This window comes from Barbus barbus, assembly GCF_936440315.1.
Source record: "Barbus barbus genome assembly, chromosome: 27".
Classification (NCBI taxonomy): Eukaryota; Metazoa; Chordata; class Actinopteri; order Cypriniformes; family Cyprinidae; genus Barbus; species Barbus barbus.
The window spans coordinates 235,664-307,500 of NC_136755.1; the positions used below are offsets into that span (position 1 = coordinate 235,664).

Sequence of the window (71,837 nt, forward strand, 5' to 3'; positions counted from 1 at the left end):
AGTCCATGGTTTATAAAGGGTGTGTGATTGTGAGATGGTTCTCAGGTGTGAGCATGTGATTGAGACAGCTGTGTGTACTTGTGTGCAATGAATGCTGGGAAGTGCAGTCCAGGGTAATATATGACAGTCTGTGTGGTGTGAGAGCCAATATGAAGGAGAGGCGACCTCTTGTGGCAGTTGGACAAAAGACCACAAACAGGATTCTTTTACTTTACTTTACTTTTAATCATTTAGCAGACGCTTTTGTCCAAAGCGACTTACAAACAAGAAAAAGTAACTAAAACTAAAAGTCAAAACCTTGTAAACACTATATACACACATTTAAGAAAATAATGAAATTAAATAAAATTGAAAAATGCATACAATATTCCAATACTAAACATTTAAATGAAAACAAAAAAACAAGCTAAAAACAATTCAAAAAATTAAAACAACAAAAGGTATGAGTATAATAATGCTTCTAACATAACACTAAGCCAAACACCAAAAAACAACTACATGTGTATGTACAGCCACACACATATACAGTACATATACATATAAAAATAAATTAAATATATATATTATTTCATTTCCATATAGTATGAAGTACTAAAATAGCTAAAATGAAATAAAACTAAAACTGAATAAACAACCTATACAGACATCAACACTGAGCCAAGCACACGTTTTAAAACAACAACAACAACAACTTACTTACACATAGTAAGATATGGTTATAAAAACTGAAACAGAAGTGAAACAAGTTGTAGGAAAGAGGAAAAATCAAAAGCGATACTTATATCCTTTGTCGGTGCCTCTGTCCGGTGGAGTCGCTCAGTAGAATCGATGGTCTTTACACTCTTTGAGGAGGGCTTTACACAACGGCTGCCGCGGTATAATAACCTATTTTATATCTAACAAATCACTATTTGAATTCAGCTGGACCCACTTTATGTTTATCACAAAAAATGGCCAAGCAAGTGCAGACACTGACAAGATACGCGATACAGTATGAGACCAAACACGATTTCAGCAACTCAGTGATTCAACTTTAGGATTCGTGACAGTAGAAACTACTATTATCTAACAAGAAACTCTGATTATTGATTTAGTAAGTAATAATAACTTACTATTAATAACTACTATTTTTTATATATATACTGGAGAAATACTAAGAACTACTGTATACAGGTTCATAATTAATGTGCATTATGCACAGAGCTGGGTAGATTACTTACAAATTGTAATCCGTTACTGATTCCAGATTGCATGACAAAAATTGTAGTCAGTAACGTAATCTGTTACATTACACATTTTAGGTAATATAATCAGATTACTTTTAGATTACTTTTGATTTAACTCGTTTATCACATTGATTTAAATAGCATTATCTTGTACCATAATGATGTAAAAAATGCAAAGAGTAAGAAAACTTGTTCCATTCTGTCACGAATCCTGGCCATGCTCTTCCGTTAACTCGCCACCAGATGTCACTCACTCACCACATTGACTCTTACACTACACAGCACACTGGACTACAGTTCCCACAATCCATTGCACAGATCACAGCTGTCACCATTCACACATCACACACACCTGATGCTCATTTCACAATCACTCACTCACTATTTAAGTCTGGGACTTGCTCTTGCTCAGGGCCGAGTATTGTTAGCGTTTATCACTCTCCAAGCGATAGCTACTTTACAGAGCCTTTGTCTTGCCTTGTTTTCCTGCCGTGTTTGACCCTGCTCGTGTTTCCTGGATTTACCCTTCGCCTCTGCCGTTTGGACTCTGTTCGCTCCCCGTTTGGACTATTGCTCTCGTCTCTGGATTATCTCTCTGCCTTGCCCCTTTGTATACTGTTCGTTGATCGTCGACCCACGCTTGCTCCACGGATTGCTGTGTCTTGCCCTTGCCATACCTGTTTGCCACTGTCTGACCCTGCCTGTTTTCTGACCATGTTGTATAATAAAGCTTTGCATATGGATCCGCACGTCTCACGTCTCGTCAGCCCCGTAACACATTCATTGTAATTTCAAGTGCATTAAACATTATATTAGAGTTTCCCAAACTAGGGTTCGTAAAGGAACTGCAGGTGGGTTGTGAGTTTAATGAAAAGCTGACAATTAATTAAATCATAAAAAAATTAAATTAAAATAAATCATTTTAAAACAAACTCCCTTTTTTTTTTTATTTGAACTCCCTTTCGAGGAAAGTCTCTTCACTTGGCGGCCATATTTGCAACGCCTCCAGTCAGCTCATACAAGACAATCTTAATGAACGGGAATCCTGAAATCTCAAAAACTGCTCGCTGAACTCACATTATGTCAAATCAGCAACAAAAATCTGAAATTAATTGCCCCATGAATGTTGTTTCTTATACTCAAATAGCGTTTAAAAAGCTTATTTTTCAGGCTAGACCAGCCAATGTGCATGCTGAACCATAACCTGCTTATACTGTGCATATGCATTAGCAGGTCTAGTCAGGTTTCTATGGGAAATTTGACTTTCATTTCGAAGGTGGAACTATTCCTCCATATTGCGTGTTACAGTTTCTCCCATTCATAAGTATAGGAGTGAACAGTCTTTGTGTTTCTATAGTCTTTGTTTTAAATAAAACACTTACTAAAAAAGATTAAATATTTTTATTTACCTGCATGCCATGTGATCATTAATCAACATCAAAGAAACCGTGAACATGCAAATGTTGTGGCAGTGCAAAAATATTTTTGGCCACGATAACCTTTCTAGTTTATTTTCGTCGTCACTTTGTATGTTAGGGGTGGAGTATTTCAATTAACGGCGGCAGGAAGGAGTATATAAGGAAGTCAGTCTTACCCAGGAATATTGCGTCATCAGTAAGGTTGCATGTGAGAGGGACTTCGAAGTGGAAAGACGGCCGCTTCTGGAACTGTTGCTTTCAGCGAACGATATCTGGTGCGTCGCGGAGGTCAACGTGACTTTTTAAGCTTTGCACGTCAAGATTATCTGGTTTTAAGGCTGTTCTGAAGACAGGTTCTGGCTGCTCATTCACCTGTCCTGTTGTCTGATGGAACCTAAACTCACTCTCCAGCTTACCTCATGACTGTGAACTGGGTCAGTATCTCTAAGCGCCATTATACATACTCATTTACTCAGTACATATACACGCACTAGCATAACATTCATTCCCGCACGTTCAGTGTGTTTTTCTTTTTTGTTTCTTTTTTTTTATGATTGTAAATTGTGGTTTGATGTTATTTCTTAATTAGGAAATGAACAAAATGCTTATTTAATATTTCTTTTTTTTCTTTTTCCTTTCCCAATGGACAATTTATGAATGATTGTCGACGTGAATCTGCCACGGGGGGAAACATGAATAGTGACGCAATTACTACACGGATTTCGCACTTGAATTCACCCAAAGTGATATATATTTTGTTTTTTGTGTATTTTTGATTATTTTGTTTTCTCTTGTTCCTTGTTTTTCAAACATGGTTTTTTTTCAAGGACATTGAGGAATAAATTTTCCCTTTGTGAAACAGTTTTTCTTTGACTATTTTTGTGATTTTTAATATTGTAATATTGTAACCGGTGGTTTCTGTTTATTTTTGACTATCTTGGGTAATTAAATTTTGTCAGGATAAATCTTGGCTGGCGCCCGAAAAAACTTTTTTTTTTTCTTCTTTCAGACTTTATGCTAGGGTGACCACCACCGTTACAATGTGATACTTAATTATTTAAATATTTATTTTAAAATCTCAGGGGTACTTAAAGCAAATATATTTGGTGAATAAGGTTTAGATGACAAAAAGTTTTGGAATGCCTGCATTACATGTCTCTAAGAAATAACGTGAATATGTGCATTTTAATTAGTTATAATTAATAATACATGGTTAAAAACCTACAGAGTAATAATTCAAATTATTCAATATAAGGTATCAGTCTTTGCTTTCATCTTTCTCTACTGAAGTCCACACTGCCAAATCCTCACATTTCCACAACAAGATCAACAGCGCTCCAGACATGCGTAATCTCTTCAGAACATTTAATTCTCTCCTCTGTCCCCCTCCTCCACCTCCCACCACTTTGATAACCGCTGATGACTTTGCCTCTTTTTTCACAGACAAAACTAGAACAATCAGCAACCAGTTCTCAACTCCACAGGACCTCCAATCAACCACATCCACCGCTCCAGCTCCCATCTTCTCCTTCTGTCCCCTCACCGAGGCAGAAGTATCCAAACTTCTCCTCTCCAGCCATCCTACAACATGTCCTCTCGACCCGATCCCCTCACATCTTCTCCAAACAATCTCTCCCACACTCTTACCGACACTCACACACATTATCAACACATCTCTCCTCACAGGCATCTTCCCCACAGCATTCAAGCAGGCTCAGGTAACCCCACTGATCAAAAAACCTACATTAAATGCTTCTCTTTTAGATAATTACAGACCTGTCTCTCTCCTTCCATTCATAGCGAAAACACTCGAACGAGCTGTCTTCAACCAGCTCTCGCGGTTTCTTTCACAGTACAACAAGCTGGATGCTAAACAGTCAGGTTTCAGGAGTGGCCATTCAACAGAGACTGCGCTACTCTCAGTCACTGAAGCCCTGCGAACTGCAAAGGCTGATTCCAAATCGTCAGTCCTCATTCTGCTGGATCTCTCTGCTGCTTTTGACACTGTCAATCATCAGATTCTCCTGTCTACACTCTCTTCACTGGGCATCACTGGAATTCCACTTCGCTGGTTTGAATCCTATCTCACCGGTAGATCCTTCAGGGTGACCTGGGGAGGGGAGGTATCCAAACCACATCATCTGATCACTGGAGTTCCTCAGGGATCGGTTCTTGGACCCCTCCTCTTCTCCACGTACACTACATCGCTGGGTCCCATCATACATGCACATGGCTTCTCCTATCACTGCTATGCCGATGACACACAGCTCTATCTCTCTTTTCAACCAGATGACCCAACGGTAGCTGCACGGATCTCAGGCTGCCTGGCGGACATCTCGGCATGGATGAAAGAACATCACCTACAGCTCAACCTGGCAAAGACGGAACTTCTGGTCTTCCCTGCCACTCCGACTCTACGGCATGACTTCACGATTCAGTTCGGCTCATCAATGATTACCCCATCAACTTCGGTCAGAAATCTTGGTGTAATCTTTGATGACCAGCTGACCTTCAAAGAGCACATTGCAAAGACTGCTCGTTCCTGCAGGTTTGCACTACACAACATCAGAAAGATCAGGCCCTTTCTGACAGAGCATGCTGCGCAACTTCTTGTCCAGGCCCTGGTTGTTTCTAGACTGGACTACTGCAATGCTCTTCTGGCTGGTCTGCCATCAAACGCAATCAAACCTCTACAAATGATTCAGAATGCAGCGGCACGACTGATCTTCAACGAGCCCAAAAGAGCGCATGTTACACCTCTCTTCATCTCTTTGCACTGGCTACCAGTGGCAGCTCGCATCCAGTTCAAGTCACTGATGCTTGCATACAGATCTACCACAGGCTCTGCACCCTCCTACTTCCACTCACTATTACGAACCTACATCCCCTCCAGAAGTTTGAGATCTGCTAGTGAGCGACGCCTTGTGGTACCATCACAGAGAGGCTCAAAATCACTCTCCAGAACATTCTCGTTCACCATTCCTGGCTGGTGGAATAATCTTCCCACTCCTATCCGGAACGCCGGATCTCTGGCAACCTTCAAGCAACAACTGAAAACTCATCTCTTTCGGCAGTACTTGACTTCATCCTAAACTCAAAAAAAAAAAAAAAAAAAACTTTCCCTCTATCTTTCTCTCCACCTACTAGCTTGTACTTATTTGAACAATGACTGAGACTTGGTGTTACGAGCACTTCCTCTGTCTGACTGCCTCTTCAAGATGAATCGCTTTTTGTATTCCCCAATTGTAAGTCGCTTTGGATAAAAGCGTCTGCCAAATGACTAAATGTAAATGTGTAAATGCAAATAAAAATTAATGTGTTCATCAGTAGTTGATGCAATGTTGAAACCCTTCTTAAACCCGAAATGATTTTTGTAAATCCAGTGGTCAAATGCTGTCTCCACCTGACTAATGACTGATCTCTGTGTGAATGTCCACAAGACTGGACTATTTATACATATATATAATAAGTATATATAGACTATTTTAGAAAGGAAAATTTAAAAGATGAAAAAGAGAAATTAGGGGGAATCAATGATTTATGAATAATTTATTGCTATTGTGTGAATAATATGTAATCATGTAATCCATAAAAAAGTAACTGTAGTCTGATTACGAGTATTTTAAAATGTAATTTACTCTGATTACAATTACTTAATTTTTGGAATCTGATTACGTAATCCAGATTACATGTAATCAGTTACTACCCAGCTCTGATTATGCATAATGTATAATTTATTCTAAAATGAAAATCATGGTAACCCACTAGTAATGACTCAAGAATGATCAAATTCTTCTGAAGAAACTACTAATTATTTGGACAGCATTCTAAAGAGAAGATCACGGTAACCCACTAGTAATGATTTAAGTGTTACCAAATATAGCAAAATTAATTACTAACCAAAACCTTACAAAAACCTCAAAGTTTACAATGATTTCAATAATTACTAGGGAGTTATCTTCACTTTAGAATATCGATCCAAATAATTAGTAATTCCTTCTGAAGAATTTGGTAATACTTGAATCATTACTAGTGGGTTACCATGACCTTTACTTTAGAATGAATTATACATTATGTATTATTCATATTAATTTTGAACCTGTATACAGTAGTTCTTAGGGAGGGATGAAAAATTATAGTTACTGAATAGTGAACTACCACATTCGACTAAGCACTATTACTTATTAATTCATTAATCAGTTTACTAGTTAGAGTACTAGTTAGTTACTAGAGTGCTAATAGTGCATTACTCATGTGTTCTTGTGAAGTTATTCATTAATGATGGAACAGTATTCTAAAGTGTTACCAATTGTTCATATCAGATGTTATTCGTTTAGATAAATTTGTATTGCCATTAGACATATGCTGCAAACTAGTGGGCCCCCTAGTTTGCAAAAATGCTAATAATAAATAGTTTGTCCTAAGAGACCATGTTGCGAAACATCAGACTGAGAGGGATCCATTTGCAGCTCTTTATTATCAGAATAGTCAGAACAGGGTAAACCACCAGCAACAGAATCAGCTTAGTATAGGCAGAAATCGTAGTCAGATAAACAGGCAGAATGGTTAGGGCAGGCAGCTTACAATCAGAGTCCAGATAAACAGTCTGAGTCAGGGTAACCAGAGAAGAATCACAGAGTCGATGAACCAGGCGGGGATAATAACCAAAACAAGCACGGGTAGGAACCGCTCAGAGATGACAACCAGGGCAAATCAAGACTTTGCGGTGTGTGTGTGGAAGTGTGCTGCTTATATGTGTGTGTGTGAATGAGGTGCAGGTGTGGCAAGGCAATCAGGCCCAGGTATGAGGGATTATGGGAAACTGAGTCCGAATGAGGTTAGTACTCAGGGGATGGCTCCCTCTGGTGGTGCAGAGGAGGCGTTGCGGGAGCCTCAATCATAACAGACCAGTTGCGTTGCTGAATAGGTCTCATTTGAGAATTTATAAAAGGAATTTGAATCAATTGATGAGTGACTGTAGCCATGCGAGTCCTATGCACATTACATACAATAAATTCATAAAACCATACAGAATAATGTGTGATAATTTGGACCTGGGTAGGCTTATGAATTATGGTAAATAAGTCTCCTGGCTGGTATTGGGGGGTTTCAGATCTCCGGGCATCCGCAAAGCGCTTATGCCTCCGCACTGCCCGCTGTAGATGGATATGGGCTGAGTCCCAAACCCTCTCACTTTCTCGGAACCAGTAGACCACAGCTGGAACCTCCGCTGGTTCCTCTGTCCAGGGGAACAGAGGGGGTTGGTAGCCGAGCATGCACTGGAACGGGGTGAGGCCGGTGGTGGATTGGCGAAGGGAGTTCTGTGCATACTCGGCCCACGGGAGAAAACGGCTCCAGCTATGCTGATCGGGGGAGCAGTATGACCGGAGGTAGCGTCCGAGCTCTTGGATCTTATGCTCAGTCTGGCCGTTGGTTTGGGGGTGATAGCCCGAGGACAGGCTGACAGTAATTCCCAAGAGGTGGAAGAAGGATCTCCAGACCCGGGACACGAACTGAGGACCCCGGTCCGACACAATGTCCTCCGTTAGACCGAAGTGGCGGAACACATGGTGGAACAGGCATTCGGCGGTCTCCAATGCAGTGGGTAAGCCCCTGAGGGGGATGAGTTTGCAGGCTTTGGAGAAAAGGTCCACCACAACAAGGACACAGGTGTGACCCTCAGACTCCGGGAGGTCGGTGACGAAATCCACACCGATATGGGACCAGGGCCTCTGGGGAACAGGTAGGGGAACCAGTTTGCCTGCGGGCAGATGGCGAGGAGATTGGGACATGGCACAGACTGAGCAGCCTCGGACGTACCTGATGACATCCGCGGCCATACTGGGCCACCAGTACCGAGCTTGGAGAAGTGAGAGGGTTCGCTGGCTGCCTGGGTGTCCAGAGCCCGGTACTTCATGAGCTGAGCCCAGAAAGGTGAGGCGCTGGGAGCGGGGCACATAAGTTTTCCCTTCTGGGCCTCCCTGCGGGGCGGGTTCGGTGAGCGTGGCGTCACGGACGTTGAGCTCCCACTGGATGGGAATATTTTGACTGACGCCACTCCTCCAGGGCTAACTTGATGGCCAACAATTCCCGATTGCCAATGTCGTAGTTTACCTCCGCAGGGGACAGCTTCCGAGAGAAGTATGCGCAAGGATGGAGGCGGGGAGGCTCGTCAAGGTATTGGGACAGCACGGCCCCGACTCCCGTGGTGGAGGCGTCGACTTCCACGACGAAAGGGATCTGGGGATCAGGGTGGCGAAGGATGGGGGCCGTGCTGAAGGCTTCCTTGAGTTGTTGGAATTCTTCGTGGGCATCAGGGCTCCAGGACAGAGACTTGGGCTTACCGCGGAGCATGGAGGTGAGGGGTGACGAGAGCCGGCTGAACTGATGGATGAATCGTCTGTAAAAGTTGGAGAAGCCCAGAAAGCGTTGTAGTTCCTTGATCGTTTGTGGTGAGGGCCAGTCCAGGATGGCCTGTACCTTCCCCTGGTCCATTTGGATTCCCTTGGCGCTGATGGTATATCCTAGGAACTGTACCGAGGGGCGATGGAACTCGCACTTCTCCAGTTTCAGGTAGAGCTGGTATTCCCGGAGCCGTTGAAGGACCTGCGTAACGTGGTGGCGATGTTCGGCCAGGTTCCGGGAGTATATCAGGATATCGTCGATGTACACTATAACAAACTGATGGAGGAACTCCCGGAACACCTCGTTCATGAAGCCTTGGAAGACGGACGGTGAGTTGGAAAGGCCATACGGCATGACCCGGTATTCATAGTGGCCTGATGGTGTGATGAAAGCCGTCTTCCACTCATCGCCCGCCCTGATCCTCACGAGGTTATACGCGCTACGCAGGTCCAAGTTGGAGAAGATGCGGGCCCCACGGAGTTCCTCTAGGGCAGCCGGAACCAGGGGAAGCAGGTACGGGAGCTTGACTGTCGGAATCTTCTGCACTGCCCGCAGGCAGGAATGGGAACAGGATTCGCTCCAGCGAATTATTTCACATGGATCCCATCTGACTATAGGAGAGTGTTGATGAAGCCAGGGGCGTCCCAGGATGATATCCACAGTGGGCCCTTCCAGTACCAGAAAGGTGATGGACTCCTCATGTAGACAGCCGATCCTGAGTGTCAGTGGGGGAGCTCGGTACTTCACTTTACCACGCCCCAGCGGCTTTCCCTGGATGGTCTCGACTCGGAGCTCCTGGGGTTGTCGCCTCCGGGGAAGATTGAGATGGTTTCGGAGGGCTTGGGAGATGAAGTTTCCCGAGAAGCCCAAGTCGACCAGGGCGGAGACTTTAATAGAGGAGTCTGGGCTGAGAAGTTGTACCGGCATCAATGATAATGAGGAGATATCAGGTTCGATTTGGAGTGTATTCACCGCTGGGCGTGGAGGTCTAACGGGGCATTCCCGGATGAAGTGTCCTGGTTTAGCGCAGTAGAGGTACAAGTTGGCCGCGAGGCAGCGCGCACGCTCCGTGCGGGAAAGGCGAGCGGTGTCTACAAGCATAGGGTCTGGTACTGGAGTGCCTGACGCAGGTGAGGCTGGCTGGGGGGGCGGTCTCGTCCTCGAGACAAGCGGTGAGGTGTTGTGAAATGCGTGAGGCGCGTTGCATGAAGTTTTCGAGGCCGACGCTGTCATCGTAGATGGCCATCTGGGCGCGCAGGCGGGAATTCAAGCTGAGGCGGTAGGCACTCAGTAACGCGGCTTCGTTCCAACCACTTGTGGCCGCTACAGTGCGAAACTCTAAGGTGTAGTCATCCACGGACGCCTCTCCTTGGCGTAGGCGAAGAAGCAGATCCTGCACAGAGATTCGTCCCGCAGCGACTCCGAAGACCTCCTTAAAGTGGTTGTGAACGCCTCGAAGGAGTTGATGATGGTGCTCTGCGCGTCCCAGATAGCCTTCGCCCAGAGCAACGCCTTACCGGTCAGGAGGGAAGTAAGAAAGGCCACCTTCGACCTTTCTGTGGCAAACTTTCGGGGCTGCGTCTCAATGTACAATGACACTTGTAGTAGAAATCCGCCACACCCAGCCGCATCACCCACGTAGCTAGATGGAATGGCCATGGGACTCTCAGAGGCAGGTGGTGGGACAGGTGGTGGAAGAAGGGAGGCCCGGAGTGTATCGACCAACTCCTCCAGCGTGCCCACGGCCGCGGGCCGGGACTCCATGACACGCGGTGCTGTTTTGGGTCCGGTCTTCTGTCACGAACAGGCTAGGAGACACAGAGGAGTATAGTGAATACAATGGCTTTATTGAGTAGGTGCAAGTGAGAATACTGATAGGAGAAGCTGGGGCTGGATCCAGATCCGGAGGCGAGGTTGGCGGTGCGCACTGCCGCGGGGACGATCAGGTCTTGGAGGTTCCAGGAACGGTGGAGAACAGGAGCGGTGGAGATCAGGAGTTCTGGAGGTAGGCAACACAAGGTTAGTAGTCAGGCTAGGTTCGGGTAGTGAACGGTAGACTGGACGAGGAAGGAGTGCTGCCAGTGAGTAGATATAGTGCTGGTGATTAGTCAGTGACAGGTGTGGGGAATTAGAACACAGGTGACTGTGATCTGGGTAACGTGGGTGCAGATGACTGTGATTCGCTGACAGTAGGCTGCTATTCCAGCTGAGTTTACAGTCTGCTGTGTTGCAGGCATTATGACACCCAGATCTGCTGAGAAATTTTACTTTTAAATGATACTGTTTACACTAGTCAGATCTGTGTTCAGGGCATTCGTTTGCTAGTTTTGGTGCTGTACTGTTAGCTTAGAAATTACCAGTAGTAATAAGAAAAGTATTTCTTTTTCTCTTCATAAATTTGACCATTTCCATCTCTGCAGTCTGTAAAGACTTGTGAATTTCTGCATGATTTTGACATTACACACAACTTTAATCACATATCCAGTAAAAATGAGCTCTCTGATTAGATTTCATATGAGCTGTCCTTCCCAGAGAGGAATGGTTTGGTTTGTTAATTCTTGCGCCACTGTGTTTGTGGTTTTGTTGCAAGGGAAAAGACAAAACTTATACCTTCCCTTGTTACTGGGTTGCAGGTCAATGAAATCAAATTTTAAACATCTTATGGCCTTGATTGGATTTGGCCTATTCAAGACAGTGCAATCTGATTAATAATTTTTGTTGGTAAATTCTGGACATGTGATTTTTTCTCATTGAAGATCCTTACACAAAAAGAAGATAAAGCAAGTTCTTTCTCATTACTTTGATCATTCTTCCTTTCAATTTCCTTTCTTAACAGTTCTTACTTCTCACCACCATCTGTTTTTCTCTTTCCAATCTTACAACACTAATAGTGCTCCCAACTTCTTTCTACATACACATTCCCTCTTTCTACATTCTGATCATTCCTCTTATTCTTCTACAACTTTCTTTCCTCTTCTAAATCAATGTCGAATCATCATTAGACTAAGGCCATTGTAATATAATATATTATAAGGTTGTTATAATATGAACTATATTACATTAAAATAGTATAAATTAAAATACTTTTATTGCTGGTCTCTGGAGGGATTTCTGAGCAACTTGTTTAGAATGACTTTTTGAAGATTTGGCTCTGTGACTGCAGCAGTCCTGGCACGTGTATTGTGTGAACAGCAACAAGCCAAACTGGAACCCAGTTACAGGTTTTGCTGCTGTAGACATTCAATGAACTGCAAGCACATACTGAAAGCATGGGTCGAATCATTGCTCAATCTGAAGATTTTTGTGACTACAATCTGGGATTGCACACAATTTTCTTTTTTTTTATGAGCTGGGATGTATGGAGCTTATAATATGACAAAACTATTTGAATTTGAATTGTATAAATTTGAATTATTGACAAGTGTCATTTAACAAAACTGAATATAATGTGGCATTTAACATAGTTCTGAATTAGAATTTTTTTAAACTTGAATAATGAACATTTGAAATTAAACAACTGACATGTATTTTCAAACAGCAGATTTTTTGTTCTAAATTCTTTGACTGCAAATATCCAGTTTTAAAAAATACAGCTTCAAGTTTTCAAAATGAAGAAGAAATTCAGAACATTAAATTCGATATTTGTATCTTTGGAAAGAAGAGACTCTGGGCTTTACTATCTATCATCCAGAGTTGATAATGCTCAAAAAGATAAAAAGTTATAGGCACTGACGTGCCTTGAAAAATATTTTTCCACACTGAATGTTTTTTTATTTCATATACAAATACATGAAATAAGTCCTGGAGCAATCCAGAGCAAAGTAATGGATTGAAAGCCACGTGTCTCATGAGTTTATATTTCAAATTTGAAGAAGATACCATGAAAAATGAGATTCCTGCAATATTTTTTCTGAAACTATTTATAGTCCTCCCACCCCCCTGTTTGAGGAAAAATAACCACCAAATGGATTGCAGAATTATACAAGCTATTTTAGTCATTATACATGTTCCTGCATAGTTTTTCAATTATAAAATAATAGACAGATTTATTTGAGCACTAAAAAATAAAAAAATAATTATTTGAGTAATAAAAAAGGAAAAAAAATAGAAAAAAAATGCTTTGTATATAGTATGTATACTGAAGTATTCTGATTGCCAGACATGAAGTGATATTGGCAGACATGGTCATACAGTCAGTAATCACACGCTGATGTGCTTCCATTCAGATGATAATCAAACAGATGGGCCATATAATCAATAATAGCTGATCAATGAATCACAATGATAGCCGTCATAGAGTCGCTAATAAACACGCTGATGTCCGTCCATACAGATTATAATAATGCAGACACGGCCACATTCCCCACACAATACACACACACACATATAAAAAATGTAGAAGAAAAAAACAACAGTTTTTTATGGATAAAGCAGATCGCTAAGTTACGCCCCGCTCAGATGACAGCGTCACAGCCCGCGTCAGAGCTGGCTGGAGGGAGCGCCAAATTCAAATAATCTATATTCCGCTTATCTGAGACCTTTTTTTCTGTAGACGGTCTCATTATGTTTGTAAAACCGTCTGCTACAACACTGTGTTGTTTTTTTACCACCAAGACGCTGTTTTTGAGCGTAATTTATTCCATAACGGACGCGAACAATAACTCTCTGAAGAAATGAAACGTAAACAAAGGAATATTCATCCTTATTACAACGTTATTGTTTCGCTGGACTAAAAGTGCTCGCTGGGATGTTGTTCTGTGGACCCTTACCTCTCTAACTAAACTGGGATATCAGCAGTGGACACGTTTGTGGCTCGTTATTACAATGATAATGGTACGTACGGCTTTTTTATTCTGCATGTTTTGATGTGTACTGCTTACACAAATGTAGCAAATACATTCCTTATAAGCTTTCCATCGAAAAACAGCGATCTGTTGTCGATGCTTGAGGCTTAGACCTTCAGAATGATATATAGTTTGTCAAGATTAATGATATTCTTTCACGTTAAATTCATTCATTAACCTTAAACTAGTGGGGAAAAAAACGCTTCAGTGTGCTGTCGCTCTGGTGAACGTTAACAGGTTAACACTGTTACGTCTGTACACCACCTCTCAATGATGTAAAAGCACGTCCCACCGCCACACGATTTCCCCGTTGATTCCGCATCGTGATCTGCTCTGATCAGCTGAAAGTTCGGAAGATGAAGCGCACTGTCTAGAATGGCGCAGTTCAGCCAGGTTTCCATGAAACACAGAGCAGCAGAGTTTGAAAAATCCTTGTTTAACCGGGAAAGCAGAAGGAGTAGTTCTGAGGTTGGGCCATCTGACTACGGGGAAGTCGTGGCCTAATGGTTAGAGAGTCGGACTCGTAATCCAAAGGTTGCGGGTTCGAGTCTCGGGCCGGCAGGGATTGTAGGTGGGGGGAGTGAATGTCCAGCGCTCTCTCCACCCTCAATACCACGACTGAGGTGCCCTTGAGCAAGACACCGAACCCCCAACTGCTCCCCGGGCGCCGCAGCATAAATGGCTGCCCACTGCTCCAGGTGTGTGTTCACAGTGTGTGTGTGTTCACTGCTGTGTTCACCCCCCTTCCGTGAATCTGAAGTAGACTCGTACTTTGTGGCTTTCGAACGAGTCGCGGCTAAATTAAAATGGCCCAGAGATATGTGGGCATTGCTAATGCAGTGCAATCTTGTTGACAAAGCCCAAGAAGTTTGTGCAGCTTTGCCAATTGAAGATTCACTAAATTTTGACGTTGTGAAATTGGCTGTTTTGCAAGCTTACGAACTGGTACCGTAGGCGTATCGGCAGAAGTTCAGGGCTTGTTCAAAGACAGCCAAGCAAACGTTTGTGGAGTTTGCGCGTGAAAAGAAAGCGTTCTTTGAGAAGTGGTGTCTCTCCACTAAAATTGCTACACTTGAGGATTTGCAAGAACTGATTCTGCTTGAGGATTTTAAGAACAGTCTGCCAGAGAGCATTGTGGTGTATTTAAACGAGCAGAAAGTCTCTAAATTGTTTGATGCTGCAATTTTATCCGACGAATTCGTGCTCACGCATAAAACTGTATTTTCCCCTTGTGCGCGCGCCAAAAGTTCTCTCCACCGTGGATGTGGGGAAAGATAAATGGAACGGCTCTTTCAGGCCTGGGAGTGAATTGAAAAATGCTTCAAAATGGCCCGATAGAAAGCAAGTTTGTTTCTATTGCCTTGATCCTGGCCACTTGATTTCAAATTGTAAAGCTTGGCAGCAGAAAGCAGGTGGTAAGCCTAAAGGGGTAGCATTTGTTCCTGAACAGTCGAGTTCGCAATCAAATTCCTCTACCTTCGAGTCATTTCTGCAAACGTGTACAGCAGCGCTCCCAGATGGTTTTTCTGATCTTAGACCTATTGTAATGTTAAGGGATACAGGGTCCGCTCAGTCAATCATACTGGAAAGCATGCTGCCGTTCTCATCAAAATCGTACACTGGTAATAATGTGCTCATTCGTGGTATCGAAATGGGCTGTACTTCAGTGCCACTGCACACTATCTATATAAATTCTGACCTTATTTCTGGTCCCGTGAGTCTCGGTGTGCATTCACAATTACCTGTGGAGGGCGTAGATATCATCCTAGGTAATGATTTGGCTGGAACCAAAGTCTTCCCGTACCCGATCGTATCTGCGGAGCCTGATGTTAGCGGCCACGATGATGCACTGTCACAGAAAAAAATTGTTGATGTACTTGATCTTTCTAGCTCGTTCTTAGGTTCATCGCCTGAGAGCTCTGAATGTAAATTGCTTATACAGCCGCAACTGTGGCAAGGTGATGAGTATTTGAAAGAAAATGATGTTGCCTTAAAAGTGGGTAGAGAACAGTTAATTGCTGCTCAAAAATCTGATGTATCTTTGAGCAAATGTGTCAGTGCTGCTGCAGACAGAACGCAAATTTCAGATGCGCCGGTAGATTATTGTTGGGACGATGGTGTGTTAATGCGATGGTGGAAGCCGTCCGACTCTGAACGTGAGAGAGCTTATCAGATCGTTCTCCATGACGGTTATCGAGCTCAAATAATGGAAGTGGCCCCACGAGCATATTTGCTCCGGACACCTTGGTGTTACAAAACATATGATCGTATCGCTAGGCATTTCTTTTGGACGAGTATGAAGTCTTCCGCGTCTGCATTTATTCGATCTTGCCGCATCTGCCAACTTGCGGGTAAGCCCAATCAGGTGATCCCTCAAGCCCCACTTCAGCCTATTCCTGTAATAGGAGAGCCTTTCGAAAGACTCATCCTTGATTGCGTATGCCCCTTGCCTGAAGCCAAGACCGGTCACCAATACATCCTTACAATAATGTGTACAGCTACGCGCTACCCGGAAGCCGTGCCCCTGCGGTCAATTACAACAAAAGCTGTGGTTAAAGAATTGGTTAAGTTCTGCTCTGTGTTCGGGTTACCAAAAGTCATTCAAACGAATCGAGGAATGAACTTTACCTTGAACTTGTTCGAACAGCTGGTGAAAGAACTGTAAATACAACATGAGATGTCAAGCGCCTATCATCCAGAGTCGCAAGGTGCGCTTGAGCGTTTCCATCAGACGCTCAAGTCAATGCTGCGTACGAATTGTGTCAAAACCGGTAAAGACTGGGTAGATGGATTGCCCTTATTGATGCTGGCGGTAAGAAGCACCGTGCAAGAGTCCTTACGGTTCAGCCCCGCCGAACTTGTGTTCGGACATACAGTTCGGGGACCCTTGAAGTTAATCCGTGAACAGTTCCTTACAAGAGATTCTCCCTGCATGCCGATCCTGGAGTATGTGAGTATGTTTCATGAGTATCTCCATAAAGCTTGGGATGTCGCCAAGCAGCATCTTACCGACACTCAAGCCAAGATGAAAAATAGGTATGATAGGAAGAGCGTTGCTCGCAGTTTTCAATCTGGAGATTCCGTACTAGTGTTGTTGCCTGTACCTAATTCTCCTTTGCATGCTCGATTTGCTGGCCCATATACAATTGAAAGGAAACTGAGTGATACGAATTATACAGTTCTCACCCCCGATCGACGGCGTAAAAGCCAAATCTGCCATATAAATATGCTGAAACCGTATGTGGATAGAAATGAGTCTGGTGTTAACTCTGTAACTACCAGGGTGTCTGCAGTGAACGTTGTTGGTCTGCCTACTGGTTATACACCGGAGGGAGATGGTTTAATTGACAAAGATGCTCTAACCTCTTGTGGAAGGCTTTCAAACTCTGCAATTCTGTCTACATTGCCAACTTACCTCTCTTATCTGCCTGAGAAACATTGCAATGATATCATCAAATTGATTAACAAGTATCCCTCTCTGTTTAACGATGTTCCCTCTCAGCTAACATGTTGGTACATGACATCGATGTGGGTCAAAGCACGCCCATAAAACAGCATGCTTACCGAGTGAATCTGTGTAAACGTCAAGTGATGAGAGGTGAAGTTGAGTACATGGTGCGTAATGGTTTTGCTGTCGCCAGTCAGAGCCCATGGAGTTCCCCTTGCATTCTTGTGCCCAAGTCTGACGGCTCCCTTCGGTTCTGTACCGATTTCCGAAAGGTAAATAATGTAACCAAAGCTGACTCTTTCCCACTTCCCAGAATAGAAGATTGCGTTGATCGTGTGGGTTATTCACGCTATGTAACCAAGCTCGACCTTCTTAAGGGTTACTGGCAGGTGCTGTTAACGCCGCGCGCTTCTGAGATCTCAGCTTTTGTCACGCCTGATGCGTTCATGCAATATACAGTGATGGCCTTCGGAATGCGAAAACACACCTGCCACATTCCAACGATTAATGCAAACTGTGTTATCAGAAATAAGAAATTGTGAAGTCTATCTCGATGACTTAGTGGTTTACTCCATGTCGTGGGACGACCACTTATGCACCCTTGATGCAGTCCTAAAGCGCTTGGCGGTGGCATCATTAACACTTAACCTCAGTAAATGTGAATTCGCCAAGGCTGTGGTTACGTACCTCGGGAGACTAGTTGGGCAGGGCCAGGTCAAACCTGTGAGTGCAAAAGTTGAAGCTATTGCTGAGTTTCCGTCACCTACTACTAAACATGAATTACGAAGTTTTTTGGGAATGACCGGTTATTACAGGGGGTTCTGTAAGAACTTTGCCACTGTGGTTGCGCCCCTTACCGATCTCCTTAGCATGGAACGAAAATTCGTATGGGATGAAAAGTGTGACTCCGCTTTTTTCTCAGCAAAAGATTTGCTGTGCAATGCTCCAATCTTGTCTGCCCCAAATTTTGCTTTGTCCTTCACTCTGCAGGTTGACGCAAGTGCTCGTGGCGCCGGTGCGGTGCTGATGCAAGCTGATGACGCTGGCATTGAACATCCTGTCAGTTATTTCTCTAAAAAATTTACCAAATGTCAGCAGAACTATAGTGTCATAGAAAAAGAGGCATTATTTATTTATTTGTATTTATTTAGTCATTTAGCAGACGTTTTTATCCAAAGCGACTTACAAATGAGGACATAAGAAGCAATCAAAACCAACAAAAGAGCAACAACATGCACGCGCTATTACAAGTCTTGGTTAGCCTAACGCAGTACAGATAATTATTATTATTTATTTTTTAAAGACATATAGATAAAATAAAATTAGAGTAGAGAGTGCTAGAGTTAGAGGGTCAAGTAAAGATGGAACAGATGAGTTTTTAGCCGTTTCTTGAAGATGGGTAAGGATTCGGCTGCTCGGATTGAGTTGGGCAGGTCATTCCACCAGATGGGAACAGTTAATGAAAAAGTCTGTGAAAGTGTTTTTGTGTGTCTTTGGGATGGTACAATGATGCGTCGTTCACTTGAAGAACGCAAGCTTCTAGAGGCACATACGTCTGAATTAATGAATTTAGGTAAAGGGGTGCAGAGCCAGAGGTGGTTCTGTAGGCAAACATTAATGCCTTGAATTTAATGCGAGCCGCATTAGCGTTACTTCTAGCCCTCCAACACTTCGAAGTGTACTACCTAAGCTCTGGTAATCGAATTATAGTGTATACAGATCATAACCCTTTAACATTTTTGTCTCGTATGTCAAACTCCAACCAACGTTTAATGAGATGGGCACTGATTGTACATGAGTTTGATTTAGACATAGGCTAAGAAAGGTGCAGAAAGCATCGTAGCTGATGCGTTGTCCAGGGTTTACGCTGATGAAAAATGAATGTTGTAATCTGATTCATTACAAACCTGGATTTGTAACTAAGGGTGGGGGTGTTACGTCTCTGGACGTAAAGTTATTCTTTGTATTTATTTTTGGATTTATTCGGTGTGATGTATTTCAGTGTTGTGTTGCATGCTATATTGTGCGCCGTTTCTCTCTCTCCCTGGCCGTTTCTCAATACCAAGTTCGCAGAGTCTGGACTTCCGTCCTTTCGAGTTTGGACTTGCCAAGTTCGACTCAGAAGAACGAACTCTCGAGGATGGGAGGACGAACTGAATTCTGGGTTATGGCCCGTATCAAGTCCGCACAAGTCACCTCTCGATGCATCCTCGGTAAAAGGGGCGGATCAAGAACACATCCGGGGATTTGAACTGGACTTGGCTAGATGTGAACTTTGAATTGGAACAGTACTTGGGCAGCGACTGATGACGTTTCTCAAGTCCACAAGAACACAAGTACAGACAAGTACGCATATTGAGAAACGGCCCCTCTCTTTCTGGCAGCGCTTGATTAGGACCAGCTGCAAGAGATTACGCTGTGAGCGTTTAAATGCTGGGAAGGGGAGCATGTTGGAGAGCTTCTGTAGGCCTAGTGTGCGCGTCGTGAAGCTCCGCCGCTGGTGTCTCGTCATTCCGTCTTCTGCCCCAGACAACGTTGGATTGTGTAGTGTGTTAAACGACTACACGGATTGTGTAGGGTGTTGTTGACTTGCCATTAAAATCGAGTGAGTAATTTCCTGAGTTGTGCCGTGGAAACAGCGTTTCAGGCACGGCAAGGACTAAGCCATATATTCGTTCTTTGTATCATTTATTCGTTTTCTGTGAAGAATTTAATACATTATTCCTGAAGCAGTAATTTGGGAATTGCCTTTTATTTTTTGCAAACTTCGTTTTCTCCTGTTTTGTCTAGCTAGGGAGTTAGGGAAGACTTCTGTATTTATATTAGTAATTTTCGTCTAAACCCCTAGTTAGTGCTTTGGTTTGTTATTTTGGCCTGGATCCCCTTCCGAAGAGATGTGCTTCTTGATCCAAGTGATAATAAACTTGTCAAACTTGTAATCATCCCTGTGTGGTCATTGTGAGCTGAGACAGGAGAAGAGAAGTGTCGTTGTTTTACCCATTTTTATATTACTCTTGTCACTGGCCTTACCAACCCTAGACTGGTGAGGACGTGACACAAAGGCATTGATGCTATTAACTGGCCCTCATGTTCCCCAGATCTGAATCCAATTGAGAACCTCTGGGACACTATGTCTCAGAGCATATGAAGCCACCAAGTAGCACCACAGACTGTACAGGAGCTCACTGATGCTCTGATCCAGGTCTGATCCCACAGAACACCATTCACCATCACATCAGGAGCATGTCTAGACGTTGTCAGCGTGAGGTTATACAAGCTACTGACTTACATTAGGAGTTGCTGTGATGAAATTCAATTCGATCAGCATGTAATTTCAAGTTTTTATTTTGATCTTGAGTATGATTTTAAATCCAATCCTCGATGAGTTGATGGTTTTGGCTTCCAGTGTCAATTATTTTGTTTTAAACTCACAATGTATAAGAAGTTCTAATATGCTATTTAAATGTCCCCCCTTTTTTTTGTATACTTAACCAAACTTGTGTACAACAAGAATAAAAGTACATTTATGTCATATAGCAATGGTTATACTAATATAAACAATTATAATATATTGTACAAAATCGTTCATGGCCACTGGAGCCCCATCAACGGGACACGTATGCACCAAATGCCGCTGTAGTAAGCTGACCCTGGAGCAGGTTATGGGTATGTTATATTACACGCCCTTAAAGCCACATTAGTTTCTGAATCTGAAAGTTGGTTATCCGCTTGCCTGACTGTAAACATGTCAGGGCAAATCACATAACCTGCTTTCTGGAATTCCTCTGGCAGCTAAGTGGTGAGATATATTTTGTATGGTTTCAAAGTGCATAAGAGAAGAAATGAACAATACTTTGTTTTTAATCAAACTGCAAAGACAAAGTTCATGAAGTGTTTTGAGCAGCTTTATGCAGTTCAATTTGATCAGATTTACATCACCATAGCCCCATCAACTTACCTGAATGATCTATAAAGTCTTTCTACATGTTTACATTTTTTATAATTAAAACAAATGACAATAATGTCTTACAAAGCTTTCCTGAATGTTTAAGGTAGTAATGGTGCTTATCAAGACCTTGGTTTCAGATTTCATACAAACAGCCAGCAGGCATTGAAGAACACAGAGAACATCAGCATGAAACCCTGAACTTTTAGGTCTCTCATTTGACTTTAAACGACTTCTAAAAGCATCAAGTGGCTGGAGAGTTCACAATCTGTATTATGCGAACATTGCAAATGTGAAGTCCATCAACAAGTACACCGCACCACTGTTTCACATCAGGTTCTTTTATTTAATATCAGTCATGCAAAAACGGTTTGCCTTTAATCTCACTACTTGATAAAAACACCTCAGAATCATCACACTGACTTTATAAACCACAATGGCTCTGGTCAAGGCAGATTCTTCAGTTGTGAGCGAACCGCTCTTGCTTTTGGAAAGCTTCCCATTACGCCCTCATTAGTTCAGAAACTTAATGAAGAACATTTCAGAGCAATGTTGAACATCATCATGACCCACACACATGTGGAGAAAGGGGAAGAGACATCCAGCAAGTGACCCACACCACCGTCAGAAGGCCATTTCTTCAACACATTAAGTGCCATTTGATCTGAAGTTAGGAAAGGAAGTAATCGACGGCTGTTTGCATTACACAGGAAACGCATCAGAAGTACAACCGGAAAGGTTCAATTTTATTTTATTTTCATAACAATGGAAAAATATAACCTCATACAAACGTCTTGATTTTGTTCATTTTTTTTTTTTTTTTTTTTTTAAAGCTTGGTGAATGACTCCAATTAAGTGCCGCAAGAAGAAAAAAAAATACAACCAAAGCACATCAATGCAAATCAGATTGTGACATCGTTGACATGTTTATTTCGCATCTTCTATGCGTTAACACCTATTAAGCTCAAGTCCATTGGTATCCACATGGATTTGGCACTCGTTTTCCTGCAAAACAAATGAAGGAGAATAAAGGAGGAAGTGGAAGCGTCTAATTCCTGTACCCCTTGAACATGGATCGCTCTGCTAGAACTTGCACCTCGAGTGGCATTAGTCTTCCCAGGAGAAAGCTCCGTCTATCTGCACCATCCACACTAGCATACTAATAACACAACCATTTATTTTTCATTCTATTTTTTTTTTTTAGAGAGGGGGGGGGGGTATACACCTCAGCAATTGACTTTGAGAAAGCAGGATGAACGCTCGTCGCCAGTTCACCTGAGTGCTGCCCATCCCTGACTACTTGCCGCTCTCCTATGTTTATATAAGTGCATCTCACTGAATTTGCAAACAAGATATTTATCATGTTTATTTATTATTGGTTGAAATAGTAAGAGGGGATGTGGAAACAGCGACCCCCTCCGTTCATTCACACACACTCACACTCCAGTCACACCATTAGAAACTCCAGCAGCATCATTTCCTTCTCGGTTTGTATCTTCTGACAAATGGTTTGCGTGATAGGGGACATCTGCAGCCGTAGCGTCTTACAGATGCCCAAAGATGTATTCTGCAGATGCACAGCGGTCCTTTCTCCAGCTAAATGCAGTTAGGCTGGCAAACATGTACTAATATGATGCACTAGCTTTTCAAAGAGAGAAAGTGGATCACATGGAGTAATTTATTAGTGGGGTCAGAGACACATGGAGAAGAGGGCTTGATGAGGTGAAGGTCGTGGGCTGCTGAGTTTTTCTGCTGGCAGCTGCTGGAATTGAACTCTGAAGGTGGTGTGATGTCTCTCTCTCTCTCTCACTCGCTCTCACTCATTCTCAGACACTCATCTCAGCGCACACGTCACTTCTGCTTTGACGTCTGTGTGTAAAAGACAGAAGAAACCTCAGTGGGTTTGATTTCCATTATTCTGGTAGAATTTCCACAGCCGGTAATCTGAAAACAAACCAAAAGAAAACAATGGAGAACACACACGGCTGAAAAGACAGACTCGCGTTACATGGAGCAACCACACGGTTTGTGGCAGACTCCGGCATTTGAGGACCTCCAATTCATGTAAAATATTAGATGACCTTCACAAAACAAGTACAGCACACTTCTCACCCAAAAACCAACGGGCTTCACTTTTACTCTATGAAAAAACTCATTTTAGGAGCAATAAAGGCCTGTTCACACCAGGACTGTTAGCAGCGATAACATTTGAACTAGTGCGGCCAATCGATTAAAAAAAAAAAAAAAAAACCTCAGTTGCACATTTTTTCTGAAATGAATTGTGATTAAATCACATAAAATTGCAATATAAGTATTTTTGAAAACTTTAATCTCACATTCAATCTTCAAATTAATGTAGAAACAACAAAGACTGTATATTTTTACTATTTGTTTAATGCTATCTTTTTTTAAAGGGGTCATATTTCAAGTGTTTCTTTCTCTTTGGAGTGTTACAAGCTGGCTGTGCATAGATAAGACCCCTGAAGTTGCAAAGACTGAAGTCTCAAAACCAGAGATATTCTTAATAAAAGACTGCTACGCCCCCTAAAACGGCTCATTCAAACATGCCCCACGTTTACATCACGACGCGGGGAGATTTGCAAAACGGTCCAAATGTATACGCAATGAAAGAGCGTGAGCTTTACTCTGGCTGTAGTATTGCTGCTGCCACTGGCGTCATGTCCTGGAGACGCTGTTTCTCGTTGTGAAAGAGAAACTACTTTGTTTGGTAGTTTGGACCTAGACTTAAATGCAATAAAAGTAAAAATAAAAGAAAACAACAAAATATAATAAAATACTTAATACTATTATTGTTAGAAATTGCAACAATATAAAATAGTAATAAATACATTTAAAATTTTAATTAAAACATTAAGTAAACAATAAATAAACCATTATCTCCTGGTCAGAGCAGAACTGTCCCTCGACTGAGTTTGGTTTCTCCCAAGGTTTTTTCTCCATTTATATTACTGACACACTATCCTCCAGTTTGATACTGTTAAGTGCTTTGACACGATCTGTATTGTTAAAAGCACTATATATATATATATATATATATAAAGCTGACTTGACTTTGAGCTTCCAAAAGAGGACTCAAGTACAAATCAGTGGTTAAGTTGTATTTACAACACTGTTCCAGAACAGTTGAACCCAATTATTAGAGTGTGCGCAGCGCATTTTACAGAGGACTATTTCCTGAACCTGGAAGAGTAGCCAGCCTACAATGCTGGCTTACACAAAGACACTTTCTATAAAGTGGGGCAATTCCATCTTTGCAAGGACAGTCTGGGGCTTCTGACTCTCAGCCTGTAAGTATGTTTCTGCTACTGACGATTCAAACGTGACTTCTGTGTTAACGCACTAATTTTGACAGCGCTAATTTTAACGTGAATGACCAACACAGGCATTCAGAACACCTCTCCTTACACGATAGCAATTTAATCTTCTGTCACACTACCAATAAAACTGGCCAATTGAGTCATGCTTTGGGTCACATGCCCATACCAAAAATGAACAAAGGGCAATAATGAGAAATACCAGCCATAGCATGTCAGCATGCTCTCCTTTTCAAAAGCTCCACCTAATGTCAGAGAGTCAAACTGCAGTTTCACTGAGCCTGTCTGCCAACAGACGAGTGACACGCAGAAATCTGACTCTTTGTGCCGGTGTGAACAGGCCGCAAGGACTTCTTTGCGAAACATGCTTCTTTTGGGGTCAAACGTGGACTCTCAGGTGAGATTTATGTGAGGTGCATCACATACCAAGCTTGGCTCTTCAGCTTGCGAAGCTCCTTTGTGGCCCATGTGGCTAAAGTCTTGGTCTTACTGGTCTTGGACCTCCGGCCTTCAGACAGCAGATCGTTGATCTGAGGTCGAACCTCCACCAGCTTCATCACATCTTTGCCAAAAGTTGTACACAGGTCACTTTGGGGAGGGGAGAAAAAGGGTTAACTTGATTATGTGAAAGAACAACAGAAGACATGCGCCAGAGCAATGAACAAGCTGCCATTTTAAAAAGCATTGACCCACAAATGCAAAGTGTAGTGTAGTCACTCATGTCCTTCTAAGACTTTTATCCACGTGAGAGCAGAGAAAGCATGAATTCAGTGTCAACAGCCTGACACGATCTTTGCTGTGATCAACTGCTGTGACCCGTTTTCTAGTCACCAAGTTCAACTTTGAAGCATATTGGCCCAACAGGGTAAACACTGTGATAACAATGAAAAGACTGGTCAACACAACGCAAGGTGAGGATTCATTCATGAAGCAGACTAATCCAGTCATGTTTGAAAGCTTTGAACATCTCGGATTTTCTCTGTGCAAGAAAAATGGAAATACATTGGTTTATTCAAGTTCTAATCCAAGCTAGCTAATGCTATGAACATATCTGCAGAAAACACCTACAGCAGGGTTCCCCAAATCTTTCCCTGGAGGGCCAATCTGCTGCATTTTAGCTCCAACCCTGATCAAACTCACCTACCTGTGATTTTCTAATGATCTTGAAGACTCTGATTAGCAGCTCAGGGGTGTATTCCAGAAAGCAGTTAACTTCCCTTCAGCTAAACCCTGAACTTTGGGTTGATTGACGCCAAACCTTGTTTACTCGAGGTATGTGGCTCCAGAAGCGCGTCCAGGAGTAAATTCATTCAACTCAAGACATTCTCAACAGAGCGACGAATCGACGAGTCACTATGGAAACGGACGCTAAGAAAAAGCGCAGCATGCTGTTTCTTCTTTTGTTCAATGGTCGTTTACATGCTTCGTGCATATCGGCAACTAATTGATGGTTGTGTAATCATTTTTTTCCCGTTTAATCTTTAATCCCTGAGAATATGACTTATATTTTTAGTTTGACGCTAATTATATATTAAGTCATATCAGATATGTATTTTTATTATAGAAATACATTACAGAAAATGCCAATCCATGTGTGAGATAATATAAAATGTAATAAGTATATATATAATAATAAATTAAACATTACCTTGTCATAGTGTTTTATAATTGATACAAATAACTGTTATATATGCCAATAAAATAAATAAAATAACCATATTAGAATATTATATTACCTTATTTATTATATATATATATATATATATAATATAATGTTGTGCGTTATCTGTCAGGCCCATTGAAGGCTGGTAAGTACTAGGGGTGTAAGAAAATATCAATACACGTGAGTATCACAATATTTTGTTTGGCGATACTGTATCGATTCTCCAAATTGGAATATCGATATAAAAAAAAAAAAATAATAATAAAATCATCCAAGATTCATGGCAGTTGTTTTGAGTTCATATCCCGACCGCTAGATATCAGTCTTCATCTCTGAACTTAAACAGTGACAGGAAATACTAGCATCAGGGCACTCCACTAATGTTAGCTTTAATATAGTTCGCTGCCAGTAATGGAGGATGAGAGAATTGATCCAGCTCTCGTTTCGGTGTACAAAGCTGAAGTGTGGCACCATTTGGGATTTTTGTGGTAATGTCCGCCCCGGGACCACAGCGCGAGAGCAACCCCGGTTCTTGGCCGGGCTTCGGGCCAATTTCCACGTCATAGTTCAGACGCGGGCCGGGCCTGTTTTGGGTTTCTCCTTATTTTTATATTGTAGACAATCGATTAGTGATGAAAAAAAATTGCCGCGCTGGTGGAAACAGGAGACCGTGCCGCAACAGAGCAGCTCGATGGTGTTTAGTGTCCCGCAGCAGCGAGCGCAGGTGACTTCAGCGCAAGTTCTGTGCTCAAATGCACGCAATAGGCTAAAGCTTGCTGCAAAAAATGACGGTGTAGGCTATTTTAATTTGTTTCCACTGAAAAAATGCAAGTGTTTGCTGGTGCCTCCATGTCCTGCAGAGCAGCTTTAGCTTCCACTCTCAGCACAAACTCAGATATAGATACATTATTATTATAGCGCAGGTTTAATGTTTAAACATTGTTATATGCTTGAACTGTTTTAGTATATCTATAGATGTTATTTTAGGCAAGTGGTGATGATATGAGAAGGCTAAATTGATCAAACATAGGCTATGATCAGCTCATGCCGCTTGGTCGTTACTTAAAAAAAAAAAAAAAAACTTATAGGCTATTTAATGAACAAAAATGCTCCAAAGGTTTTTCCAAATTAACTTAAAAAAAACTAAACGAAATAATCATTTTGCCATTACACACAAAACTGAACCAGGTGAGATTATATATATTTTTTTCATTCATTTTTTTTAAACCGTAGATGTGCAAATGTTTATTTATATATCGGTATATCGTTGCAACCCTAATTGCATGTCACAATTGTAAACTTAAACTGTGAACCTTTACAGTGGAGTCTATAAATACATATTTCATTTTTATAAAATACATTTTATACATTTAACTAAAGAATCGTGCAAGTACTTGAATATTTCCCCCTTTACTCGTACTGCACAAAAAGTGCTTCAGTAATGTTGAATGTTATAGGGACTGATTATTGCAAATGCTGATCCCAGTGTGTTCTGCAGTGTGTTCTGGTTAACCCTCTGGTTGTGTTCGGGTCAAATTGACAAGATTTTTTTTTTCTTTTTCCTGAAAATACTAGTTAACGTTATCGCATTGGACTCAAACTTACTGACTTTGCGCACATAGGGTATAAGTATTTCTCATAAATTTTTTTAGAATTTTCGTAATTTTTTGTGGGTTTTATTTCACCTAGTCACACTCGTTGTGTTCCCGGTCAAAAATGACCGGACTCCGAACAACTGCTTATAAATCTGTCATTATGCTATATTATCACTAAATATTGGATTCATTCTTTTTGTCAACTTGTTTTCTTTCATTTAGGACTGGTTTTGTGTTTCTATTTGCTTCTGATTAATCGTAAGCCTCATTTATCTGAGAGTAGGCACCTAATTTTTTGAGTGAAAAAATTATTTTTTATGAATAATTTTCACAATATTAAACAAAAAATTATAAAAATTTGCACTGTTTCTCACACTAGTGTACTTTAATGTTTAATCAGGAAGTTTGCTTTTAAATGCTTTTATTTTGTACAAAATTGCAAAAAGTCACACTCGTGGTGTTCCCGGTCAAAAATGACCGGACTCCAAACAACTGCTTATAAATCTGTCAATATGCTATATTATCACCAAATATTGGATTCAATCTTTTTGTCAACTTGTTTTCTTTCATTTAGGACTGGTTTTGTGTTTCTATTTGCTTTTGATTAATCGTAGGCCTCATTTATCTGAAAGTAGGCACCTAATTTTTTGAGTGAAAAAAGCATTTTTTATGAATAATTTTCACAATATGAGAGAAAAAATTATGAAAATATGCACTGTTTCTCACACTAGTGTACTTTAATGTTTAATCAAGAAGTTTGCTTTTAAATGCTTTTATTTTGTACAAAATTGCACAAAGTAACACTTGTCAAAAATGGCCGGCCATTGAAAGTGAATGGGGAAGAATGAAAGAAACAACTAGTGTTCAGGAGCATGTTGTGCTTGCAAACAAAGACCTTGGACCTTTGCATGTGTGGATGCATTTATACTCAAGCTATCACACACACACACATGCGCACACACGCACGCGCACACACACACACACACCCATCCATCCATGCATACAAACTATTTTATTACACCTATTTCATCCTACCCTGAACTGCATGCAATATCCTTTTATGAATAAAAAAGGATCTCTCTCTCTCTCTCTCTCTCACACACACACACACACACACACGCTCAGACTGCCTTGTCTTTAGCCTGCATTGACCTCAAAAATAATCTTTTCTTTCACCACATATTCTAGACTACGGAGCCCCTTAGAGCTCATGGTGGTGGAAAGATTTCGGGGTGGGTGAAAAAAATTTGGGGTGGGAGGAAAAAATATTTTTCAAATCTTTTGCGTTCTCTCGCAAAGATGTTTGCGTTATCTCGCAAAACTTTGTGTTCTCTCGCAAAGATGTTTGCGTTCTCTCGCAAAGATGTTTGCGTTCTCTCTCAAAGATGTTTGCGTTCTCTCTCAAAGATGTTTGCGTTCTCTCTCAAAGATGTTTGCGTTCTCTCGCAAAACTTTGTGTTCTCTCGCAAAACTTTGTGTTCTCTCGCAAAGATGTTTGCGTTCTCTCGCAAAGATGTTTGCGTTCTCTCGCAAAGATGTTTGCGTTCTCTCGCAAAGATGTTTGCGTTCTCTCGCAAAGATGTTTGCGTTCTCTCGCAAAACTTTGTGTTCTCTCGCAAAGATGTTTGCGTTCTCTCGCAAAGATGTTTGCGTTCTCTCGCAAAGATGTTTGCGTTCTCTCGCAAAGATGTTTGCGTTCTCTCGCAAAGATGTTTGCGTTCTCTCGCAAAACTTTGTGTTCTCTCGCAAAGATGTTTGCGTTCTCTCTCAAAGATGTTTGCGTTCTCTCTCAAAGATGTTTGCGTTCTCTCGCAAAGATGTTTGCGTTCTCTCTCAAAGATGTTTGCGTTCTCTCGCAAAGATGTTTGCGTTCTCTCGCAAAACTTTGTGTTCTCTCGCAAAGATGTTTGCGTTCTCTCGCAAAACTTTGTGTTCTCTCGCAAAGATGTTTGCGTTCTCTCTCAAAGATGTTTGCGTTCTCTCTCAAAGATGTTTGCGTTCTCTCGCAAAGATGTTTGCGTTCTCTCGCAAAACTTTGTGTTCTCTCGCAAAGATGTTTGCGTTCTCTCGCAAAACTTTGTGTTCTCTCGCAAAGATGTTTGCGTTCTCTCGCAAAACTTTGTGTTCTCTAGCAAAGATGTTTGCGTTCTCTCGCAAAGATGTTTGCTTTCTCTCGCAAAACTTTGCGTTCTCTTGCAAATATGTACGCAAAGTTTTGCGAGGGAACGCAAACATCTTTGCGAGAGAACGCAAAGTTTTGTGAGGGAACGCAAAAGATTTGAAAAATATTTTTTTCCTCCCACCCTGATTTTTTTTCACCCACCCCGAAATCTTTCCACCACCATGAGCTCTAAGCGGCTCCGTACTAGACAAAACATTATGACAATATGTTTAGAGGCTTTCGTGTTCTCTCAGAGTAAACGAAAGTTTACAATTAAATGCTAGAGCATACAAATGCCTCACAGTGCCTTGCTTGTCATTTACACGAGGAAAAGACAACTGAAGAAGAATTTTACAGTGACGATGCATTGCAAGATATATTGGAAGATAAAAATATCACTGGACAAGCTGAAAACCTTGCAACAACTGAAAAGAAGCAATCTTCTGATTTTGAGGACCCAGCTGAAGTTGATGTAACGTTCTGGTCGAGGGATGGAAAAAAAGTCAATGCAGGCCAAAGACAAGGCAGTTTGAGCATTTGTGTGCATTGTGTGTGTGTGTGTGTGTGAGAGAGAGAGAGAGTTATAATATGAGATTCATAAAAGCATATTGCATACAGTTCAGGGTAGGATGAAATAAGTGTAATACAATAGTTTGTATGCATAGATGTGTGTGTGTGTGTGTGTGTGTGTGTGTGTGATAGCATGAGTATACATGCACGCACTGGTCCAAGGCATTTATGTTTGCAAGCACAACATGCTCCTGAACACTAGTTGTTTCTTTCATTCTTCCCCATTCACTTTCAATGGCCGGCCATTTTTGACAAGTGTTACTTTGTGCAATTTTGTACAAAATAAAAGCATTTAAAAGCAAACTTCTTGATTAAACATTAAAGTACACTAGTGTGAGAAACAGTGCAAATTTTCATAATTTTTTCTCTCATATTGTGAAAATTATTCATAAAAAATTATTTTTTCACTCAAAAAATGAGGTACCTACTTTCAGATAAATGAGGCCTACGATTAATCAGATGCAAATAGAAACACAAAACCAGTCCTAAATGAAAGAAAACAAGTTGACAAAAAGATTGAATCCAATATTTGGTGATAATATAGCATAATGACAGATTTATAAGCAGTTGTTTGGAGTCCGGTCATTTTTGACCGGGAACACCACGAGTGTGACTTTTTGCAATTTTGTACAAAATAAAAGCATTTAAAAGCAAACTTCTTGATTAAACATTAAAGCACACTAGTGTGAGAAACAGTGCAAATTTTCGTTATTTTTTCTCTCATATTGTGAAAATTATTCATAAAAAAATATTTTTTTCACTCAAAAAATGAGGTACCTACTTTCAGATAAATGAGGCCTACGATTAATCAGAAGCAAATAGAAACACAAAACCAGTCCTAAATGAAAGAAAACAAGTTGACAAAAAGATTGAATCCAATATTTGGTGATAATATAGAATAATGACAGATTTATAAGCAGTTGTTCGGAGTCCGGTCATTTTTGACCGGGAACACCACGAGTGTGACTTTTTGCAATTTTGTACAAAATAAAAGCATTTAAAAGCAAACTTCCTGATTAAACATTAAAGTACACTAGTGTGAGAAACAGTGCAAATTTTCATAATTTTTTGTTTAATATTGTGAAAATTATTCATACAAAATGTTTTTTTTACCCAAAAAATTAGGTACCTACTCTCAGATAAATGAGGCTTATGATTAATCAGAAGCAAATAGAAACACAAAACCAGTCCTAAATGAAAGAAAACAAGTTGACAAAAAGAATGAATGCAATATTTGGTGATAATATAGCATATTGACAGATTTATAAGCAATTGTTTGGAGTCCGGTCATTTTTGACCGGTAACACAAAAGGCGTGACCGGAGTCCGAACACAACCAGAGGGTTAAACTATTTATTTTTTGCTAAGGTTTGCATATGGTGGTGTGTTCTTAATGACAGCTTTCCTAAAAAAATATATATCCTATTCCTAAAATAAGAAATATCCCAATATATCGCCTTGCTTACAGTATCGCAATGTATCGTATTGCACCCCCTGTATCGTATCGCCAGATTCTTGCCAATACACAGCCCTAGCCAGTGTCACGCGTGCACCGATAGCACTGAAGTGAACTAACCCTGGAACATAACCTCCGGAGCAGGGTCTCTTCAGAGAGCAAGTTACTATGGTTACTTACATACCCCGAAAGTAACCTCCAATTTTGGAACCAAAAGCTCAGGTTATCCGCTCGCTTATCCTCAAACTTACCTGGGTATGTCACATAACCTGCTTTCTGGAATACACCCCAGGTGTGCTTGATTAGGGTTAGAGCTAAACTCTGAAGGAGTGGGCCAGATTTGAGGATGCCTGGCAGAGTTATGTTAGTAACACACAAGCGGACACACACAGAATTGACAACTGTCACTAACCCAATTATTTCAGTGCAGAAGAAAGAAATCCTACAGGAAAAGAGTACTATCGGACCTACCTGAAAAACCTCGACAAAAGGTTAAAAACGACAAACAATAACTTATTTTGGCGGGGCAGGTAACAATCTTAAGCTCTGCCACAGCTGGACCAGTAGAGTAACATGGTTTAGTGATCTGTTAAGCAAGAAATTCTTACCCTATGAGTCCGACAGCATTGGCCACCACTCCGTCGGACCGGTCTTCGTCCTCAGCGATGTGGTGAATGAAGGACAGGATAAACTCAACACGAGGCTGTACCAGCATTACATCGGCTGCAGGAGGAAACACGCGGTTTAACATGAGCCCACTGAACGCTGGTGTGCATGAGGAGGTCCAGCTGAACTTACGATGCACGTTCTCCTGGTCTCCCTTCAAGCCCTGGATGATCCCAGTGTAGGCCTCCAGACAGCCCTCTCGCAGCTCGTTCAGATAGTCCACCATATCATAGTCCGTCTGCAAGACAGCAGGCAGCCTGGCTTAACTTCAGAGACGTGCCGTTTCAAACAATTAACAATCAATTCTGCATTTCAGGACACCTGTGAATACACTTTCATAGTTGCAATTTCAACGTCACGAAAACACCACCAGCGCGTAAACGCACCCGCAGCCATTGTGAGGGGAATCCACACGACCCCAGGGATAAATCAACGTCCTATGAACAACAATGATGCTAGGACTGTCAAATAAGGAAGTTATCATTTCAAATATGTCAAATTTAAAAGAAAAAAAAACACATTTGAATGCAAAAACATTGTATTTGAATGTTAGGTGTCTGTCAGACAGCCTTTATCAGCAGCACACGAGATGAGATGACGATGTGTCGTTGCATTTGAATGTTTTTTTAGCCTGTCCAGTTATACCCACGGGATGCAACACTGCTGCGTTATTCATTCTAAATATGGCAGAAAAAGAGAACATCAATACTGATGTCGTTTACGTAAAAACTGAAACCAAGCCATTCAAACAGAACATTTATATCTCATTTTCTAGAGGGACATCTATCAGCATTGCACTCGCGAGAGCCGCATTAGAAAGCATGTTAATTAATGTAAGTTCAACTTAAAATAAAATAATCAAGGCTTTATGGCAGTTTTCCCATCCCACTGCATCGCATGATCTTAAATTGAAAAAGTACTCTTTGTGATTGGTTTTTGGTCGTTGGTATTAAACTAGACATACATGATGCTGTTTTGTTTCTAATTGTTTAAGCAACTTAGTTATATATGGTTCATAAACATTATGCACTTTTTTCCCCCCAAAGGTAGTAGTGTTATTTGATTGCACTGAAGAAACGTGGATTAGTAATATTTGGCTCGATGCACCCTCTTGTGGCCTCAGGAGAGAAGCCAAAACCTTTGTTTGAAGAAACTGGTTTCAGACTGCACAGAACACATGTGAGCTCGAGCAGAGCTTCTCAAAGCCGTCCTGGACAGGCATGAGCAGCACCTCAGACAACACGGAGCACAGAAAGAGTGCAGCTCAGACATGCAGAGCGTGACCTCTGACCTCTCACAGCGCTCATCAGAAACACTGAGCGCTTGTCCTCATGCTGATCGTGATGCTTGTAGTGCTTTACTACAGGTGACGGGTGTAGTGGAAGTGAAGTGCACGCTTACAGCCAGTGCGGTCCGCTCACATGATTACTGATCGATCGCACCTGTGCTCAAACTCAGTCAGTACTTAGCCTGAATCCATTACACTGATGGGTTAATCAAACAATCAACATCCCCAGCTGAGGTGCTAGAGCTAGCAACGGTCCAGCAAGTTTAGGTTCAAGCACATTTCAAATCAACTGGGAAAAGGACAACACCGGGTTGCTGCAGGATGTTTAAGCTCAAATTCACACATCAGATGTGAAGCGTTGAACTGAAGTCTCTTTCCAAGAAAACTGAAATTAAAACCAGAATATATATAGAATATTGAAATAAATTAGGATAAATATTTCTAGAGTAACACGTTCTTTTATTAACAAACTTATCAGTAAGAGGCTATTAAAAATGACTAGCATATAATTTTAATTTCTGCGTCTTGCTTCTGACACCGCAAGAATCATGCTTTCTAACCTTATCTCCACTAAGTAGTTTATTAGTAGTCATAACTGTGACCACACAAACTGTGCACAATGCCTATCATTGTAACGTTTACAAAAAGTACAAAGTACACACAGAATGTGGACACATTGGTCTTCAATTACTGTTGTACTTGTTATTTTGGAATTAGTCCATTGTGATAGATATCCCTTTTACCAGGAAAACACAAGTAATCTGATCAGGACTCGGACTGATTCAGCAGTGTAAACAAGTGCCTGTCATCAGCTGTCCTTATGCTGTCTATGTTGCTAAGCCACATACTTATAAGCCAAGTGCGCATCAATGATCACTGAAAGTGCAAAAATGAACAATTTAAGGTATGTGCTTAGCAACCCTGTATGCAGATTCCCCATGACAACACTGCTCAGTGCATTTGTTGGTTGTCTTACAAGTTGTTGAAGGCAATCCATATTAATGGAGTGCTTTAATCAGTCTTCTGAACAGATATAGTCGCTTTATAATCATGAATAAAAGCCTAAATTCAGTTTAAGATGCATTTTTAGAGACACACTTAAGTAACTACAGTTCAAATATAAACCATCATGCATGACAAACAGCAACTAGTAGTTTGTTACATGCTTCATAGATTTTTACACGATAACAAGAACATTTACTAAACCGATAACTGAAATAAATCTAAAACATTCACAATCAGCTTTAGATAGGTCAAAAGAATCAACCCAATTATGTAATCAGAGACACTGTTGTGCCAGACTGGCCATTACAATAATTATAAGCACTTACTAAATCCTCTAGAACGCTGACTAAATCTAGAACTAGAGTGATTTTCACAGCCAGTGAACAGGAGCAGGTGCACGACTCTGCAGTCAGAACGAGTGATGCACAGCCCTGATCTGGTTTATGAGCGCTGTGTGCGGTCACTCACCTTGTCCACCTGTGCCTGCGAGGCCTGCTGTAGAGTGTCCAGCACAATGTCCAGGTACTTCTTGAATTCACCACCAATGGCAAGAGCAATATCGCCAAACGCAGACAGGATCTGGGGTTTCACAGACCTGTGCACATTCTCGTTCTGCAAAGACATGCATTCAAAAAAAATAAAACAGTTTAAAAAAAAAACATCTGCATACAGTTGCATTTACAGAGGAAGGAAATTCTGATCGGCCTTTTTCTCATCCGTAGCAAGCATTTTAATAGGCGTTTTGACAATTCAGAGCCACCGTACAAGAGAGCGCCAGAATCCAGAATGGTGATTGTCAAGTTGATCCACTTCGTCTCGCAGCACAAAGCACTGTAAAGATCCTTGCACACGGACTTCACAGATATTAGCGGTCTTCTCTTTAATATGCGGCTCTAGTATCGCTAGCAAAGCATCGAACGGAGCCACTCACTTCTTGTAGTAGTATTTTTATTTAATGCCATGTCAGCATCTTAGGCTATTTTCATGGCAAAAACTATTTAAAAAATACAAGTATAACAAATACACTAAAAACCAGCAAACAAAAGTTATATTACACAAGATTTTTTACATCAACATGATAAAAGTTATTTTTCTGGCATAATTATACTACATAACTCTTTTTAAGTGAGTTAAAAGCGTTTTCTACATCCATTAAAGGCTGGACTGTCCAATAAAACATGTTTGACAGAAAGGGGATTCTTGCAGAACATGCAGCGAGCAGGATTCTCACCTGAATGCACAAATCAGTCTGAAGTAATCTTTGAATCGCTCGTGATAATCCCTCTGCTCCTTAAGGAGGGGGAACTCTATCTCAGGATTGGATGGACCCAATATTTAGACTCCATTTAGTAGTTTTACGAATTTTTCCGCAACTGATTAATACGCATCAGACTCAGTGTGCAAGGTTTCTGTGCGGGATGAATTTTTAGGATGACGAATACGAAAACTGCATATGAATACTTCAGACTCAGTGCGCAATGACCTTAGTTACAAACTAGCGGCCAGGACAGCTTGTGAATCAAACAGATTAAACGAGCAGCGCACACACACAGAAGACGGAGACTTACGCCCAGGTTTTCCAGCAGCAGCTGCATGATTTCATCACAGTAAGGCAAGATGTTGGCCATCAGCGCTCGGCACAGATCACACACCAGCCCCACCGCAGCCAGACACACCTGCGTGCACACACACACACACACCACAGTCCTTACTGCTCCAGCAATCTGAACACACTGTAATTCACACTCCATTTGGAATAAGTTCAAGGGTTAATTCACAAACAAGCCACACGGTCACTTGTTTTTAAGAGAAGTTTGAGCTGTAGAGTCCCGCAATGTCCAGTGTGGCCACACGTGACCCTCGGGTCGGCACACACCGGGTGAAGTAGACTCTGATTCTCTATGATGCAGCAAAATCCTGATCTGCCTGAGCTCAGTGCAGCAGGAGGAACATTCATCAACAAACGCCAGCTTCACCCCAGCATTACCTGGTACTCAGCGTAATTCTTCAGTCCGATAACCAGGAAAGGCTTGAAGGCTTCCATGTATTTCAAGAAATCACTGCCCAAAACTGGAGAGGGAAGGTAGAGGGGAAAAAATTGATTTCAATCATTCAGTAAATGGCTTTAAGAAACACCGTCAAGACATTGAAAGATGCTCATCAACTCCCAGATTCTTAATTACTCCTAACATTACATCCTGAACATGTCTGCTAGTTTGGTAGAAGGAAGATATAGTTGAATCTAATGTTTGGAAGCTCTTATAACTCGGGCATGTTAGGTGAGAGGGCAGCGAGCTGGCTGTGATCTGATAAAACATTTCCAGCTGGATTTAACACTGAACACTTGAGATGACATTAAAAACACCAGGTGCAAACATGGCCAGAGAAACGAAGCACAATAACTGACAGACTTTAAATTTATCTGTAAAATCAGTGATGTGTGAGAGCACTAAGAGACTGATGCAATGGGACACAGAAGTACTCGCTCTACTTACGAGTCATTCTTCCACTTATAATGGCTTTTTTGTTTTTTTAAACAGTGAATTAACCATTTTATTTTTATATGCGTTTATGCATTATCACGTAACTGAGGCTCTATGTACCAATCACAATTTAGATTTTACACCAATGTTAATGCTTCAATGTGCAGAACAAAATTACACCAATTGGTGCAACATGAAACAACCCTTATTCAAAAGGAAAAGCCCCACAACACAATGACTCTGTTGACACCCAGTACTTCCTGTAGAACTGATGACGGATTATAGAACTAGAGCTTTCATTTAGCTCAAGGCTGGACGATATGGCCAAAACAATCACAATTTTCTTCCTATCAGTTGATATCGATAATCATCACAATAAATGTCAAATCTTTATTTCAAGTTTAAATCCAGATTTTTTTCTCCAAAGTGAAACCAGACTTAATCTTAACAGAAAAATTCATTTCTACATGTTCTAATGAGTGATGTTTCTAATCAAGAAACAAGTTTGTGTTGCTTGCTATATTAACAATAATAATAATAATAATAATAATTAATACTACTTTTGTCTCTGCAGATGAAAATTTTAATTTATAATCAAAATCGGTAACATCTGTAAAAGTTGCAGCAATCTCATTTTAAATGGTGAAAGTTAATTCAGATTTTTTTTTTTTTTATTAATCATTGGTTTTCCATAGGAGCGAACATTTAAATCATGATAATCAGTTGAAACCACACATACTGCCCACCTTAATACCATGGTAAAATATAACTACATGGTTTTTAGGCATCTGTATGAAGAACAGTAGTCCATCCACAGCTTCTGACTGTGTGGTTGAGCAGTGTTCCTCCTGTGTGTCAGCTCTTTTATCTGGCTTTATAAGTCAGAGTCGTTGGTGTTGTTCGCTGAACTCTTCACACTGGATCTTACGGCGCTGCTTAGCGCTCATGTTTCAACTTCGATCCGAGTGCTCTGCTTTTGGCATATTAACGTTATTGAACATTTAACTCATTGTATTAAAATCATATTGCGAAAATGATCAATTTATCGCCCAGCCCTAGTTTAGATAAGAACAGAGTTTCCCACGGGCCCCAAACAACTGATGTTAGCAGCAGAAAGCTCTGTTCAGTTTGACTGCTGAGAGACTCTCTGACTGACAGCTAGCTAATACTGTCCAGCACTCGAATGTTAAGCCCTGTTCACAGCAACAGCAGCACTGTGCCAGAGAGAGAGAAGACAGCAGCATGCTGAAGCCCCTCACCTTCCACCAGAGTGCTGACGGCCATGAGCGCGTCCTCCTGAACGCCTCCGGAGCCGGCGGTGCTCTGAAACATGCGCAGCAGAGACGCCATCACCACATCAGAGATCTGCAGCGCGTCCTGATGCTGCACCTTCCTCAACACGTTCTGAGAGGACCGGACAGAGAAGATGAGCGAGCACACACACACAGAGACACATCTCACACAGACAGACACAGACACTTGCACACACACTCTCACACAGACAGACACACAGAGACACTCAGACAATTGCGCGCACACACACACCTGTAGGGTGGCACACAGCAGGGACTGCAGGTCGTTGAACTGGATCCTGTCTGAGGTGCTCTGGATGTGAGACTGGACAAGAGACAGATGAGTTCAATTACAGCCAACAACACAAGCCTCATCCTCACACACACACGGCTCAAATCCTTCTGAAAGAGACAAGAGTCTAAGCCTGAACCACAGGTTCACCGATTTCTCGATTTTAATTCATTCTCATTTTGATGAGCCCATACGGATTATTGAATTCAAAGAATTGATATTTTAGTCTAAGCAGTTCAGTCGATGCAGGAATAACTTCACTAAACATTATTAGATCATTTAGATAAGATAAGAATTAGATAAGCTTTGCTTTTTTCCCCATATGAAACAATGACTCCACACTCAAAATAGTCAATTATGATTTTCAGTTCAGTCAGTTGGTGAAGTTAAGGCTGCAGGATTAATCAATGCATCTCGTCAGTAAAGCCGGTTCTGTGATTAGTAGTAAATCTTCATCATGTGCTTTCAGACGGAGCAGCATTTACTACACAGCTGTAGTTCACTGACAAGCTACGGTTTTGAAATAGAAGAAATCATTCTGTGATAATGACAGCTGTTTGCGTAGCTTCTCTGTGAACGACGGCTCTGTGTAGTGAATGCTGCTCCATCTGAAAGCACCACATTTAATATGCTTTTACTCCAAACTCACTTCATAACGTCAGTCGAGTGTTTGAAATAAATCCTTCTGTGAGATGCAGCTTCTTACATAGAATACTATGAAATGTGTTGCGTGCCTTTTTCTAAGCCATGATAAAGGCTTTCCATTATAAATATACTTTATTATAATGAAACTTATAAGACAACGATCTCAGATAAACCATATACTGTCATAGTGGTGTGTTTATTAGTCACGCGGAATCAATAAAAGCAGTTCAATCTTCTGTTTATTCAGCTAGCTCTATAGCGATTGCCTGGGTTTCTTCTGAGTTTCTCTGGCCTTCAGATGGAGCTTTACTACTGATCACAGAACCGCGTTTCACTGAAAGATAATGACGATGGCAGCGATTTTATTACGGTTCATCACGCAGCCCTAGGTGAAGTGCACACCAGCCCCCGGCCCCACTGAACATCATACTCCCAGTCTCTTCACCTCCATCTGCAGGACCTGCTGCAGTCGCTCCATGATGACCAGCGTGGTCTTCTGCACCGCGGGGTAACAGTCCTTAGCGCTGTTCTTCACGATCTCCATCAGAGCCTCGTACGCTGCACTCCGCAGGTTATTCTGATGCCCGTCTGGCCTAACAGTAAAGAAGAGAGAGTCAGCGCACTGGAGCAGCATCTCGGCCTCACCTTCACCTGCCCTGTGGCTGTCATCCCGGACTAAAAACTAAACCAGGTACACACAATCTGCCTTCATTCAGCAAGTGCACTCGTGCATAAACAATTTCAAGTTCAACACTTTGTTCCATTCAGTTGTGGATGCTGCTGATTCACCGAGACCGCTGCGGCTCAGCAAAGAGACGTGCGGTTGTGTTTTTCCCCAGAAATGCATTTTTCCTTACAAATAGTTTTTTCAACATTGATGATGCCATCCTTCTAGAACAATGTGCATTTATGTTAAAATTGTAACAAATTATCAAGTTTAGTTATTATTTCTTTATTGCAAAACGCTAAAACTGGCTCCGTTTTGGAGAGAAATGGGCTCTCATTTGAACCCATATCATGCTGTGTGATGCTGAACTGAGTTTCTAATGGTGTTTGTATTTGCACTGTTCTAAACATTAATATTTTATGTGCAACAACAGCATGCTCTCAGTGGCCTTACACATGATTTTAAATCTATTTTTCAAACTTTGATTTAAATGGTGATATTGTACTGAGAATAACTTTCATCTTTTCTTCAGCTGAATACTGTTTCTGTGCTGTTTTGATGCGTTTTAAAGAGTTGGCAGTCAAAATTAAAACTGTTGGATGATAGATATTGTTCATTCTTTATGACAAACAAGATCATGTGAATTACAGAATGTACAACGTTTTTTAAATGTGACCATGGACCACAAAACCAGTCTTAAGTGTAAATTTTTCTATATTGAGATTTCTACATCATCTGAAGCTGAATAAATAATATTTCCATTGATGTATGGTTTGTTATGATAGGACAATATTTGTCTGAGATACAACTATCTGAAAATCTGGAATCTGAGGGAGCAAAAAAATCTAAATATTGAGAAAATCTCCTTTAAAGTTGTTCAAATGAAGTTCTTAGAAATGCATATTACTCACCCTCATGTCGTTCCAAACCCGTAAGACCTTCGTTCATTTTCAGAACACAAGTTAAGATATTTCTGATGCAAGCCGAGAGCTCTCTGACCCTCCATAGACAGCAACACAACTGTAATGTTCCCAGGTCCAGAAACATAGCAAGGACAGCGGTAACAGTCCATGTGACAACAGTGGCTCAAGTTCAATTATAAGAAGCAACGAGAACACTGTGTGCAAAAAAAAACCCCAAACAAAAATAACCGTTTATTTTACCGATGTTCTTGCTACGTTTCTGGACCTGGGAACATTACAGTTGTGTTGCTGTCTATGGAGGGTCAGAGAGCTTTTGGAGTTCATTAAAAATATCTTAATGCTTAATATTTTAAGGCTCGAAATTGCGACCATTTTGGTTGCATATGCTCCCATAATTTAATCTGTGAGACCTCAAAACATATTTAGGAGCATCTGTGCATATAATTGTTGTAGTGTGACCTGTTTTAATTTCTCTAAAAACGTTCACAGTTATGTGCCTTCTGTGTGCTGATACGGTTCTATCAAATGTTACATAACATCTTTACATTCTTAACTTTAATGCAGATTTTAGATTGGTTAATATTAGCTGTCAATGTTTCCGCTGTCAGGTGACAGGGAGCTAACTAACGTTACCGCGGGAAATGCAAATGGCTGAAGAGAGAAAATTAAAACACCGACAGATTTCTTTTGTAAACCACCTAAAGTTACAAATAATGCTGTTATAGCGATCATGTGGTGAATGGTGAACGTTTTGTTCCTCCAAAATTCAGCATGATTACAAATGTGATATTGATTTTATGCAACAGTTCAATAAACAAATAGTTAATTAAGAGACTTACGTTTTAGACACCATATGTTTCTACTTCGCCAACAAAAATAATCCCAAACAAAGCCACAGCACTGTTTTGCGTCTCTGAGCAACATGACGGGGTTTTTCCTGAATGAATCGATCGTTTAAATGATTCGGTTCAGTCGCAGTGACTCACTTGTTAACAGTGATTGGTGTTCTAATTTCACATTCAAAGTATCTTTTCTTTTTTATAATTTCAAACATCAGTATTCAAAGATTTATGTTTACAGTACTAAAACATATGCATGTGTAACTGCAGGTTAAATGCATTCATGTCCTGCATTAAGCAGAGTGTAAATGCATCTTACACAGTTAGTTGGTCATATTTCCCCTCCTCCTCGCTCTCTCTGCTCTGCTGATTGTCTCTCCTTGTATCAGCCTGGTTGTAAATTAAAAACCATGGGGGGGGCTTTTTCTTATAACGGGCCTAAGCTATGGAATGCATTACCTGTGTTCATTAGGAATGCTGCTTCCTTAGATGCGTTTTAAGAAGTTTCTTAATACAATCCTTTTAGTAAAGCTTTTAATTTGATTATTTACTGCGATTCCATTTTGATATTATATAGTTTTGGTTGATTTATTTTGTTTGTATATGTTGTAGCACTTTGAGTTTAAGAAAGGCGCATTATAAATAAAATGTATTATTATCATCATCATCTAAATGCCACTTCAGGAATTCATAATTCAAATTCAAAGATGAATTGTTGATACTGATGTCATTTGCTTGATAACAGTCCAAATGTCTTACTATTCTAACTGACTGATTAAATGTAAGAATTTGACTCAAATGATGCACACTTAAAAAAAAACAAAAAAAAAACAAAAAAAAAACAACAACAAAAAAAGACGGCTTAATTATAAAATTACCATAAAAGGTAAAACATCAACAAAAGATGATGATACCAAGATGGCGCCGAGCATGGCAGCCGTGTTGCGAGCTCCAAGAAAACTCTGCAGTTTTTCTTATGTTTCTTATGTTTTATTTGTTATTTTGTTGTTTCACGTGTTAGATGTTGTCAGTATAACTGTCTACGATAGACACACGCTTCTAAACATTGGTTCCTTCGTCGCGCAACGCAAACCGGACTTTGAGTTCCTGAACGCCGGCGCCTTGTTTACAGACACCGCATCAGAGCCCTTTGTCTGGGCTGCACGATCGCGACCGAGGAAACGCCGCCGGAAAAGGGGGAAGAGAGCCGGCGTCCTTGTCAGACTCAGACGCCGTCCCCTCCGACCTCCTCTCCCAACTATTTTGCTGGCTAACGTTCAGTCACTGGACAACAAACTCTGTGAACTGCGGGCACGCATCTCATACCAACGGGAAACAAGGGACTGCTGCATTATTTGCCTCACAGAAACCTGGATGTCTGCAGTGGTTCCAGACTCAGCCATCGAGCTTACGGGGTTCTCTGTGCACCGCTCGGACAGAACGAAAGAGCTCACAGGGAAAAGTAGAGGTGGGGGCGTCTGTTTCTTTATCAACAACTCGTGGTGTGATGAAAGGAACCTACACTCTATTAAATCCTCCTGCTCCCCTGATCTGGAATTTCATATGCTTCTGTGTCGACCATTCTGGCTACCGAGGGAATTTACAGCGATCATAATCACAGCTGTTTACATTCCCCCTCAAGCCAACACAGACCAGGCACTCAAGGAACTGTACGGGAATATAAGCGAGCAGGAAACCGCGTACCCAGACGCGGCGTTTATTGTTACGGGGGACTTCAACAAAGCCAACTTCAGAACAATAGCTCCAAAATACTTTCAACACATCACCATCAACACGCGTGGTGATCGTGTACTTGATCACTGCTACTCTCCATTCCGGGACGCCTACAAATCGCTCCCCCGCCCACCTTTCGGCAAATCGGATCACTCTTCCGTTCTGCTCCTGCCTGCTTATAGGCAGAAACTGAAACGAGAAGCACCCGCCCTCAGGACAATTCAATGCTGGTCGGACCAATCAGACGCTATACTACAGGACTGTTTTGATCACGTGGACTGGGACATGTTCCGGGCAGCGTCTGATGACGACATAGAGGCGTACTCAGATACTGTAACGTGTTTCATCAGGAAGTGTGTAGAGGATGTAGTACCAACAAAAACAATCCGCATCTACCCCAACCAAAAACCGTGGATTAACAGTGATGTTCGAGCAGCCTTGTCAGCGCGGACATCTGCCTTTAAATCCGGAAACTCTGACGATCACAAACAATCAGTTACGATCTCAGGAAATCAATCAAAGCTGCCAAACGACAATATAAAAACAAAGTTGAAGAACAATTCAAATCCAACAACGCAAGAAGCATGTGGCAGGGTATCAATAATATCACAGATTTCAGAGGGAATAAACCAGCTACTGTGAACATTGCCGCCTCTGTACCGGACGAACTTAATCACTTTTATGCTCGTTTCGAGGCTCACAACACCGCCCACACAGAGCGCGCTCCCGCGGCTGTAGCAGAAGAGGCGAGCGCACTTTCCTTTTCTGTCGCAGATGTAACCCGATCCTTCCGACGGGTGAACATCCGCAAGGCTGTGGGTCCCGATGGCATCCCAGGCCGTGTGCTCCGAGCATGCGCATTCCAACTGGCCGGGGTTTTCACAGACATTTTTAACCTTTCCCTCTCTCTGTCTGTGGTTCCCGCATGCTTCAAAAAATCCACCATTGTGCCCATACCAAAGAAAAATAAAAAATCACATGCTTGAATGACTGGAGGCCCATTGCTCTGACACCCATCTTCAGCAAGTGCTTTGAGAAACTCATCAGAGACTACATCTGCTCTGTGCTGCCTGACTCACTGGATCCCCTACAATTTGCATATCGCAGAAACCGTTCCACAGACGATGCTATTGCCTTCACCCTGCACACTGCTCTCTCCCACCTGGAAAATAAGAACACCTATGTGAGAATGCTGTTTGTGGACTACAGCTCAGCATTCAATACCATAGTGCCTGCCACACTGGTTGAGAAGCTCCAGACTCTGGGACTAAACGGATCTCTGTGCAGCTGGATCCTGGACTTCCTGACAGGCAGATGTCAGGTGGTCAGAATGGGCAACAACACTTCATCCCCGCTGACCCTCAACACTGGTGCTCCTCAGGGCTGCGTCCTCAGCCCACTCCTGTACTCCCTGTACACACACGACTGTACAGCAACACACAGCTCCAACGTCATCGTCAAATTTGCTGACGACACAACGGTGATAGGCCTGATCACTGACAACGATGAGACGGCCTACAGAGAGGAGGTGAGAACCCTGACTAAATGGTGTCAAGAGAACCACCTCTCACTCAACATCGACAAGACCAAGGAGCTGGTGGTGGATTTCAGGAGACAGAGCAGAGAACACACACCCATCACCATCGACATGACACCTGTGGAGCGAGTAAACAGCTTCAAATTCCTCGGTGTTCACATCACTGAGGATCTCACATGGTCCGCTCATACAGATGCAGTGCTGAAGAAGACACACCGACGCCTCTTCTTCCTGAGACGGCTGAGGAAGTTTGGAATGAGCCCCAGCATCCTCAGATCATTCTACACCTGCACTGTGGAGAGCATCCTGACAGGCTGCATCACCGCCTGGTTTGGAAACAGCACTGCTGGCAACCGCAAAGCTCTGCAAAGGGTCGTGCGAACTGCCCGTCACATTGTTGGAGGTGAGCTTCCCTCCCTCCAGGACATCTACACCAGGCGGTGTATAAAGAAAGCCCGGAGGATCATCAGTGACTCCAGCCACCCGTCCCACAGACTGCTTTCTCTGCTGCCCTCAGGAAGACGTCTCCGAAGCATCCGATCCCGCACTAGCCGACTGAGGGATAGCTTTTTTCCTCAGGCTATCAGGCTAATGAACAGTCAAAATTAATACACCCTACAGCACACTCCCACTTTACAATATACCACGCACTGCACTTTAATTCCATACAGTTCAAACTGGACTACCAGTACACTACTGCACAAATACAACAATCTTTTTGCCAGCACCGGATACCATCCAATGCACATCCATGACATTTGCACACCCGGTTTATATATAATCTGCTGCATCTTCGCATATTACTGTGTGTATATAACGTAGAATGTGTACTGCATACTGTGTATAACAGGGGTAGACAATAAGGGAAATTTGCTACTGGCCCTCCGGGCCAGTGTCTTTTGAAGTTCACTGGCCCAGGTCAACGCGTCGGGTATTGATCCCAATAATCACGAAAAAGAACAGTTTGCTTGAACAACATGAATAACATTAATTTTTTTTAAGGTAGGTTTAGTGCAAAGTGCAGCAAAACTGTGCAAAAACATGAAACAAGTGCAAATAAACCTATTGCATAGGATTCATTCTCCGTAGTCACACAGCAATTCATTATATGATGTTCATACCATAGGTTTCATACACGTTAACTTTTCTCTAACTTACTTGTCTGCATATGTGGGCATTGATCTGCAGAGCTCACAGTAAACCTCTTTTTTTCTTGATCGTAGCCCAGCTAGGGGTGGGCGATATGGGAAAAATATCATATCACGATTTTTTTTTAGAAATATCACGATTCACGATTTTATCACGATTCTTTGTCATGTTGGTTTTACAAGCTGTCTGAGCATTACAGCCAAACTAGAAAGACAAAGCCTTTCAAGGTAACAAAAAACAAAAAAAAAGACATGGCAGATATTTAGGTCAAAGTGGGCGAAGATAAAAATCTTTGTCATCATTCTATCTTTCTTATTAAAAAATAAGAACAAAGATACACATTACAAATACACATAATATACAAATAAAACAAACTTCTTCATTTTCAGGTACAATAGGTGTATTTAGCAGAGCATTCAATGAAATTGAATGAACAAATATAAAATAAAACACTAGATAGACTGATTCCTAAAGCAACTGTATTAAAGTTTTTCAGTCAAGAATAGAGTGATTTTTCTCTTTGCGTTTTGTTGTTTTGTTAACGTTAAATGAATAGTTCCCCCACAAATTAATATTCTGTCATCTGTCTGTCAATTCTGTCATAATGTTTTATTTTTATACCATCATTTTCTCAAAAGTTGTTTTAAACCTGAATGAGTTTCTTTCTTCTGCTGAACATAAATGCTATTTTGAAGAAGGTGGAAAACCAATCAGTTGCTGGTCCTCAGTGACTTCCACAGGATTGTTCTTTCATATCAAAGTCAATGTGGACCAGCAACTGTTTGGTTACCCTCATTCTTCAAAATATCTTCTTTTGGGTTCAGCACAAGAAATTAATAGAGGTTTGGGACAACATGTGAGTGAGTAAATGATGACAGAAATTAAATTTTAGGGTGAACTATCCCTTTAATGACAAGCGGCAGCATGTTTAGTGTCCTGTCCCTTTAAGAGCTGCACGCATCCATTTCTCTCTTAACTATTCACTTTCATTTTAGAGATAACCAACAGTCTGTATGTAAACCTTGTGTGTTTTGACAGTATTAGCGCAGAAGATAAGTTAGTTGAGTAATCAGGCGCTGTTAGACAGGCTTTTTAGCGCGCGTGCTTCAGGTGTATGAGCGCACGTCAGACCAGCGCGTGAATTAAACATTTAACCAGCAAGGCTTGTGTGCAAATAATGTACTTTTGCGATCGTGAATAAGTGCAGTGTCCTGTCAGAGTAACTCTACTGCTGTATGTCGTGTTGTACAGTATATAGAGACCGCGGCGCCAGAACTGTATTTGACATAATGTGTGCTGTAGCACGATACTACCATATTTCTTCAAAAGCAGATCGTGGAGACATTTTTATCGTCCACCCCTAAGCCCAGCCAATTCCAGCGGTCTCGCCACTGGGGCTGAAACTTTCTCTGCCTTTTCTTTTCGTATTCCCTTTCGCTTTCCCTCAATTCCTCTGGTGATTTTCTCTTCCTTGCCTTCTCTTTTTTACCCGGCGTTTGGCCGGGTGATGGGGGTTTCAGAAACATGTAGCCTAGCTTAATAGTAGCTATAGGTAGGTGCTGAGCAGCAGTGTGCAGTTTGCGCGCGTAACCGCGGGAGCGAGCATAAACCCGCTGCATCTGTAAGGCTGTCAGGATCACGTAACCTGCTAGCGGTGGTTACCGAGACGATTTAACAGAAATCAAAACACAGAACCACAGGTAATTAATGTGAAATTAGACTTTTTTTTTAATCGAGGCATTATTTTTACTGGCCCCACCGGGCTAGTGGTTGGAGCGATCTGGTGGCCCTGACGGTTTTAAAAGGTTTTAAAAGTACGTCCGGGCCACCGGGCCAATTATATTGTCGACCCCAGTATAATGTGTATCGGTAACTGTATGTCTGTCTAATAGTACACTGTGTGTACTGAGTATACGTATGTGTATATTATAGGGGTGGGCGATATGGGAAAAATATCATATCACGATTTTTTATAGAAATATCACGATTCACGATTTTTATCACGATTCTTTGTTAGTTTTACTATTTTGGTTTTACAAGTTGTCTGAGCATTACAGCCAAACTAGAAAGACAAAGATGCATGGCAGATATTTAGGCCAAAGTGGGCGAAGATAAAAAATCTTTGTCATTATTTTATTTTTCTTATTAAAAAATAAGAACAAAGATACACATTACAAATACACATAATATACAAATAAAACAAACAGTGCTTTATTTTCAGGTACAATAGGTGTATTTAGCAGAGCATTCAATGAAACTGAATGAACAAATATAAAAATAAAACACTAGATAGACTGATTCCTAAAGCAACTGTATTAAAGTTTTTCAGTCAAGAATAGTGAGGGATTTTTCTCTTTTGCGTTTTGTTGTTTTGTTAACGTTAAATGAATAGTTCCCCCACAAATTAATATTCTGTCATCTGTCTGTCAATTCTGTCATAATGTTGTATTTTTATATCATCATTTACTCAAAAGTTGTTTTAAACCGGAATGCGTTTCTTTCTTCTGCTGAACATAAATGCTATTTTGAAGAAGGTGGAAAACCAAACAGTTGCTGGTCCTCAGTGACTTCCATAGGATTTTTCTTTCCTACTATCAAAGTCAATGTGGACCAGCAACTGTTTGGTTTTCCACTGAGTAAATAATGACAGAAATTAAATTTTAGGGTGAACTATCCCTTTAATGACAGTCGACAACATGTTTAGTGTCCTGTCCCTTTAAGAGCTGCACGCATCTAATATACAGGCACGCATCTGTTTCTCTCTTAACTATTTACTTTCATTTTAGAGATAACCAACTCAGTCTGTATGTGAACCTTGTGTGTTTTGACAGTATTAGCGCAAAATATAACTTAGTTGAGTAATCAGGCGATGTTAGACAGGCGTTTTAGTGCGCGTGCTTCAGGTGTATGCGCTCAGATAAAGCGCACGTCAGACCAGCGCGCGAATTAAACATTTAACCAGCAAGGCTTGTGTGCAAATAATGTACTTTTGCGATCGCGAATAAGTGCAGTGTCCTGTCAGAGTAACTCTACTGCTGTATGTGGTGTTGTACAGTATATAGAGACGGCGGCGCCAGAACTGTAATTGACAATGTGCGCGGTAGCGCGATACTACGATATTTCTTAAAAAGCAGATCGTGGAGACATTTTTATCGTCCACCATCAAAAATCGTCATATCGCACACCCCTAGTATATTACACATTGTCATCTGTATAAGTCTGTACGTATGTATGGTGATGTCTATATGTAAATTTTTCTGCAGTGTCTGGAGCACGCTCTCAAGAATTTCACTCACGAAGGCACACGTGCTGTGGTGATGTGACAATAAAAGTGATTTGATTTGAACTCTATTTAAACTTACTGGTAAAGATTCATTTCTATCACTGCTGTGAACTGACCACCACACAGAATATGAAGAATATCAAACTGTCCACGGTAGTCCTTAAGATCAGCACAACACTCAGCTAAATATTGTCTAATTATCGTTATCGATTAAATCTTAGAAAATAGAGATATAATTGGTCAATATCGCACACCCCTAGCTTGCCATTCCACGCAATTGCCAGAGCTGAATGTAAAATTCAACACCGCATACACCATCCTAACCCTCGTCAAAGAGGAGCTCTCTCTCGGTGTTTAACCAAACTCAAGATTAATTTAGGTGGTTTACGAAAGAAATCTAAGTGTTCTTTTAATTTTCTCTCTTCGTCAGAACTTTGCATTTCCCGTGGTAGTTAGCTCCCTGTCTCCTGACAGCAGAAAGCAGTGACTGGGTGATTGACAGCTAATATTTACCAATCTAAAATCTGCATTCAATTTAAGAATGTAAAGATGAAATCTGTTAATATATAATTTGTAGTTGTGGTGCTCATTCATTTTTGGTGGGTGCTCCTAAATTTTTAAAGTTGGGAGCACCAGTGCTACCAAGTAAAAAAGTTCATTTAAAAAAAAAATTTAATCGAGCCCTGTAATGTGTGTTCTGAAGATGAATGAAGATCTTACAGGTTTGGAACGACGTGAGGGTGAGAAATTAATGACAGAATTTTCATTTTTGGGTGCTTAACTTGGCAGCTGTTTGACTCCCATCACGGTTTACCTGTCTGTGGTCTCCAGCAGTTTCTGGACAATGAGCTCGAAGGAGGAGGACAGGCAGTATGTGCTGGGCTCTTCCTGATCGTCAGCAGCATCTGTGGCCTCGTACGCTGCTTCAGCCAAACTGGAGAAAGCCTGAAAACAGCATCTGTGAGCAAAACTAATCGATCCCATTACACCGTGCTTCGAGTCCGAGGGGTCAGCTGCCTCAGACCGAACACGCACTACATCGAGAGTTTTATAATGTAAGGCTGTAGTAATCAAACAAAGCATTTGATTGTGTGCATGGCTGAGGCAAGCTCACCAGTGTAAGCACCACGAATCATGTATACTGTACCAATACTGAAGTAAGTACTTAAAGATGCCAAACACTCGCTGCATTATATTCAGTGCCAACCGCTTCAACTACTCCAACAAATCACCAAACACTTATCAGGCACATCTTCTCTTCATGAAAGCAGTGATGTGCAGGAGACTCAGAGAAAGGCAGCATCATACCCAGCAGACGTTGGAGGCCACGCGGGGTTCGGCCCCGAGGCCCTCGATCAGGCACTGCAGTAGTGGGGCCAGATACACCTCATTGATGGCGGCCTCGGGCAGCAGATCGCAGATGCGTCCTAGCGTCCAGGCCGTGGTGTCCCTCACCACCACACTGGGGTCCTTCATCAGCTCAATCAGGGTGGGCATGGCCTGCAGCGACACACTCAAGGTCACACACAGAGCCCCCCACACACACACACACACACACACACGCCCAGCGCCGGTCCTTACCTGGATGACCAACGGCTTGAGCTGGTTGAGCTCGGGGCCCTCCAGGATGGAGCCGAAGGCCATGACGGAGGCGTCGCGGTAGCGCCAGTCCGGGTGCTTGATGTGGTCTTTGATAAAAGGCAACACATGCGGCACCACGTCGTCCTCGCAGCACGTGGCCAGGAGCATCAGACACACACCCGCAGCCTTACACGGGTTCCAGTCGTCATCGTCGTCGTTCTCATCCTGCACACAGCAAACGCTCCTTCAGACACACTGCTACAACAGCAGGGACTTAGGACACACAACTGCTTTGGAAAGACTAAACCGAGATCTATATTAATGTTCACATGGCTACCAGTAAAAGCAGGTTCGCAGTGAAATAGAAGACTATCATGAAATGATACAGGTATTCTATATCTGTAAATGACATTTAGAGACTAGGAATCTAGGGCTGTCGCGATAACCGCAATATCGTGCTATTGACGAGCATAAACGCAGAGGAACGCAACAGTGATATTTCAGTGTTTTCTTTTTCTTAAGGTTACACCCTTCGTTTTACACTTCCTGCATCTGTACTGAATATTAGTAATGATAATGTGTGCCATGCTGATTTGTACAGAGGCTCAGTAAATTTGCACTTAAGCCTAAACAGAGCAAATGAGAGAGAGATCGACTGATCGCGTGCGATTACCTGCGTCTGTCCTTCAGTCATGCATGTTTGTGAAAACAGGCTGTCATGTCCAAGGAAAGCGAAATCTGTCTGAGCATCCATGCTCTGCTGGTCAGCTGAGCCTTTAAAAGTGGCGCTCCAAGTTAAAATGATTTCAACAGCGTGTTTCATTACATCTCTCTTTAAATGAATCAGCGTTTTTGAATGTGTAGTTGAATGAACGGTTTAAAAGCTCACTCAAAGACACCTTGTGGCGCAACAATGAAACTGCACTGACCGACAGCCCGTCTAGAACTCGCAGGTGAAATATCAACAGAGAAAGTATCTTGTCAGTCAGATTCGAGGATCAGAACTAACTGTTATATAGGCTAATAATAGACTAACGATCTTATTGTCAGGTTTATGTTTTATGTGGACCGTTATTTTGTTATTCTCGTCTGTTTATTCACTTCCTGTTTCAATGCGATTTAGTTTCGGTTTCTGAATATGACCTCGTAACATACATATATATATATATATATATATATATATATATATATATAGTAATACCGCATACTGGGAGGGAAATTCCTTCACCGCGACAGCCCTATAGGAATCAAAAACCTATCCAAAATAAAGGCAATTTTTGATGGTTTGATTTGACAAGCACACAGAACTGGACTTTTTAGACTGGGTTTGTGTTGATAAAAGCTGCAGGAGGTTCAGGTTTCAGAAAGCAGAAACACGGGGTCTCAACCCAGTCAGACTTGGTAACACGTACGGCACAAATCAGAATGGAACAAAACTGATTGCATGTGGTTTGTGCCGTTCACACGGTTAAAAACAAAAACACCGGTCGCCTGCAGTTTGAACGCAGCCCTCGAGGCCAACTATTAAAAGCAGCGTCAGGCACTGTACATAAATGAAACGTCAGCTCATGGATTTATCAACCGTGAAATATGAAGCAGTTTTCTGTCAGCCATAAAGCACTCATGAATGATATATTGAGAACACAGTGACTGAGCTGATTAATGCACCCAAGGTGTTGGGTGATTTGCTGGCTCTGCCATATTTTTGATTTGTCACTCATAAATAACTACCACTACTGCTTTTGTAGTCACATTGTTTGAATAGCAATTGTTTTAACAAAATACCAGGTTCTAAGTGAAGTGACATACATCCAAGTATGGTGACCCATACTCGGAATTTGTGCTCTGCATTTAACACATCCAACGTGCACACACACACACACACACACCGTGAACACACACCCGGAGCAGTGGTGTGTGTTATCAAAAGGTTATCATGTGTGTGTGCGGTTGAACGAGAGAGACTCTAGGTCTTCAGCATGAGAAGCGTAATGACACTGATCAAACGTGTTGATTCACTCAGAAGGAAGTTACTGCACACACAACACATGTCTGGATATGAGCTTAAGAAAGAGCAGATTTCCCACAGAGACCAGCTTTACCTGTTTGGTGAGCGTCTGTGTGAGGATGGGCACCAGGTACTGCAGAGCTCCTTTAGCGTAAAACTTGCTGGTGTGATCTGGAGGACGGCCCTGTTCAGAGGCCTGCGGACAGACAACATCAAACACTGATCAGGAACCAGAGCGTCTGCGGAGCAGCAGACTGCAGAGGACAGGAGCTCAGCATCACCTCAGTGGCTTCGATGGCCAGATCCATCTCCTCGTCACACACGTTGGACCAGAACTCGATCCCCTGTAAGGCCACCTCATCGATGTCACTCTTCATGGCCTCTATTGTGATCTGGACACAGAGCAGCAGGTGAGAGCACATCACAGACATCCATCCATCCATCCATCCACCGCAGAAAGTTAGTCATCTCTTTTTTTCTTCAAGACTGGTCATAACTTTTTTAATTCAGTTATGAAAAGGTAGATTGGTCTTATTTGTATTGGAAAAGTAAGACCCCTTGGCAGCTGCTAGTTGGTCAAACTCATTCTTGAGACACAGTCTTAGCATGACGGCTAAGTGTATGCGACTGGCCCCAGGACCCACACATCACGCGTGTTAACTTCAGTTTAAACTGATAGAAATTAAAACTGCCATCATTTACTCACCCTCAAGCTGTTCTAAACCTGTATGTAGGGCTGGGAGATAAATCCTTAACGCTAATTATAATATAATTGCCTTCAATTAAACGATTACAACAGTTTGGTAAATGTTCAATATAATGTTTATGCGCCAAAAGCAGAATGAAAGAGCACCTCATTTGAGCTGCGTCACAGTTTATCTTTCACTTCTGAGCAAAAATCTGCCTTTGAACTTGAATTATTCTTATTTTTTAGCCATTTATCGTGATAATCGATATTGACTGATATGAAAAATTTGATAATTTTTATAATCGTGATCATTTTTTTGGCCATATCACCCAGCCCTTCGGTTGAAGACAAAAGGTAATATTTTTAAGAATGTGGGTTGCCAGTGTTTTTCCTCACACTTTTCTTTAAAATGTCGTCTTTGGGATATTGTGACTACTTTTTGAGGATAAGTAAACGATAGTTTTCGTTTTTGGGTGAACTATCCCTATAAAACATGTGGATAATGAATCTCTGGTCCAACACAGAACAGATTTAAACGCAGCACCATGAACACCAATCATCTCAGAGTCAGGAGTGAGCTCGCAGACCGTCAGAAACTCACGTGTGGTCTTTGAGTGGTACAGAACATCGCACATATGTCTTTGATGTTGAATAGAGCAGTGGTTTTCAAACCCTGGGTCGCCAGGATCATGTGAGACCCTGGACCACAAAACCAGTCTTAGGAGTCAATTTCTTGAAACTGAGATTTATGCATCATCTGAAAGCTGAATAAATAATCTTTCCATTGATGTATGGTTTGTTAGGATAGGACAATATTTGAAAATCTGGAATCTGAGGGTGCAGAAAAATAAGATTTTTGAAAATCACCTTTAAAGTTCTTAGCAATGCATATTACTAATCAAAAATGAAGTTTTGATATATTTACGGTAGGAAATTTACTAAATATCTTGATGGAACATGATCTTAATATCCTAATGATTTTTGTCATAAAAGAGAAATGTATAATTTTGACTCATACAATGTATTGTTGTCCATTGCTACAGATATACCTGTGCTACTGATGACTGCTTCTGTGCTGCAGAGACACATTTAAGGAAAACATATGTAACCAAGTTCAAGACTTAGGAAAGAAGCAACTAAAACAACAAAACGAAAGTAACCGGCAGCTGCCTCAGGTCAGAATCAAATGTGTATGTGTGTTTGGCTCTGTTTTTGCAGCGTTGTACACTGCAGCAAATCAGAGACATATCTGTTGATTTCTATAACGCAGTGGCCAATCAGAGGCGCTTTAGTGAGTTTAACTCTCTTGTTCAGAGGTCTGGAAGCTCACGACGCCAATCCTCTGATTATAATGAACAAAGTGTAGAGGTGATGCAAATAAGAGATTAATTGTGCCGTGTTGACAGATTGATTACAGCAGAATTAGAGATCGCGATATACTGAAATGAGTGACAGCTTTTTAAGGAAGCGCACTTTGCTGTATATAGCCTTTTCTCATTCAGAAATTGAAAAGTTGTGTTTTTCATGCTGCTAAGATGTACCAATGTGGCGTAATTGCAACAAACTTTCAGAAGTGACAACACATTCTCTCAAAATCACAATATTGTGATAATCATAACTATGGACTCAAAATAGGATGTGTCAGAATAAATGTGCATGAAGGCAAGCACCCTCACTAATTTCAGAAGCACCGACAGTGATGTGATTTTCTTCCGGAGCTCTACAGCCGGACTCGAGATCGCTCTGTAGTGCAGTTGTCTTACCTTCTCTCTTTATGGGTCACGTCAATTTAAAAAGAAAAAATTAGGGTTGCGCTTAAAAACCGTTTGAAAACCACTGGTATAGAGAACAGTGCAAGCAGTCAATACTGACGGTCCTCAGAACTTACAGCAAACAGCGCAGGGCCCATGTACGTCTCCATGTACTGGTAATACAAGGACATGATCTTCACCAGGTTCTGTAATGCAGCCACTCTCACCTACAGCAGGACAGAAGGACACACTCGTTACGAGTCTGATCAACATCTGACGGACATGTGTGTGGGAACGAGACGCACCCTGTTGTCTGGACACTGCGTGGCTTCACACACGACCTGCATGATGAAGTGTCTCTCCGTCTGCAGAGAGAGAGAGCGTGAGAGTTATGGGCTGGAGCGCACAGGCCCCTGTAATCATGAGAGAGGCGGCAGCTTTACCTCCTTATCAAAGTTGGCTTTGGTGAACTCCAGCGAGTTGAGGAGCGCGTTGGTGGCGGCGAGCTTGACGTTGTTGCTGGGCTCCTCCTTCCTCATGCCCTGGATGATGGCCGTAAGGATCTGGTTGGCGTTGTCCTGGAGGTGCTCGGGATCCTGTCAAAGTGTTCGCAAGGTCAATCAAACAGACGCTAGGAAACACAGGGCAGCGAGTGCATGCTGGATGGGACTCACGATGTCCTGGCAGATGTATCCGATGGCCTCCAGCGTGGACTCCTTCATGTGCTCTGTGCTGCTGGGGTCCGTGACATTGGCCACCAGCTGAGGGACAAGCTCGGGCCACTGATTGACAGGGATCTCGGCACAGGCGATGCCAGCCACACACTGAGAGGCCGAGCTGGGCCGATAGGTCTCTGTTCCCAGAGTCTGCAGCACCTGCACAGAACACAACTCTTCACCAAACACACACCCAGAAACCCTCATTCTAATGAGTGCTACACACTCTCGATCAGAGCCCATGACAGCCTGCTGTTTATTTGAATAATGACCACTTTAGAGTGATGACAGAGACGGACAAAGATCACCGCGGTCCGGTCACACCAGCCGTTCAATAGTTCTTAAAACTGGAAGGCTTAGGAACTACTAGCTACTTTGTACCCCTGCACTTTATTCAATTGCACCCTTTGTTAAGGCAGAATGTAGTCATAAGCGCTCTGTGAAGTCATTCTTTGTCAAATACAAGGTTTACATTCAGCGACCAAACAGCAGCCATCAAATTCACCAGCAGAAGTTGTCGATACGCAGTGCATTTCAGTTTATGAACTCCCTCCCGTCCTTGCCCCCCCTCCCCTCTTTTACCCCATGCAACACTGAACTCTGACACTATACATTTACATATATTTACATTCTTTTATTTTATTATATATAAAAATATATCTAATATAAACATTTTTCTTAAATATATACATGCACGTATGTGTATTTTTATATAAATATACACCATACACACATTATGTAAACAAAAACGTATTTTGAAACGCGATTAATTGTTTGACAGAAAGTGAATCAAGAAGTCTGAGCATGTTATGAGCCGTTTTGTTTTAAATCACTGACATCCCTGCATTCTTGTTTTACCATAAGCAGTTACATTATATTGAAATATTAGCATCTGCATTTTTACCAATTTTAATTTGGCTAATATTTAATGATTTATTAATGACTCTAAATGAAACTAGACTTTTAAACCTGCAGAAACCCTGTGTATTTCACTCTAGAACAGATACGGTAGGAACTTGCTTTAGATTTATTAAAATGACTGGCTCTGACCTGTGAGCGGCGCACCAGCCCTGACGCTGGTCTGAGGTCAGTGTTCGCCGCACACAGCTCTCTATACGAATCACCTACAGACCTGGGCCCTCGAGGAGAGCCCATACTTACGTAGTTTTTGATCTCTCGGCGGGCGCTGACGTCGATGGCCAGCCATCTCTGCTGGTGCTGCGTCTTCACATCCGGATCCTTGGAGGTCAGCGAGTTCTTGACCTGCAGCCCGGCGGCGACTCGGGCCACCTGCGTGTTCCCGGGGTTAGCCAACACCTTGGACAGCTCCACCAGGAACGTCGGCTGAAAACAAGACAGACAGCGGATTTATAACGTCTGCAACATTCACCTCCGCAAAACCAGAAATACGTGTGGCATGCAAACGGAGTGAAAGCACTTGGCCAGCATTCAAATGTGTGCCAGTGCAGCCGGCAGAGCCTGGTCCAGCGCAGTGAAGGACGAGACACAGCACCCTCAGGTAAAGCTGTATTACTGGCAGATTTGGCAAACTATCCAGACTCTGGAGACCGGCTTCTATTTCAACGTGTTCTTGCAGCGTTGAGAAATGCAGCCAATCACAGACATATCTGTTGATTTCTTGAACAACAGCCAATCAGAGGCATTTATACTAGAAGAGGTGTTGTGTTCAGCACGAATCCTCTCATTCTAGTGCAGCTAGATGTAAGAGATGCGCTGTGTGGCAGAGGGATCGTGATGAACTAAGACGAATGACTTGTTAGTGATGAGCACCATAGCAATGGATGCTACCAGAATCCAATCAACTGAGGGTGCTTCTTAAATTAGTGAGGGAGCTAAAACTATATACACGTGGTGACTGTTGCTATGGGCAAAAAGCACTCTGTTCATAATCACTAAAAAGCTGTCACTCATCTTAGTTGACCGCGATCTCACAAAGACACGTTATTATAAATGAAGTCCTTTATTATGATGAGATGAACACAAGTGAGTGGATTAGCCTCTGCTCTTACAGAGATGTCTGCGATTGGCTGCAAGAACACACCGAGATAGAAGCGGTCTCCAGAACCTGGGTAGTTTGCCAAATCTGCCAGTAATACAGCTTCACCTGCGAGTTCAGCACTAAACCTGTCCTCAGGAGCCGGGCCCGTGCCGACAGAGGAGTGTAGGGGTCAAAGGTCAGCGTCACAGCAGACCGTGGAGTGGTTTGCTCACCAGGTTCTCGATGGCCGCCTGCTCCAGAAACTTCTGCGCCGCCTCCAGCTCATTCCGATCTGAAACCAATCACAGCCATGAATGAGCGAGTGATAGACTCCCGCCAAACGCTTCTCGTGACCCCCCGCGCGCGTCACAGCCCGGTAACCGAGCGCCACCCTAACTCTGAAACTTTCTGAAGCAGAGCGCATGGGATGACTGAGCGCTAGCCATGCTAACGCCTAGCCACTTCCTGACTAGCATGCTAACCTGCTAATAACTTCGGCGGCTCGAGCTGACAAACTCCACGCGTCGACGCCAGCCGAAGAGCTCGATGTTATCAGAAGCAGACGCGTACGTTAATCACATTATCTGAGCGCGTCAGGGACTTGTCGCCGCGCAGGCCAGTAAACGCTCGCTTTCGAACGCGACGCCGCTTTGATGCCTGATGCGCGCGTTGGCGGCTCGCGTCGACAGTCCGAAGCGTTCAACGCTATGTTTGTGTGTTTGTGCAGCTGTTCGCGCAGCGTGCGAGGCGCGTCGCGGCATTAAGTTAGCCGCCCGCTAACGCGATCCGGATCCCCGCGCGCGGAACTGACCTGGAGACACGGTTTTCTCGAGGATTGTGATCAGCTCCATCCTGACGGGAGACGGGGTCCGGAGAGTCGAGTCAGAGTCGCGTCCACGCCTGATACCGAAGACGAGCAGTTCCCGCGGTGCGCTCATCAGCCGCTGTCGCGAGGAAAAGGCCGCGCCGAACTCCCGCCCGCGGAACGATATCACGCGCTGACGTCAGAGGCCCCGCCCATCCGGCGTCACGACGCACGCGTCTGATCCGCAGGAAGGATTTCGTTATAGTTGTGGTCAGATCGTTATAATAATAGTGTAACTAATTACAGATTTGGTTACACAGTGTGTAATTATATATTTAACATGAATTAACTACATGCACTCAGGGTCAGGTAACTGTATCATTTATTGTTATTATAATAAGTACATGTACGTGTTTAACAAGCGTTACCTGATGTTACAGATACTATCCATAAAACAGCTTGTTACTTAGTTACTCTTGAGGCCGCAGCCCGACTGATCCAGTCACTCCTGGATTCATTTCAGCACTCAGGAAGCCAGTAGAGCGGATGGGATATGGAAATATTGCATTGGATGGATTTAATGAACACACATGACTCATCCCTCTGATCCTCATCATTAAAACAAACATGTTTCTTTTGATCAAATACATCATGAAATATAATCGTATATTGATAACATCATTATTAATCACTGAGTGTTTGGCATCACTTCTGACTGCGTGGATTTTGGTCAAATGATGAGGCAGAAATATATTTGTTAGTAATATTTCAGAAGAATGTTTTGCTTAAGATACACAATTACAACTTGTGTGGGCCGTGAAGGAAAGATAACTAGAAGTGTAACTAATTACTGTTGCCAGAAAGTAATAAATACTGTAATAATATCTGACCCTGGAGCACAAAAGCAGTCATGAGTAACACAGGTATATCTGTAGCAATAGACAACAATACATTGTATGGATCAAAATTATACATTTCTCTTTTATGACAAAAATCATTAGGATATTAAGATCATGTTCCATGAAGATATTTAGTAAATTTCCTACCGTAAATATATCAAAACTTCATTTTTGATTAGTAATATGCATTGCTAAGAACTTCATTTGAACAACTTTAAAGGAGATTTTCTCAATATTTAGATTTTTTTGCTCCCTCAGATTCCAGATTTTCTAATAGTTGTATCTCAGTTTAAAAAGATTGACCCTCAGGACTGGTTTTGTGGTACTGGGTCACTTATTACTTTAGAAAGGAGTTCAAACTGTTGAAACTAGTAACAAGTAATAATGTCATTTTTTGAGTAACGAGCCCAACCCTGGTTGTAGTTCTCAAGACATGCTGCTTCTAGCTGATCATTATCTTAGCTTGTTCTGTATTTGTGTGAATGAACTGAGCTTCCTGCCAGATGACTGTAAAGCTCAGAAGAGCAACACGGACTGCTCCAGACGCAGACGCCTGCTCCGGACCGAAGCTCGTCTCAGAGCACACTGACCTTATCCACGTAAAAACATGCTGAAAATTATGTGATCATCTATTAGCTTAAGCACACAATGATCATTATTTCTTAATGACTTCAGAAGATTTTATTTATACAACGTTTATTTATTAACTTATTTATTTGCTTATTTACTAGTTTATTTTTTAAAATGTAACTTTTGTCAAATGGATTCACTCACTGTATTTCTTTATATTCTCTATATTACCTTTTTAATTGATTAATCTATATATATTTACATGATTGTGTCATGAACTCGTACATTATTCTGGTAATTACAATAATACTCAATGCCATCGTTTAAAATAACATGTTATAACATTCAAGGGATGTTCTCTTCAGCTTTTGGGGAGAAATGACAAACTCTGATTTAGTTCATATTGTATATAGTTCAGATGTAATTATATTACTTGAGACATGGAGTCGTTCAGACTCAGAGAGCTACGTATAGCATCAATCAAACAGCCTAATGTTAAAATCAGAAGAGATTCAGGAGGAATCATCGTTTGGTTCAAAGACCACCTGTGGCAGTATATTCAGCCTGTGAAAAAGGGAAAAACACATATTTGGATAAAACTTAAAAAAGAGATTTTGTGAGGACCTATGTGCCACATATATCCCCCCACATGAGTCGCCTTATTACAGTGAAGACCTCTTCTCAAGCTTACAGTCAGAGATCATATACCTTCAGTCTCTAGGCCCAGTTCTGTTAATGGGGATCTGAACGCTAGAACAGGGAGAGAAGCGGACTACATTAGTTCAGATGGAGATAAATATATTAACAGTTCACATACATTCCAACAAAAACGTTTTCCTAAAGCACAACAGAATTATGACAACAGCGTAAACAGACATGGAAAACAGGTCCTGCAGCTCTGCAAAAGCCTGGTCTATACATAGTTAACAGCAGAGTAAAGGCTGATTCTCTGGGTCGACTCACCTACTGCTCCTACCTGCAGCAGCACAGTAGATTACGCTATTACCACAGCTACCGTTATCAGACCACAGTCACATAGTCCTCAGTCTGAACAGGTCAGTGCATCTTCTGCCATCTTCAGAGCACCGTACCACCTCCCCTCCAAATGTATATGGAATAAAGACAGTCCTGCTCAATATGAAGCCGAGCTCCACAGCACTCATGAGGAGAACATGATAGACTCATTTCTACTGACTTCATTTGGTGAAGAGAAGAAAACAATCAATTTAGCAACAGAACAATTAATTACAAGTTTTTCTACAGTGATCAGAAAAGCCCAGAGAAAAAGAAAACATTACAGATGTAAAAGAAATCGCTAAAGCTGGTTGGTTTGATAAAGAGTGACAAAAAATAAGAAAAGAATTACGATCGTTTTCAAATAAAACACAGACCCTGCAAACCAACAAACACGAGCCACATATCAACAAACCCTTAAAATATACAAGTCACTGCTAATACAGAAAAAAGCTGATCACATGAAGATAAAGCTTAACAAGATTGAGGAGGCAGTCGATCAAAATCATTTTTGGGAATTATGGAATAATTTAGATGAATCCAAAGAAGCTAAACACATTCCCATCCTCGACCCAAACATCTGGACTGAACATTTCAGAAAACTCTGTTCCCAAAATGAACCAACCGTTACCCAAAAACATCTGACCTCCAGATTACATGACCTAGAATTCCCCACAAGAGAGCAGCTAAACCATTTAGACAAACCCATAGCATTATATGAACTAATAGGCCAAATGAAATCCTGTGGCTTGGATGGAATATCTAATGAGATGCTGAAACACTGCAGCTCCAAACTGAAAGATGCTATTCTGAAAATATTCAATCTCATATTAAAATCAGGACACTTTCCTGAAATCTGGAAAGAAAACCTAATAACTCCAATTTTTAAACAAGATGAGAAATACGACCCAAACAATTATAGAGGCATCACAGCCAGCAGTAACCTCAGAAAACTATTCTGCTCTATTATTAAAGACAGATTAGTTCAGTTCATTCAAGAACACAATTCTAAACAACTGTCAGATTGGATTTATGCCAAAACAGAGAACATCAGATCACATTTACACACTCCACACACTCATACAGAAATACCTTCAGCAGACAAAACAAGGAAAAATATTTGGCTGCTTCATCGATTTCCAAAAAGCCTTCGATTCGGTATGGCACAATGGACTTTTCCTAAAACTTATCCAAAGTGGAATAGGAGGAAAGACATATGATATCATAAAGGACATATAGAACGGGAACAAATGCTGTGTCAAAATAAATGACAAACGAACTGATTATTTCAGTCAGACCAAAGGAGTCCATCAAGGCTGCAGCCTCAGCCCGACTCTATTTAATATCTATATGAACGAACTGGCTGTTACGGGTGTGGTGCGGAGCAAAGAGCGCACGACGAGCATAGACAATAGTCCTTCTTTTAATCAGGATTCCAGGAGCAGATACAAACAGGGGAGTGCACACACATCAATAATAGCAACAATAACCGACAGTGAGACTAACAAACACAGGAACTTATAAAGGGGCAGGTAATTGGGAAGGACAGGTGTACACAATGACTAATTAAACTGAACTAGGACACAGGGGAAAACAGAAAACCCGACATGGAACAGTCACAAAAAACCCAACATGTAACACTGGCATCAGCACTTGATCAGTCCTCTTGTCCTGGTCTGACCCTCGAGGACAGAGAAATCATGCCTCCCGTATGCAGACGATCTTCTGCTGCTGTCGCCTCATGAAGAGGAGCTTCACCAAAGCCTCTCCATTTAGGAAAAGTACAGTAATTACCGATAAACATGAAGTCAAAAATCATGATCTTTCAGAAAAAGCCTCGTCTTGCTGACAAAAAAATATGAGTTTACAATTGGGGGAACAATTATTAATCATGTCACCTGTTATAATTATTTGGGTCTGACGATCTCAGCCTCTGGACAGTTCAATACTGCAATAAAAGATCTGACAGATAAGGCACACAGGGCTTTTTACAGTATAAGAAGACCCCTGTTCAAATCCAACCCACCCATTACAGTTTTTCTCAAATGCTAAAACACATTTCACAAACGTTTCCTCCATGTTCCCCAATGTCTAAACACAACATAAACACAACCACACCTTCTCACTTCAAAACTCAAACTTTCACACCAAAAGAGCAGCTCTATAGGGTTCAGGAAAGGGGAGTAGGGTGGCAGACAGACGTTTAAAAAGTGGTTACTGTTGGTGGTGAACCACTCTCTGATTTGGTTTGTTCTGTGGAAGCGTACATTGTCCCAAATGATCACATAAATGTGATGTGCGGGCCCAGGATGGTGTTGTTGGCGGTCCAGGAGGATGTCTTTTAGCTCCTCTAGGAAGGTGAGGAGACGTTGGGTGTTGTAAGACCCAAGGACAGCATGCCGGTGGACAAGCCCCTCCGAACCCATGGCCGCACAAAGAGTAATATTACCCCCCCGTTGGCCAGGAACCTCAGTGATGGCTCTTTGGCCAATGATGTTACGGCCTCTTTGCCTTCGTTTCTGCAGGTTGAAGCCAGCCTCATCCAGGAAGAGGTACTCATGAGGTCTGGCCATCGCGTCCAACTGTAATATCCTCTGTGAAAATGTGAAAGTGCACAGGTGTTCAGAACAACAGTCAATCAGGTAGCACAGTATTGTCCAGAAGTAATGTAGGCCACTGAGCAACACAGTATGTCCACTAACTGTACTGTGAACATGGATGTATACTTACTTGCACATACTCGTAACGTAGGTCTTTGTGTCGCGCAGAGTTGCGCTCAAAGGGAACCCTATAGACCTGTTTCATCCGCATCTTTTGGCGCCGGAGAACTCGGTCTATTGTGGCCAAGCTGACATCAATGCTCTCAAAGTTGACATTATCGGCAATGACTTTGTCTCTGATCTCCCGGAGTCTGATGAGGTTGTTCTCACGAACCATATCCACAATGAGGGTTTCTTGTGCCGCTGTAAATATGGCAACCCTCCCACCTCTATGTGGCATTCTTTCAACTCTAAAGAAAGAAACATGTGTTGTCAATTGGGGGTGGTGATGGCGCAGTGGATAAGACACATGCCTTTGGTGTGAGAGACCCGGGTTCGAATCCACTGTGAGACACCAATGTGTCCCTGAGCAAGACACTTAACCCCTAGTTGCTCCAGAGGCGTGCGACCTCTGACATATATAGCAATTGTAAGTCGCTTTGGATAAAAGCGTCAGCTAAATGAATAAATGTAAATGTCAATTGACAATTTTTTACAATACAGTAACAACTGATTTGAAACCAATAGACTACTTTCACAGGCTTGTAAAATTGTATTGTGACAAAGAAAGCAATAGAGTACAATACCTGTTGTGTTGTCTGAATGCCCTGATAATGGTGGCCACGGTGAACCTACTCAGGTTTGGACGGACTCTTAGTCCTGCTTCAGCCATTGTCATGCCATGGACAATGACTGTTGCTCGTGTGAGGTTGTCTTGCTCTCCCTCCTGGACCTTCTCCTCTTCCTCTTCCTCGTTGGCCTGCTCCTCTTCTTCCATGGCCAGCTCTTCTTCCTCCTCTGACTCGAATTCCTCTTCCCCTGACTCTGCCTTCATCCATTGTGTTTGTTTGCAATCTTCAGCAAACTGTGCACTCTGAACTTGCTTTTATACATGTGGTCACAGCATTAGCAACAAGTGTCTTCAATTTTGAGTCGTTGTGTGTAATGAATGACGCCAGGTGTGTTCATTGTGTTCAAATATTGCGGACTGTGGCAAGCATTTTGCATCACATGAGCTTTCATTTGAGAATATGAGCAGAGTTCTTTTGCAACTTGTGTTTTAGCAAGGAAAAATGTAAGATTTATGAGAACGGAGGATTGTGTTTTGTAAATTGTGTCTTCGTGTGAAATGTGTTTATGATATTGGAAAATGATGGCTAGATTTAGTAAATGTGTTTTGACAACTGGTCATTTGGTTTAGAGGATTGGCTTTTGTGTTTTAGCATTTGAGAAAAACTGTAAACTGTGGCTGAAAATCTCCGATAGCATCATCAAACCCATTCTTCTCTATGGCTGTGAAATCTGGGGCCCCAAATTTAAACTAAACTATGAAACATGGGACAAAACCCTGTTGAAACATTCCACCTTGAGTTCTGCAAAAACATCTTGGGAATTCACAAAACCAGTGACCCCTTACACTATTTTGTGGAAAAACATCAACTCAGTTCTGTCACAAGCAGAGCTGGAGAGCCAGAGAGCTCCGACTGTGTGTGTGTGTGTGTGTGAGAGAGAGAGATAGTGTGTGTGTGTGTGTGAGTGAGAGAGAGAGAGATTGATTTTGATTTTTGAAAGAAACTTTATTACAATTTTAACAGTATCTCTTCACAATAAACTGACCATATAATACATTCAACACATTACACAGAGGATATTAATACCTAATGAAATTACAAAGAAAAAAATAAATCACCTTCACAAACTGCACACAACGCACCATGACCACACCATATCAATTCAAAAGTTGTAAGATCTCTCATAGTTTTATAAAACCGAAAATCAATGAAAACTCTAGATTTTATCAAAGATAAAAAACACACGTTCACATCATCGCTACACTTTTGTTCCACTCTGTTTTTCCTGCTTATATAAATAGCCATTTTTGCTTGCCCTAAAATGAAATTCAACAATTGACATGTGAAACGTTTTTTCTGAAAGTACTTAAAACCCAAAATAAAAGTCTCAATACAAAAAGTTTCATCAAACCTACAAAACAATTCTTTTAATCTCATAAACAAAGGTTCTAATCTAAAACAATGCATAAAAGCATGAAAAACAGTCTCCCTTTGAAGACAGAAAGGGCAAGCAGAATTAACTTCTGGATTCAGCACTGAAATAAAGGAATTGACAGCAATGGCACCATGGAGAATTCTCCATTGTATATCACCAACCTTTTTAGACAATGGTGGCTTATATAATGATCTCCATTCAGGTTTTACATCATTTCTTAGTTTAAAAACAGAACGCCATGGTGTATCGGTTCTTTTTTCTAACATTTTCTTATTAAAAACCAAAACACAGGCTCTATACAGTTTTTTTCCTTCACTTGACAAGAAATCTAAAAACAAAGATTCACCTGATTTCAGCAAAAAACCTATACCCTCTTCAATATTGGGTTGAATAATCAAACATGGAAAGGGATCCTCAACATCAGGAATACAAACCCCTGTAAAAAAGTCTCTTAACAAATGTTCTTCTTCAACTGTAAAGCATGATTTAAGTTTGACAAAAAAACGAGTTAATAAACGAACAGATCTAATTCCTAAATGTTTGGATACGACATCCACATTCTCAAATTGAGGCCCAGTTAAAGTCAACAGATGCCCCAAAGTAAAAACCTTGGATTTCAGCAATATGGTGCTGAACCCCGGCAGATAGCAGTGAGTATCAATGTCCAAGCGGGCCCCAAGTATCAGTGGTTCCTGCAAAAGCCAGTGGAGAGAATGAGAGTTCTCAGTCTTGTGAACACGAAAAAAACTCCACACCTTGAAAAGGTTTCGATAGAAAGCAGGCAGTTCCGATAGATCCAATTTGGTTGGATCCATTAAAAAAAGGGATTTATCCAATCCGAAATCCCCAATAGTGTGCAAAATGGTGCAGCTCGCAGCACGCCAGCTGAAATCTGTAGAACCATCAAGTAATCTTTTTAAAAACTGTAACCGAAAGGCAGCCATTCTACTTTGTAAGTGAATCAAACCTTGCCCACCTTCATCTTTAGGGAGGTATAAAACACTCTGTGGGACCCAATGTAGTTTGTCCCAAAAAAAGTTCACAAGAGCAGCTTGAACCTCCGCTAAAAACTGTGGTGAGGGGTCTACACATGCCAATCTATGCCAAAGTGAGGATGCCACTAAGTTGTTGACAATAAGAATTCGCCCCCTATAGGACATATTTGGTAATAACCATTTCCACTTATCCAATCGCCCCTTAACTTTTTCCATCAGCCCCTCCCAATTTTTTTGTAACACACTGTCATCCCCTAGATAAACTCCTAAATATTTTATACCCCCATTCCCCCAACACAACCCATCAGGAAGGCAAGGTTTACCATCCGTCCATTGTCCCAACAATAAAGCATCACTTTTTTTCCAATTGACCTTTGCAGAAGACAACAGTCTAAATTCTTCAATTAAATTAAGTAAAATCTGCATATCACTTTGTCTGTTTATCATCACCACAATATCATCGGCATAGGCTGACAAACAAATTTTATTATTACAAACTGGTAAAAACAAACCACTTAATTGACCTCTTATCTGTTGAAGCAATGGCTCAATAGCCAAGGAGTACAACATTCCAGACAAGGAGCAACCTTGTCTGATACCCCTGAGAACCTGAAAAGGAGCACATAAGCCACCATTTATTTTCAGCATACTCTCAACGTCACAATAGAGTACCCTAATCATGTCTATAAAGTTCTTGCTAAAACCAAAACCTGTTAAAGCACTCCACAAATATGAGTGCTCTACTCGGTCAAACGCCTTCTCCTGATCCAAAGATATCAAGCCACAGTCCAAATTTAACAATTTAGAGACATTAAAAATATCCCGAATTAAAGAAATATTGTCGAATATCGATCTACCAGGTACACAGTATGTCTGGTCCGGATGGATAACCTGACCCAACACTCCAGCCAATCTGTTACCCAAAGCCTTAGAAAGTATTTTATAGTCACTGCAGAGAAGCGAGACAGGGCGCCAGTTCTTAATATCTGTAAGGTCCCCTTTTTTTGGAAGAAGAGTGATCACCGCTCTTCGGCAACTCAAAGGCAACCCGCCCTTCGACAAGCTGTCCTTAAGTACCTCCAGCAGATCTAAACCCAACTCCAACCAAAAAGCCTTATAGAAGTCAACCGGGAGGCCATCCACTCCTGGTGCCCTCCCAGACTCCATGCTTTGCAGGGCCTTATAGAGCTCTTCCAAAGTCAGCACTCCTTCAAGATCATTATTACCCTCCTCTGACACCTTTGGTAGGCTGTCCAGGAAAAAGTTGTCCGCACAACACTCTGACTTGAGCTCACTCCTATACAGATTTCGAAAAAACTGTACTGCCCTTCCTCGAATACCAGCAGGATCCGACAATAACACTCCATTTTCGGAGCGCAATCCATGAATAAGCCGTTTCTGCCCGTTCTTTTTTTCCAGATTGAAAAAATATTGGGATGGTGCATCCATCTGATCAATGCTTTGAAAGCGTGAACGGACCAGAGCCCCCTGTGCTTTATGCCCCAGTAGATCAGCTAACTGAGCTTTCTTCTTTGAGCAGGCTTCTAAATAATGAATCTCGCCAGTAGATTGAGCCAAATTTTGAAATTCAATTATCTCTCTTTCCAAAAACTCTAAAGAACGAGTCAACTCCTTAGTAACGTTGTGCGTATACTGTTGAGTAAATTGTCTTATTTTTATCTTACCAACATCCCACCACTGTTGCAATGAAATAAAAAAAAACTTTTTTGTTCTGTAAGCTTCCCAGAAATGCTTAAATGATTCCTTAAAAAAATTATCATTTAACAAATTTATATTAAAATGCCAGTATGCGCTTTTCGGTTTTATTGAGCTTAAAATAAACTTACAGTGCACCATACTGTGATCTGAAAAACTTACTGGTGTTATATAACATTTATTAAAAATACTAAGATGGTGATTGAAACTGTAAAATCTGTCCAGCCTAGCTAATGACATAACATTATCACGTGTGTGAAACCAAGTGTACTGTCTCTCATTACCATTTAAGGATCTCCAAACATCACATAAATCATACTTTTTAATAATATGAATAACACGTTTACGCGAAGCCAAATGAGGCTCAATGTGATTTCGATCTAGATTATGTTCAGTACAATTGAAATCACCACCTAGGAACAAAAGGTCTTCAGGGCAACAGTTTTGTAGCGTTGAACACAGTATGTCTAAAAAAACCATTCTTTCAACTGGTGCAGTTGGAACATATACACAAATAAAAATAAACACATAACTTTCGACAACAGCTCTAACTTTTAAAAGCCTACCTTTCACTATTTCATCAACATCATAAGAGATAGGACTAAAATTCTTTGTGAATAAAATGGCAACTCCCCCACTTATTGAAGTGTTATGGCTTAACACTGGGATGCCATCAAACTCCCTCGCCCAGTCAGCAGCATTTTTCAAGTCACTATGAGTTTCTTGTAACAAAACAACATCAATATCTTTCTGTTTAATTACTTCATATATTGTAGCTCTTTTACTAGGATCTCTTGCACCATTAACATTCAAACTAGCTACATGAACTTCACTCATAAAAAAGAAAAAAGAAAAGAAAAAACACCCAAATAGCCAAAAAACATCAGCCATTCTACTTTTAAACTTAACAGACATCATTGTTTAAAACAGTATTGAGATTCCTCACAATTTTCTTAAGTCGATAGACTTCTTTATTAGTAAAGCAACTCTCTGCCATGAGGCTTCTTGCTTTTTCAGTGAACTGTTTGACATCAGGAAAATATTCCTGCACATTCACACCTCTTTTATTTTTTGTTGATCTAAGGAATAACTTAATATCATCAAGTCCGTAATCCCGACCAATGAACTCCCCCTGAGAAAATGTCATACTAGAGTCAGAAGACCCACCATCACTTTCTGTATCCTGATCCATATCGTCTTGTACTTCACTCGTTTTACTTATTTTGGCATCAACCATTTTTTTAATCATCTTCCTTTTATGAGGCATTTTGGAAAAATGCTCTCCCTCCACACAAACCTTTGCACAAGCCTCTTGCAAAATCACTGAACTATTCTCTATAGCACTTTCATTTTGCTCATCTCCTTTAGCCTCAGAAAACTGTGCCACGCTCGGTAAATCTTTGACACTAGCCTCTGAAAGTGTTTTGGTGCGTATCGTGCCTGAGCGTTCACACTGCAGTGAAGTCGACGCAACAACACTCTCACCGGGAACACTCGTATCCGTCACCGCCACAGCCGAGCTCGGCCCCGGCAATACCTCCTCAACTATGTCAGCAACACCAAACGCACCACCACCACCCCCAGTACTCTCATTCACTACGTTTGCTTCCCTTTCTGAAACTTTGTCAGGACAATTGCGAATTAGATGTCCAGAATTACCACAACGAAAACACTTAGATTTCGCGGTAGTAACAAAAATAACGTATTCAAAATTGTCAATGCGAAAATTTAGCGTCATGTCTAGCTCGACATCATCCTGAATAATCATATACGCGAATCGCCTGAACGAAACAATGTGTTTCAACAGAGGTGATCCGCTATTGATTGGTATCTTTTTAATCGGAGATACCAATTTTCCATATCGGGATAAAGCTTGTGTCAAAATGTCATCACTTACGAACGGTGGAACATTTGACAAAGTGACTCTCTTAGCTGGCAATGATAGAGGAAGAACAGAGACAAAATCACCACCAATGACTATTCCCTGTTCAACTACTTTATTAACTTTATCTACGCTATTAAGAAACACCACAATGGCACTATTCATTCTGGAGGCGGATAGCACGCTCTCATGCCCCACAACCTCACCAATGGCAAGACAACAATCTTCCACACTCACCGCGGCGGCAACTTTAACCGCATTACGCCGCGTGAGTGAACTCAAACTCTGCACACATGGGGCCGACATGCTTCCCCGATAAAAGTGGATAGCACGCGGCCCAACAAAGAACCAAAAACTAAATACTAAATAGAAAAGACCAGAAAAACAGCAAGGGGAGAAAATAGAAAAAAAGCTTCACTCACAAGCCCTCCAACCACGCTCACACACTCCGTCAACTCGCACTCAGACACACCGGAAGTGAGAGAGAGAGAGAGAGAGAGAGAGAGAGAGAGAGAGAGTGTGTGTGTGTGTGTGTGTGTGTGTGTGTGAGAGAGAGAGAGAGTGTGTGTGTGTGTGAG

At 41.6% G+C, this 71,837-nt stretch overlaps 1 protein-coding gene across 2 annotated transcripts; it reads right to left on the reverse strand.

Moving 5' to 3' along the window:
- Positions 1 to 22,007: 22,007 nt before the first annotated feature.
- Positions 22,008 to 59,635, reverse strand: LOC306847241 (importin subunit beta-1-like). Of its 2 annotated transcripts, none has more exons than XM_079381079.1 (22): positions 59,424 to 59,635; positions 58,846 to 58,904; positions 57,775 to 57,957; positions 56,572 to 56,772; positions 56,341 to 56,493; positions 56,203 to 56,262; positions 56,035 to 56,124; positions 53,740 to 53,850; positions 53,553 to 53,654; positions 51,451 to 51,675; positions 51,178 to 51,369; positions 50,684 to 50,814; positions 40,183 to 40,330; positions 39,054 to 39,125; positions 38,768 to 38,912; positions 37,013 to 37,095; positions 36,594 to 36,701; positions 35,494 to 35,637; positions 32,865 to 32,970; positions 32,675 to 32,789; positions 25,049 to 25,210; positions 22,008 to 23,231 (listed from the first exon to the last, which is right to left on the reverse strand). In XM_079381079.1, coding segments are annotated over exons 1-22 (2,718 nt in total). In that variant the 5' UTR covers positions 59,551 to 59,635; the 3' UTR covers positions 22,008 to 23,230. The 2 variants fall into 2 exon arrangements, with proteins under 2 accessions (XP_079237205.1, XP_079237206.1); XM_079381080.1 differs by having other exon boundaries at positions 22,014 to 23,156.
- Between the last annotated feature and the right edge of the window lie 12,202 nt (positions 59,636 to 71,837).

Excerpts from the sequence above, each read along its gene's own strand:
- LOC306847241 (XM_079381079.1), bottom strand. The coding sequence starts at position 59,550 with ATGAGCGCACCGCGGGAACTGCTCGTCTTCGGTATCAGGCGTGGACGC. Across the intron at positions 56,263-56,340 it reads AAGCCAACTTTGATAAGGAG|ACGGAGAGACACTTCATCAT; the intron begins GTAAAGCTGCCG and ends CTCTCTCTGCAG. Across the intron at positions 51,370-51,450 it reads TCAAGCCGTTGGTCATCCAG|GCCATGCCCACCCTGATTGA; the intron begins GTAAGGACCGGC and ends GTGTCGCTGCAG.